A 67,591-nucleotide genomic window follows, 5' to 3' on the forward strand; every position below is an offset into this window, starting at 1 on the left:
ACATTTAAGCGGAACTTCGTACTGCTGCCGGACAATTCCACGCCAAGTCTTCTTTTGTCAGCAACTTGGTACTAGAGGTGCAATCGTGACATCTCGGCGGTCAAGTAGCGATCTGACGGCATTCTGGGCGGAGCGTCACGGATCGCTGTGCAGGGGAGGTGACAGGCGGCGAACTTGACGATCATGGAGATCAGTTAGAGATCAGATGGCGATCCATTAACGCTTTTGGAGATCTAGCGCTCTATATGGCAATCCATGGCGCTTTGTAAGAGCGCCACAGGGCGCCGCTTAGTGGAATGGGGGTATAAGAGCGCCTGAGAGCGCCGCTTAGTGGAATGGGGGTATAAGAGCGCCTGAGAGCGCCGCTTAGTGGAACTGGGGTATAAGAACGCCACAGAGCGCCGCTTAGTTGAATGGGGGTAAAAGAGCGCCTGAGAGCGCCGCTTAGTGGAAGGGGGTATAAGAACGCCTGAGAGCGCCGCTTAGTGGAATGGGGGTATAAGAGCGCCTGAGAGCGCCGCTTAGTGGAACTGGGGTATAATAGCGCCTGAGAGCGCCGCTTAGTGGAACTGGGGTATAAGAGCGCCACAGAGCGCCGCTTAGTGGATATGGGGATATAAGAGCGCCTGAGAGCGCCGCTTAGTGGATATGGGGGTATAAGAGCGCCTAAAAGCGCCGCTTAGTGGAACTGGGGTATAAGAGCGCCTGAGAGCGCCGCTTAGTGGAATGGGGGTATAAGAGCGCCTGAGAGTGCCGCTTAGTGGAACTGGGGTATAAGAACGCCTGAAAGCGCCGCTTAGTGGAATGGGGTATAAGGGCGCCTGAGAGCGCCGCTTAGTGGAATGGGGGTATAAGAACGCCTGAGAGCGCCGCTTAGTGGAACTGGGGTATAAGAGCGCCTGAGAGCGCCGCTAAAAGGAATGGGGGTATAAGAGCGCCTGAAAGCGCCGCTTAGTGGAATGGGGGTATAAGAGCGCCTGAGAGCGCCGCTTAGTCGAACTGGGATATAAGAACGCCTGAGAGCGCCGCTTAGTGGAACTGGGGTATAAGGGCGCCTGAGAGCGCCGCTTAGTGGAATGGGGGTATAAGAACGCCTGAGAGCGCCGCTTAGTGGAACTGGGGTATAAGAGCGCCTGAGAGCGCCGCTTAGTGGAATGGTGAGGTGAAATTGGGTTTAACGTCGCGTCCAAGATTATCGCACTTATATAGCGACGTGCATGCACGTGTATGTGTGTGTGTGGCTGCTTGTACTAGTCCGGACTGATGCCGATTTATAGTGCTAGCTCACTGAGATACCATGCCGCAGTTTAACATGAATACCCCACTCAGACACAGTATACTGACTCCGAGCCGACCAGTCCTTGTTTTAGCCCCTTAATGCCGAGCGCCAGACAGGGTAACAACAAGTACAATCTTTTAACGTCTTTTTGTATGACGCGGCCCGGGATCGAACCCTGGACCTTCCGCTCTCCGGGCGGACGCTCTACCACAAGATCACGGAGGCGGTCTTTAGTGGAATGCGGGTATAAGAACGCCTGAGAGCGCCGCTTAGTGGAATGGGGGTATAAGAGCGCCTGAGAGCGCCGCTTAGTGGAACTGGGGTATAAGAGCGCCTGAGAGCGCCGCTTAGTGGAACTGGGGTATAAGAGCGCCTGAGAGCGCCGCTTAGTGGAATGGGGGTATAAGAGCGCCTGAGAGCGCCGCTAAGTGGAATGGGGGTATAAGAGCGCCTGAGAGCGCCGCTTAGTGGAACTGGGGGTATAAGAGCGCCTGAGAGCGCCGCTAAGTGGAATGGGGGTATAAGAGCGCCTGAGAGCGCCGCTTAGTGGAACTGGGGGTATAAGAGCGCCTGAGAGCGCCGCTAAAAGGAATGGGGGTATCAGAGCGCCTGAGAGCGCCGCTAAGTGGAATGGGGGTATAAGAGCGCCTGAGAGCGCCGCTTAGTGGATATTGGCGTATAAGAGCGCCTGAGAGCGCCGCTTAGTGGAACTGGGGTATAAGAGCGCCACAGAGCGCCGCTTAGTGGAATGGGGGTATAAGAGCGCCTGAGAGCGCCGCTTAGTGGAACTGGGGTATAAGAACGCCTGAGAGCGCTGCTTAGTGGAATGGGGGTATAAGAGCGCCTGAGAGCGCCGCTTAGTGGATATGGGGGTATAAGAGCGCCTGAGAGCCCTGCTTAGTGGAACTGGGGTATAAGAGCGCCTGAGAGCGCCGCTTAGTGGATATTGGCGTATAAGAGCGCCTGAGAGCGCCGCTTAGTGGAACTGGGGTATAAGAGCGCCACAGAGCGCCGCTTAGTGGAATGGGGGTATAAGAGCGCCACAGAGCGCCGCTTAGTGGAACTGGGGTATAAGAACGCCTGAGAGCGCTGCTTAGTGGAATGGGGGTATAAGAGCGCCTGAGAGCGCCGCTTAGTGGATATGGGGGTATAAGAGCGCCTGAGAGCCCTGCTTAGTGGAACTGGGGTATAAGAACGCCTGAGAGCGCCGCTTAGTGGAATGGGGGTATAAGAGCGCCTGAGAGCGCCGCTTAGTGGATATGGGGGTATAGGAGCGCCACAGAGCGCCGCTTAGTGGATATGGGGGTATAAGAGCGCCACAGAGCGCCGCTTAGTGGAACTGGGGTATAAGAACGCCTGAGAGCGCCGCTTAGTGGAATGGGGGTATAAGAGCGCCTGAGAGCGCCGCTTAGTACTAGTGGAACTGGGGTATCAGAGCGCCTGAGAGCGCCGCTTAGTGGATATGGGGGTATAAGAGCGCCTGAGAGCGCCACTTAGTGGATATGGGGGTATAAGAGCGCCTGAGAGCGCCGCTTAGTGGATATGGGGGTATAAGAGCGCCACAGAGCGCCGCTTAGTGGATATGGGGGTATAAGAGCGCCACAGAGCGCCGCATAGTGGAACTGGGGTATAAAAACGCCTGAGAGCGCCGCTTAGTGGAATGGGGGTATAAGAGCGCCTGAGAGCGCCGCTTAGTACTAGTGGAACTGGGGTATAAGAGCGCCTTAGAGCGCCGCTTAGTGGATATGGGGGTATGAGAGCGCCACTTAGTGGATATGGGGGTATAAGAGCGCCACAGAGCGCCGCTTAGTGGATATGGGGGTATAAGAGCGCAACAGAGCGCCGCTTAGTGGAATGGGGGTATAAGAGCGCCTGAGAGCGCCGCTTAGTGGAACTGGGGTATAAGAACGCCTGAGAGCGCCGCTTAGTGGATATGGGGGTATAAGAGCGCCTGAGAGCGCCGCTTAGTGGAATGGGGGTATAAGAGCGCCTGAGAGCGCCGCTAAGTACAATGGGGGTATAAGAGCGCCTGAGAGCGCCGCTTAGTGGATATGGGGGTATAAGAGCGCCTGAGAGCGCCGCTTAGTGGAACTGGGGTATAAGAGCGCCACAGAGCGCCGCTTAGTGGAATGGGGGTATAAGAGCGCCTGAGAGCGCCGCTTAGTGGAACTGGGGTATAAGAACGCCTGAGAGCGCTGCTTAGTGGAATGGGGGTATAAGAGCGCCTGAGAGCGCCGCTTAGTGGATATGGGGGTATAAGAGCGCCTGAGAGCCCTGCTTAGTGGAACTGGGGTATAAGAGCGCCTGAGAGCGCCGCTTAGTGGATATTGGCGTATAAGAGCGCCTGAGAGCGCCGCTTAGTGGAACTGGGGTATAAGAGCGCCACAGAGCGCCGCTTAGTGGAATGGGGGTATAAGAGCGCCTGAGAGCGCCGCTTAGTGGAACTGGGGTATAAGAACGCCTGAGAGCGCTGCTTAGTGGAATGGGGGTATAAGAGCGCCTGAGAGCGCCGCTTAGTGGATATGGGGGTATAAGAGCGCCTGAGAGCCCTGCTTAGTGGAACTGGGGTATAAGAGCGCCTGAGAGCGCCGCTTAGTGGAATGGGGGTATAAGAGCGCCTGAGAGCGCCGCTTAGTGGATATGGGGGTATAAGAGCGCCTGAGAGCGCTGCTTAGTGGAACTGGGGTATAAGAGCGCCTGAGAGCGCCGCTTAGCGGAATGGGGGTATAAGAGCGCCTGAGAGCACCGCTTAGTGGAACTGGGGTATAAGAGCGCCTGAGAGCGCCGCTTAGTGGAATGGGGGTATAAGAGCGCCTGAGAGCGCCGCTTAGTGGATATGGGGGTATAAGAGCGCCTGAGAGCGCTGCTTAGTGGAACTGGGGTATAAGAGCGCCTGAGAGCGCCGCTTAGTGGAATAGGGGTATAAGAACGCCTGAGAGCACCGCTTAGTGGAACTGGGGTATAAGAACGCCTGAGAGAGCCGCTTAGTGGATATGGGGGTATAAGAGCGCCTGAGAGCGCCGCTTAGTGGATATGGGGGTATAAGAGCGCCACAGAGCGCCGCTTAGTGGATATGGGGGTATAAGAGCGCCACAGAGCGCCGCATAGTGGAACTGGGGTATAAAAACGCCTGAGAGCGCCGCTTAGTGGAATGGGGGTATAAGAGCGCCTGAGAGCGCCGCTTAGTACTAGTGGAACTGGGGTATAAGAGCGCCTTAGAGCGCCGCTTAGTGGATATGGGGGTATGAGAGCGCCACTTAGTGGATATGGGGGTATAAGAGCGCCACAGAGCGCCGCTTAGTGGATATGGGGGTATAAGAGCGCAACAGAGCGCCGCTTAGTGGAATGGGGGTATAAGAGCGCCTGAGAGCGCCGCTTAGTGGAACTGGGGTATAAGAACGCCTGAGAGCGCCGCTTAGTGGAATGGGGGTATAAGAGCGCCTGAGAGCGCCGCTTAGTGGAACTGGGGTATAAGAGCGCCTGAGAGCGCCGCTTAGTGGAACTGGGGTATAAGAGCGCCACAGAGCGCCGCTTAGTGAAATTGGGGTATAAGAGCGCCACAGAGCGCCGCTTATTGGAATGGAGGTATTACTCCTGGTTGGAATGATCGCCTCGGAGTCTGGGACTTCGACTGAGTGAAGTATTCGTGATTGAACCGTGAAATGGTATCTCAGTGGGATAGCACCATACAACCGGCATCAGTCGGAACTAGTTCAAGCAGACACCCACCCATGCAACCAAGTACTCACGTGCACACGAACACTTACCCAGGCACCTAATCACCCACGTGCGCACGCATACACAGAGGTGCATCAAAGTCGCATTTCAAGGGCAATAACCCTTAATCCTTAATCCTTTACACTCACGACTATTGCTATTCCAAACTGAAATAGTTAGAAAAATGATCTTTGGTTATAAATGTAATCACACCCTCCTGTTATTTGACATCAATTGTATGAACACTTACCTCGACGTTTTTAAATTTTATCGACTCGTATTGATATATTTGGTATCAAAAGACGCTCCGTGAGATTTTCTATATCGCGTAAACAAACATGACTTCTGACTGATTGGTACGACATTATCGACTCGCGTGAACGTACACTGTCAATCATTGCAAAAATCCTAAAATTCAAATGACTCACAAAATTAATATTGGCGACACAGACGGTCCTGGTCAAAAGTCGTCACGTGGCTTCGTGTGTCACAACAACTTCTTACCACACCAGATTGATGTTTGATTTAATAGGGTTGTTTGAGGGATATTATAATTCTAAGGACAGATTATAACCAATTTAGCTACTGTGAAGGTGACGCTTAGTACACGATCATCAGCATTTTAACTGTCTGTTCAATTGTACGGGCATCTCGGTAGTCTGCAAATCAAAATGTCATGAAGAATAGCATTAACTCTTGATTAGTTTATGAACAAACTAAGCTTGAATTTTATTCCTAAATAACATCAGGAAGTCCTAACACATCCATGTCTTTAAATGTCAGAATTGTTTTGCTTAGTGACACATGCATTGTATTCATGACATTTTATCTTGTAGGCTTTCATTTTACCCAAAATACCCCCATTCAATAAATTAGGTTCGCGTGGCATGTAACGAGGTTCCTGTGCTTCTAGTTAAGAAGAACACACGGACACACATCTACACACGTCCACTCGACATGAGCATAACAAACAGTGAGATGATACTCAGAACGAGCACTGGGTCCGCCCGTCTTCTCAGTCTGTTTGTTCTTCACCACTTGATTGACGACAAGTTACAAAAATGAATGAATCAGACCATTGCAATTCCATTTACCATTCAGGTCGATTGGAGTCATTCGTTTATAACGCCATTGTAAACAACAATATGCACAACATGGAAAAAAAGATAGTTTAAAGGTTTAAATGACTTCGGGTTGCGAAGCCGTTTGACTCAATTCATTGTTTGTTTGTTTGTTGTTTAACGCCGCATACAGTCATATTCCAGCGGCTTGAATATTACTAAACGCGGCGTTAAACAACAGACATAAAAACAAACTATGAATTGTGGCAAACGGCTTCGCAACCCAAAGTCGCAACCCATCGATTTACTGACCCTATTCATTTCCACCCCCACACACCCCACCCCACCCCCACACACCCCACCCCACCCCCACACACCCCACCCCACCCCCACCTACATACATACACCAGCCCCACCTCCTCTCATGATCACCCCTCCCATCTATATTTCCAGACCACAGAGACCCCGACCGTGCACCCCCCTGAGCATGCATAATGATATAATGTGTGTAATTACTGTATCCTCAATTAATGAACGGATTAGGTAAGAACAGCTGAGATACTTGCTACCACCTGGGCACCCCTCGTGCGCGCTACGGTCAAGGTAGGTATATATACAGACGCGTGCAGCAACAGTCACTACACCTACATTCTCCAGTCAGACAGAAGCAGCTCACAGACAAGCAGCATGGTAAGTCGTGCATATTTTCACGTCGACTTTTATTATTCTTTAATGTTACAAATTAAACTGATAATTATTGTGATGATCAACAAACGCTTATTGTTCTGACAGTCAGTCTGATAATGTTGATATTTAGAGACAGGCAACGGTAAGGCTCTGCATGAAATATATAAGTCAACATTGTGCCTACACAATCGAGAGTATCGGTAAACATCATGAAAACAATACTGTTAAGTATTTATTTTTGCATTCTCTTCAATCCAAAGTACATCTTGCTTGAAGAGACATATGGGACTTGGGTATCAAGGAAACGTTCACAAATCTACAGTAAACTACATTTATAACGAACACGCTTATAACGAACTGACCGATAAAACGAACTTATTTTTTAATCCCGGCCATTTGTTGTATATATGATTATATACGTTTATAACGAACTAAGGTTATTACGAACTAACATCAGTAGTCCCTTTGAGTTCGTTATAACCGTAGTTTACTCATTTTCAAACAGTAATCGGGGTACCTCCCATGTGGAACAGGTACTTAACGTCATCAGTGCTGGTTAAGGGTGAGGTGAAATGGGGTTTAACGTCGCGTCGGAGATTATTGCACTTATATAGCAACGTGCATGTACGTGTGTGTGTGTGTGTGTGTGTGTGTGTGTGTGTGTGCGCGTGCGTGCGTGCGTGCGTGCGTGCGTGCGTGCGTGTGTGTTTGTGTGTGTGTGTGTGTGTGTGTGTGTGTGTGTGTGTGTGTGTGTGTGTGTGTGTGTGTGTGTGTGTGTGTGTGTGTGTGTGTGTGTGTGTGTGTGTGTGTGTGTGTGCTTGTTCTTGTCCGATGCCGATTTATACACTGAGATACCATGCCGCAGTTTAACATGGATACCCCACTCAGACACAGTATACTGACCCCGAGCCGACCAGCCCCTTAATGCCTAGCGCCGGACAAGTACCATCTTTTAACGTCTTTTGGTATGACGCGGCTGGGGATCGAACCCCGGGCAGACGCTCCACCATTAGATTACGGAGGCGGTCAGTGCTAATTAAAGATACATTACGATGATGTCATCATATTATATCTCTCGGGATCGTCATGGTTGTCTCTGGTCCAAACAAGCTGATCAACAGGTCCACACAGGGCATCGGCTATTTTATGGTTCAATGGGATCATAAGATAAATGATTGAGTGAGTGAATATGGTTTAACGCCGCTTTTAGCAATATTCCAGCAATATCACGGCGGGGGACACCGGAAATGGGCTTCACACATTGTACCCATGTCGGGAATCGAACCCGGGTCTTCGGCGTGACGAGCGAACGCTTTAACCACCAGGCTACCCGACCGCCCCGATCCTAATATAAACGTTTATCAACTAGTCATGACGCGCCAGAGATGTCTGTGCTAATTGAGTTAGCAGTATACTTTTCATGAACTAAACTTGACTCGTCCTGACATGGATGTTTAATAGGCGTCCAGTAATGTGCAAAGAAACCAAACCATTTTCTGTTAGCATTGGATCCCATGGATTTCCAGTTTATGTCACCATGGTAATACATATTTTACGATTCTTTCCATGAATACACAATGCCATTTAGAAAGTGGTCAAATTAACAAATGTTATATTTAGGATACCAGTCTCTCAGTAAAGTACAGATTCTCATACTTTTGGGGTTGCTTTTACAGAGAAAGAGTTATCCCAAATATAACATTTGTTACTGTTGACCACTTTCTAAAGCGCATTGTGTGTTCATAACTTTCGGCCATGGGAGCCTTGCCAAAAAATATACACTTGTCAGACGGTACACAAGGTACGTGATCTAGGCTACCAGTTGTCGGACATCCATTTTGTGGAAGCCTCGGTTGCTGAGTGGGTCAGATTGCTGACTTTGTTTGCTGGCGATTAGGTGCCTCACTCTGGCAGTGTGGGTTCGAATCCCGAACCCCAAACCCCAAAAGTGCTTGAAAGTGTTATCCCAAACATAACATTTTTAGATTCTATTCATGTACACAAATTGATAAGACTTAGAATGTAGAATGTGTAAACTTTCCAGAAAAAAACGAATAATTTCCAGTGTTTAATTTGACAAAGTCCGTGTATGTAATACAACACACAAACCGCGCGTACTGCACTGTCCACTTTTTCTGGGTTTTATTACATGTCAGACATGAGCCAAATTCACATATTTTCCTACTATTTTCAAAATAATGACCGCTCTACTTAATCTAACTCCGATGTGAAGAAATCCGTTTAAGTACTATTGTGACTTAGTTTGGTGTCATAGCGCACATATGAAATTCGAAATCACATAAGATGCTGTGGGTTTTCATTGTTATTTGAGACACTTGAGAATATGTTCTTAGACTTGACACGGAGATTGTATTCTAAGAATGAAGAAAACCCTTGATGATGGCACATCACATATTTTAATTGCACAAGAAAACACATTCTGTTTTTCATATACAAATATATGATATAAAAAATTTGCAAAACATTTTGAACTATTTCTTTTAGGCCTCCAAAACAGCGAAATCAACAAAGCCCACAAAGGCTGCGGCTCCACAAATAAAACTGTCCAAGGACGAGATTGAAGAAGCCACCGAAGTGTTTGATCTTTTCGATTTCTGGGATGGTCGTGATGGCGCCGTCGACGCTGCCAAGACCGGCGACATGTTGTACTGTCTGGGCCTCAACCCTACCATGACCACCATCATGAAGAACGGAGGTGTGGAGAAGTTCGGAGAGAAGAACTACAAACTGGAGGAGTTCCTGCCCATCTACCAGACCGTCATGCAGATCAAGGACACAGGCACCTACGCCGACTTCATGGAGGCTTTCAAGACATTCGACAGGGAGGGCCAAGGCTTCATCTCATCTGCTGAGCTGAGGCACGTTCTGACATCTCTGGGAGACAGACTGACCGACACCCAGATGGACGACATCATCAAGTGCACCGACTTGAGAGAGGATCTGGAGGGCAACGTCAAGTACGAGGACTTCATCTCCAAGGTCATGGCCGGACCTCCAACATAATCCTCATGTCAACGCCATATAATTTATTGTTCGTTTTTGGTCATATGATCTGATATTTTATCATTGAAATTGAAATTATTGTCATTATATGAAATTAGTTGTCACGCATGCGCTTTGTAGATTTAATGTGAAACTATTACGTTTGTGAGTTAATAAGTCATATGTCTTGACAGTTTATCACACAAAATTGCTCTGATTGCATTCAAATATGTCGTAATACGCTTAAGTTCAGTATCAAAGATAAATCTCTGCCACATCGAGCATTGTCATTGAATGAAATTTGTTGTCACGCAAGCCTTTTGTAGATATAATATGAGGCAATTAGTCTTCATTTCCCCGTTATTGACAGCTGGTATTACTTCTACTCAACCGTTATTAATAACATAGCTTTGTATCGTCTTAACGTCTTACTGTTAGTGCGTTGCACTTATGCCCAATAAATGCTGAACGCTAATTATGTTAATGCATCTCAGACGCTGGATATCAAATTGCTTCAGTAATAAATTTATTTGAACTTAAATTCTTGACGTAATTTTCCATCGTTATTATCTCATGAACATTCAACCCAATTCAGATACAAGGCTGTTTATCCTTATCCAACAAGGCACTTACATCTAGGAACACATGCATACACGTTCATTTCCGTTTTGTGTATATCATCTGCATTTTTAGATTATGTCGAGATTACACCAAGACCGTTTCCCTTCTTTGAACAGTATTCCAGTTATATCTTGGTGTGTCAGCTTGATGTGGGAGAAAAGCCGGAAGTGAGGGACTGCCTAAAAGTCGGGCGGGGCCGGGACGGGCCAAGGTTGTATTGGCTAATTTCTCCATTATCGGTGACCATACCTACATATTATTTATGCAACATACACACATGATATGAATGAACAACAACCAACCAACACCGTGCACCATAATTAAGTAATTCGGAGTAAATCGCTTGAAAACCCGAATGTGGAGCTGTGTGGAAGCGTCGCTGATCAAGGTAACATGTAAAAGAACAATCGTTAAACGATATAGGATTTGAAACGTATCAAATACTTCCAGCTATCGTGACACAAATTTCGATCTGTCGGCAGAACGTTTACATTTATAGGATAACACTAAGAAGATACCACTTAATAATGTGACTGATCATCGTATTAACACTGGACACGTTGGTTAAAGTAGACCTCTGCTCCCCATACTCGCAACAGTCTCACAAGTGTTCGTTCCGACTTGGCCTGGGCTGTCAAAATCAACTTTATACACACAGATGTATTATCAAATGTGTTTACATCTATAGATTAGTATAATATCTATCTATATACCACTTTATAATGTCACTGATCGCTGTATTTAAAGAAACAAGGTGCTCAAAGTAAAGCCCTTTTCCCTCTACATTCTCAACATAGTCTCTATCAGAAGTGTTTGGCTTGTGTTGGGTTCGACTTGGCCCGGGCTGTCAAAATCAACTTTAAACACACAGATGTATCACCAGGGACCACTTGCACAAAGCGATCTTAGCGCTAAGACTATTGTAAGCCTATGCTTAAGTATGGGAGTTACGATCATCTTAGCGCTAAGATCGCTTTGTGCAAGTGGGCCCAGATGTGTTCACATCTTTTGACTAGTATAATATCTACCTATATACCACTTTTATAGTATCACAGGTATTTAAAGTAAACAAGGTGCTCAAAATGAAGCCCCTTTGCCTCTTCATTCTCTATCAGAAGTGTTCGGCTTGTGTTGGGTCTATGTAGAAAGAAGAGGGAAAAGGGTTCTATAAAGTGGTATATTGGTAGATATGATACGAATGTACAGATTTGAATCCATGTCATTATACACATATGGGGTTTAAGTGGATTTTGACAGCTCGGGCCAAGTCGCGGCAAACACATGCTAAAGATATTCTCTTGAGAAAATACAGTAAAAGTGCTTTAGCGAATGAGTTTCCTTTAAATGTGGTGTACTGCATATGCATGTGTTGCTATTCTGCCAGGTGTTCTCGGGCGTCGTATGCAGACTACATGATGCGAGCGTAAAATATCTGCATTCGCCCACTCACCATCGCGCGACTCCCTTGCCCTTGCGTAACAGTATGTTTGTTTGTTTGTTGTTTTACGCCACACTCAGCAATATGACGGCGGTCTGTAGATAATCGTGTCTGGTACAGACAATCCAATAATTTGGCATCTTGAGGATAGATCCAGGCAAATGGGATACAGGACATGCATCAACCACGAGAGCGAGCCTGAGTACCCAATCCCGTTAATTGCCTCTAACGACATGCATGCGTTGCTGAAGATCTACTCTAACCCAAAATCTTCACGGGACGCCTCAATTTAAATTCAAGTCTTTAACTGACAAGCAATTTCAAGTCCGCGTCGGTTCTACCCTGTCTGATCATTTTGATCCCGATTAGGGTGTCACACAAGGCATTATTTTGTTTCGTATCAAAAAAAGGTGAGGTGAGGTGAAATGGGGTTTAACGTCGCGTCCAAGATTATTGCACTTATATAGCGACGTGCATGCACGTGCACGTGTGTGTGTGTGGCTCCTTGTACTAGTCCGGACTGATGCCGGACTGATGCCGATTTATACACTCAGACACAGTATACTGACTCCGAGCCGACAAGTCCTTGTCTTAGCCCCTCAATGCCGAGCGCCAGACAGGGTAATAACAAGTACCATCTTTTAACGTCTTTTTGGTATGACGCGGCCGGGGATCGAACCCCTCCGGAGATAGAGAATGGAGAGGGAAAAGAGCTTCACTTTGATCACCTTGTTTACTTTATAATACCGCAACCTGAGACACAATAAAGTGGTATATAGGTAGATATTATGCTAGTCTGTAGAAGTGAACACATCTGATGATACATCTGTGTGTTTAAAGTTGATTTTGACAGCCCGGGCCAAGTCGGACCCAACACAAGCCAAACACTTCCTGATAGAGGCTATGTTGAGAATGGAGAGGGAAAAGGGCTTCACTTTGAGCACCTTGTTTCCCTTAAATATTACGACCTGAGACATAATAAAGTGGTATATAGATAGATATTATACTAATCTGTAGATGTTCACACATGTGATGATACATCTGTGTGTTTAAAGTTGATTTTGACAGCCCGGGCCAAGTCGGAACGAACACTTCTGACAGAGATTTTCTTAAAAAATTACAGTAAAAGAGTTTGTCTTTGACGGATAAGTTTTCTTTCAATGTGAGGTGAGGTGAAATGGGGTTTAACGTCGCGTCCATGATTATTGCACTTATATAGCGACGTGCATGCACGTGTGTGGCTGCTTCTACTAGTCCGGACTGATGCCGATTTAAAGTGTTAGCTCACGGGGATACCATGCCGCAGTTTAACATGAATACCCCACTCAGACACAGTACACTGACTCCGAGCCGACCAGTCTTTTGTTTTAACCCCTTAATGCCGAGCGCCAGACAGGGTAACAACAAGTACCATCTTTTAACGTCTTATGGTATGACGCGGTCAGGGATCTCTCCGGGCGGACGCTCTACCACTGGACCACGGAGGCGGTCTTCAATGTAATGTACTGTGACTTTATAAATTGTAATATAAGTAGATATAATACTAGTCTATAGATGTAAACACATTTGATGATACATATGTGTGTTTAAAGTTGATTTTGACAGCCCGGGCCAAGTCGGACCCAACACAAGCCAAACACTTCTGATAGAGACTATGTTGAGAATGTAGAGGGAAAAGGGCTTCACTTTGAGCACCTTGTTTCTTTAAATACAGCGATCAGTGACATTATAAAGTGGTATATAGATAGATAGTAAACTAATCTATAGATGTAAACACATTTGATAATACATCTGTGTGTTTATAGTTGATTTTGACAGCCCAGGCCAAGTCGGTCCAAAAACTTGTGAGACTGTTGAGAGTATGGGGAGCAGAAGTCTACTTTAACCAACGTGTCCAGTGTTAATACGATGATCAGTCACATTATTAAGTGGTATCTTCTTAGTGCTATCCTATAAATGTAAACGTTCTGCCGAAATTTGTGTCACGATAGCTAGACGTATTTGATACGTTTCAAATCCTATTTCGTTTAACGATTGCTCTTTTACATGTTACCTTGATCAGCGACGCTTCCACACAGCTCCAAATTCTGGTTTTCAAGCGATTTACTCCGAATCACTTAATTATAGTACACATTTTTGGTTGGTGATTGTTCATTAATGTCATGTGTGCATGTTGCATCAATAATGGTAGTATGGTCGCCGAGAATGGAGTAATAGCCCGGCCCGACTCTCAGGCAATCCCTCACTTCAGGCTGTCCTCCCACATCAAGCTGACACACCAAGATATAACTAGAATACTGTTCAAAGCAGAGAAATGGTCTTGTTGTAATCTAAAAATGCAGATGATATACACAAAACGGAAATAAACGTGTATAGATGTAAGTGTCTTGTTGGATAAGGATAAACAGCCTTGTATTTGAATTGGGTTGAATGTTCATGAGGTAATAACGATGGGAAATTATCAACGTCAAGAATTTAAGTTCGAATAAATTTATTACTGAAGCAATTTAATATCCAGCGTCTGCGATGCATCAACATAATTAGTGTTCAGCATTAATCGGGCATGATTGCAACGCACTAAAAGTAGCACGTTTAGACGATACAAAACTATATTTATATTAATAACGGTTGAGTAGAAGTAATACCAGCTGTCAATAACGGGGAAATGAAGACTAATTGCCTCATATTAAATCTACAAAAGGCTTGCGTGACAACTAATTCCATACAATGACAATGCTCGATGTGGCAGAGATTTATCTTTGATTCTGAACTTAAACGTATTACGACATATTTGAGTGCAATCAAAGCAATTTTGTGTGATAAACTGCCAAGACATATGACTTATTAACTCACAAACGTAATAGCTTCACATTAAATCTACAAAGCGCATGCGTGACAACTAATTTCATATAATGACAATAATTTCAATTTCAATGATAAAATATCAGATCATATGACCAATTTACTAACAATAAATTATATGGCGTTGACATGAGGATTATGTTGGAGGTCCGGCCATGACCTTGGAGATGAAGTCCTCGTACTTGACGTTGCCTTCCAGATCCTCTCTCAAGTCTGTGCACTTGATGATGTCGTCCATCTGGGTGTCGGTCAGTCTGTCTCCCAGAGATGTCAGAACGTGCCTCAGCTCAGCAGATGAGATGAAGCCTTGGCCCTCCCTGTCGAATGTCTTGAAAGCCTCCATGAAGTCGGCGTAGGTGCCCGTGTCCTTGATCTGCATGACGGTCTGGTAGATGGGCAGGAACTCCTCCAGTTTGTAGTTCTTCTCTCCAAACTTCTCCACACCTCCGTTCTTCATGATGGTGGTCATGGTAGGGTTGAGGCCCAGACAGTACAACATGTCGCCGGTCTTGGCAGCGTCGACGGCGCCATCACGACCATCCCAGAAATCGAAAAGGTCAAACACTTCGGTGGCTTCTTCAATCTCGTCCTTGGACAGTTTTATTTGTGGAGCCGCAGCCTTTGTGGGCTTTGTTGGTTTCGCTGTTTTGGAGGCCTAAAAGAAATAGTTCAAAATGTTTTGCACAATTGTTATATCATATATTTGTATATGAAAAACAGAATGTATTTTCTTTTGAAATTAAAATATGCGATGCGCCAGCACCCAGGATTTTCTTCATTCTTAGAAAACAATCTTCGTGTCAAGTCTAAGTACATATTCCCAAGTGTCTCAAATAACAATGAAAACCCACAGCATCTTATGTGATTTCGAATTTCATATGTGTGCTATGACACCAAATTAAGTCACTATAGTACTTAAACGGATTCCTTCACATCGGCGTTAAGTTCAGTAGAGCGGTCATTATTTTGAAAATAGTAGGAAAATATGTGAGCTTGGTTCATGTCTGACATGTTGTAATAATATGAAAAACAGATATAGTGGACAGTGCAGTACGCGCGGTTTGTGTGTTGTATTACATACACGGACTTTGTCAAATTAAACACTGGAAATTATACGTTTTTTCTGGAAAGTTTACACATTCTACATTCTAAGTCTAATCAATTTTTGTACATGAATAGAATCAAGCACTGTTGGGGTTGAGTCCCGTCCAGGATTTGAACCCACGCTGTCAGAGTGAGACACCTAATCGCCAGCAAACAAAGTCAGCAATCTGACCCACTCAGCAACCGAGGCTTCCACAAAATAAAAGTCCGACAACTGGTAGCCTAGATCACGTACCTTGTGTACCGTCTATGTAAGTGTATATTGGCAAGGCTCCCATGGCCGAAAGTTATGAACACACAATGCCATTTAGAAAGTGGTCAACAGTAACAAATGTTATATTTGAGATAACACTTTCTCTGTAAAAGCAACCCCAAAAGTATGAGAATCTGTACTTTACTGAGAGAATGGGATCCTTAATATAACATTTTTTACATTTGACCACTTTCTAAATGGCATTGTGTATTCATGGAAAGAATCGTAAAATATTTATTACCATGCTGACATAAACTGGAAATCCATGTGTTCCAATGCCAACAGAAAATAGTTTGGTTTCTCTACACATTACTGGACTCCTATTAAACATCCATGTCAGGACGAGTCAAGTTTAGTACATATACTATCATGAAAAGTATACTGCTAACTCAATTAGCACAGACATCTCTGGCGCGTCATGGCTAGTTGATATACGAACCATATTGAACCATAAAATAGCCGATGCCCTGTGTGGACCTGTTGATCAGCTTGTTTGGACCAGAGGCAACCATGACTATCCCGAGTGATATAATATGATGACATCATCGTCATGTATCTTTAACCAGCACTGACCGCCTCCGTGGTCTAATGGTAGAGCGTCCGCCCGGAGAGCGGAAGGTCCGGGGTTCGATCCCCAGCCGCGTCATACCAAAAGACGTAAAAAGATGGTACTTGTTGTTACCCTGTCCGGCGCTCGGCATTAAGGGGCTAAACAAGGACTGGTCGGCTCGGAGTCAGTATACTGTGTATGAGTGGGGTATTCATGTTAAACTGCGGCATGGTAACTCAGTGTGCTAGCACTATAAATCGGCATCAGTCCGGAGTAGTACAAGCAGCCACACACACACACACATACACACACACACACACACACACGTGCATGCACGTCGCAATAATCTTGGACGCGACGTTAAACCCCAAAACACCTCACCTTTAACCAGCACTGATGACGTTAAGTACCTGTTCCACAGGTACCCCGATTAATGTTTGAAAATGAGTAAACTACGGTGATAACGAACTCAAAGGGACCACTGATTTTAGTTCGTAATAACCTTAGTTCGTTATAAGCGTATATAATCATATATACAACAAATGGCCGGGATTAAAAAATAAGTTCGTTATATCGGTCAGTTCGTTATAAGCGTGTTCGTTATAAATGTAGTTTACCGTAGATTTGTGAACGTTTCCTGGATACCCAAGTCCCACATGTCTCTTCAAGCAAGATGTACTTTGGATTGAAGAGAATGCACAAAAAAATGCTGAACAGTATTGTTTTCATGATGTTTACCGATACTCTCGATTGTGTAGGCACAATGTTAACATATATATTTCATGTAGTGCCTTACCGTTGCCTGTCTCTAAATATCAACATTATCATATTGACTGTCAAAACAATAAGCGGTTGTTGATTATCACAATAATTATCACTTTAATTTGTAACATAAAAGAATAATAAAAGTATATGTGAAAATATGCAAGACTTACCATGCTGCTTGTCTGTGAGCTGCTTCTGTCTGACTGGTGAATGTAGGTGTAGTGACTGTTCCTGCACGCGTCTGTATATATACCTACCTTGACCGTAGCGCGCACGAGGGGTGCCCAGGTGGTAGCAAGTATCTCAGCTGTTCTTACCTAATCCGTTCATTAATTGAGGATACAGTAATTACACACATTATATCATTATGCATGTGCAGGGGCATGCACGGTCGGGGTCTCTGTGGCCTTGATATATAGATCGGGGGAGGGGTGATCATGAGAGGAGGTGGGGTTGGTGTATGTAGGTAGGTATGGGGGGAGGGGGGTGGGGATTAGTGTATGTGGAAATGAATAGGGTCAGTAAATCGATGTTGTGAGAAGTTCGCATTGATTTAACATTTTTCTGGTTTATAAACAGTACTACGTTGGACATTTGTTAACCTCGCTCGGGCTTCTATATAGTGAAGACACAAGTTTGACTGAATAGTACCATTCTTAATAATAGAGAATAAGGAAACAAGGACATAGAAAAGAAATTCACAGCTGATGAATATGCCTCGTGGCTAAAACAAACATTAATCTATTGCATAACGTAATATCACCCCGTACAAGATCCAATATCTTGCAATTAGTTAGAGCTCACTTTGGCTTCCTCTTACATCGTATTGATGGATTTGTTGAGTTACACAAAACAGCGAGATTAGTTTGCATGTCTATCCTAAGTAGAAGAGTTATAGAAAGTTGGTAACTATTATCGAATGCGTTGATATAATAACAAGCCCGTGTTCTAGCCTGTGACATATTATGTGTATCACAGTCCTTGATCTAACCTGCGACATATTATGTGTATCACAGCCCGTGTTCTAGCCTGTGACATATCATGTGTATAACAGTCCTTGATCTAGCCTGTGACATATTATGTGTATCACAGTCCTTGATCTAGCCTGTGACATATTATGTGTATTACAGTCCTTGATCTAGCCTGCCACATATTATGTGTATCACAGCCCGTGTTCTAGCCTGTGACATATTATGTGTATTACAGTCCTTGATCTAGCCTGCCACATATTATGTGTATCACAGCCCGTGTTCTAGCCTGTGACATATTATGTGTATTACAGTCCTTGATCTAGCCTGCCTTATATTATGTGTATCACAGCCCGTGTTCTAGCCTGCCACATATTATGTGTATTACAGTCCTTGATCTAGCCTGTGACATATTATGTGTATCACAGCCCGTGTTCTAGCCTGTGACATATTATGTGTATTACAGTCCTTGATCTAGCCTGCCTTATATTATGTGTATCACAGCCCGTGTTCTAGCCTGCCACATATTATGTGTATTACAGTCCTTGATCTAGCCTGCGACATATTATGTGTATTACAGTCCTTAATCTGTCCTGCGATATATTATGTGTATTGCAGTCCTTAATCTAGACTGCGATATATTATGTGTATTGCAGTCCTTGATTGGGCCTGCGATATATTATGTGTATCACAGTCCTTAATCTGTCCTGCGATATATTATGTGTATCACAGTCCTTAATCTGTCCTGCGATATATTATGTGTATCACAGTCCTTAATCTGTCCTGCGATATATTATGTGTATTACAGTCCTTGATCTAGCCTGCGATATATTATGTGTATTACAGTCCTTAATCTGTCCTGCGATATATTATGTGTATTACAGTCCTTAATCTGTCCTGCGATATATTATGTGTATTGCAGTCCTTAATCTGTCCTGCGATATATTATGTGTATTGCAGTCCTTGATTGGGCCTGCGATATATTATGTGTATCACAGTCCTTAATCTGTCCTGCGATATATTATGTGTATCACAGTCCTTAATCTGTCCTGCGATATATTATGTGTATCACAGTCCTTAATCTGTCCTGCGATATATTATGTGTATTACAGTCCTTGATCTAGCCTGCGATAAATTATGTGTATTACAGTCCTTAATCTGTCCTGCGATATATTATGTGTATTACAGTCCTTAATCTAGCCTGCGATATATTATGTGTATTACAGTCCTTAATCTGTTCTGCGATATATTATGTGTATTACAGTCCTTAATCTATTCTGCGATATATTATGTGTATTACAGTCCTTAATCTATTCTGCGATATATTATGTGTATTACAGTCCTTGATCTAGCCTGCCACATATTATGTGTATTGCAGCCCTTTATCTATTCTGCGATATATTATGCGTATTACAGTCCTTGATCTAGCCTGCAACATATTATGTGTATTACAGTCCTTGATCTAGCCTGCGATATATATTATGCGTATTACAGTCCTTGATTGGGCCTGCGATATATTATGTGTATTACAGTCCTTAATCTAACTTCCGACATATTATATTATTGCAGTCCTTAATCTATTATGTGTATTGCAGATTATTGCTGAATGCGGCGTTAAACAAAACACAAACAGGAATGAAGTCTGAGTGTTGGAGACAAGAATCTCGTGTGCGACATATTATAAGTCGTTTGTTAGCAGTAGGTGACGCGGAGCACAAAGAATTGTGTATTATCTTTTGTAACCAACCGGAGACTGGTTTTCGAACATTTTCTGTCCATTCCAAGAGTTTCTTTAATAACTGACTTTCACTTTGTGTGAGTTCATTTTAGTATGAACCTTAAAAGGGTGAGGGCCAAACTGTATGAACGTATGAGCTTTGCGACAATGCGACACTCAGTCACAATGACAGCGCGTCGTAATACATTTACATCAAGCACAAGATATCAAAATGGCCGACACGATAAACATTACAAGAGAGACTTCGAAATTTGTTTATGAACCTGTGGCGGTTTAATGTTTTAGTCATCACTGATCAATTGGCCGTTCATTTAAAGGTGATTCAGGTGTGTCAAATAGACACTAAGGTACATTCATAGATTGCTGTAGACTGTCACTGTCAGCCTAGACACGGGTCGAGTCGATACTGCCATAGTTTGGATGTGCATTTCTTCATTTTGTTCACAAGGATGGGTCGTAGCGAGGATATTCGTGAACGATCATGCTATCAAACTATCTGACGTTCCTCAGTGTATTCTCAAACACTGGGTTCAAGATTACAGAGTCTAAAGGATCAGAATGTATATAAACGTGATCGGGAATTCACAGGGCTTCCCCAGGAATGTGGAAGTAGACCATCAGTGTGTACGTCATTTCAAGAACACAGTCTCGTGAAAAACGCATGAACGTCAAGTTGTGTCGTTCATACACTTATGAACGTCAATTTCGCGGTCATGTGACTACGCTATTTTTGAAAGGGTAGTGAGTTGTTCCCCTTAGATGTAGCTGAGCAACGCAGATAAACGTATTAGCCAAACGTTCGCATCCAAATGTGGAAGAGATATGGCAATCAGTAATGGGAGAAAAGGTACAGGTGATGGCCGTGTGATGGTAATTGTTTTATTGTACGATGAACTCCCATCATAACGCCAACAGTCTACAGAAAAATGTATAGTGGAGCACAAGACTATACAGGGTTAGAGCTAAAATGGATAGAATTATCATTAAACCGCCCGCATGTTATCAGAAATGAGCGGGCCACTGTAACTTGATAATGCCCTTATATGACTTGACGACGGGCAATTATCACGCCCGTTGTTAGGTGACGTCATAGGATAGGGATAGGTGACGTCCCGTTCAAAAGTGACGTCATCTGGGTTGTTCTATGACGTTTCCATATTTCTAAAAGATGGTCAGTGACATTGGTGTCGATTGCAGTGTTTCAAAACCGATATTGTTGTTTCTTTATATTTGATAACAAATTCCATCCGTTTTAGCTATAATAACGGTAACGCTATTTTTCAAGGCATTATCATTTGCAGAAGCCCTCGGTCTTTTCAACTGCCCTCCTTCGTCGGGCAGTTGGGGCGGACGATAGCCTAGTGGTTTAAAGCGTTCGCTCGTCACGCCGAAGACGCGGGTTCGATTCCCGACATGGGTACAATGTGTGAAGCCCATTTCTGGTGTCCCCCGCCGAGATATTGCTGGAATATTGCTAAAAGCGGCGTAAAACTCACTCACTCGTCGGGCAGTTAATAGAAGACCTCGGGCTTCTGCAAATGATAATGCCCTGAAAAATAGCGTTACCGTTATAATAACTATAGTAGGCGACAAGACTATACAGTAATAACTATTTCAGCTGCAAGACATACGGAAATAATTATACTAGTCTACAAGGCTACATGACTATTTATAGTACGCTACAACGCTATACAGTGATTACCAGATTAAGCTTAAATAGTTTATGACTATGCTAGACTAAAGTTTTAGGACACTACGGGAATAATGTAAGCAGATACAACACCAAACACTACATCACTACAAGACTCTACAGTAATATTTATGTTAAGCTTCATGACTTACAGAAATAAATATAGTAGACTACAATTTAAGACACTACAGGAATAATTATAGTACGCTACAATACTCTACAGTAATAACTATATTAAGCTACAATAGTTACGGAAATAATTATGGCAGACTATAATTTTAAAACTCTACAGGAATAATTATAACAGACTACAACACGAAACACTACAACACTACAAACCTACAAGACTCTCCAGTAATAACTATATTAAGCTACAATATTTTACAGGAATATTTATAGTGGGCTACGCCACTCTATAGGAATTTCTATAGTTAGCCACAAAACTACAGACTTGAAAAATGATATGCACAGTGATTTTATCAGTAGCAAATGCTGACATTGATATAACGGTAAGAACAACCTTCTGCTTTGTAACTTACCCAAAGGTATTATTTCAGTGAAACATGAATAATCCTTAATCTACATTTGAGAATTCATTTTGACAATGCACCTGAAATTAAGTCATCTTCTTGTACATAGTTCCAACACAGACCTGTGATGTTTGATGAAGACAGAAAGTCACGTACGGTGTGTGTACGCCAATCAATGACGTAATAAATGTATGAGTGGATGAGTGTGGTTTTAAGCCGCCTTTACCAATATTCCAGCAATATGACGGCTGGAAACACCAGAATGGGCTCCGCACATTGTACCCATTTGGAGAATCGAATGTACAACCGCTTTGACCACGGGACTTTTATCAGCTTACAATTGCAAGAAACTTTAACATATTCAAAAACATAGTGGATACAATGAGTTAAAAAGGTTGATTTTGTCACCATATAGTTACAGGCAAGTCCCTGACCCAAGGTGACTTGTACAATAGGTTTGTACTGTCGGTGTCTCCCTGACCCAAGGTGACTTGTACAATAGCTTTGTACTGTCGGTGTCTCCCTGACCCAAGGTGACTTGTACAATAGGTTTGTACTGTCGGTGTCTCCCTGACCCAAGGTGACTTGTACAATAGCTTTGTACTGTCGGTGTCTCCCTGACCCAAGGTGACTTGTACAATAGGTTTGTACTGTCGGTGTCTCCCTGACCCAAGGTGACTTGTACAATAGCTTTGTACTGTCGGTGTCTCCCTGACCCAAGGTGACTTGTACAATAGCTTTGTACTGTCGGTGTCTCCCTGACGCAAGGTGACTTGTACAATAGCTTTGTACTGTCGGTGTCTCCCTGACCCAAGGTGACTTGTACAATAGCTTTGTACTGTCGGTGTCTCCCTGACCCAAGGTGACTTGTACAATAGGTTTGTACTGTCGGTGTCTCCCTGACCCAAGGTGACTTGTACAATAGGTTTGTACTGTCGGTGTCTCCCTGACGCAAGGTGACTTGTACAATAGGTTTGTACTGTCGGTGTCTCCCTGACGCAAGGTGACTTGTACAATAGGTTTGTACTGTCGATGTTCACATCTTTGAAGGCCATCAGTTTGGTCACAGATTTGCTGATGTTAACTAATTATTAAAGAAAAACCACTTTCCGAAAAAACTAAAATCAGCCCTTTTGGGGCATTTTAAACTTACCTATGCTTTAAGTGTTGTCATAAGTCCCAACAATCAAATCTACGTTCATACCGAACATGCTTGAAACGAACTGACAGATATAAAGAACTGTTATTTGGGTCGAACTAAAATTAGTGGTCCCTTTGAGTTCGTTATAACCGTAGTTTACTGTATTTCATTTGAAACATTCTCACAATGTTTCTACGCTTGTCAGCACCATATATACCCTTGTTCTTGGTTTTCACCAAGGTGGTCATTTTCTGAAGATCTGTTACTTTCGACTTTCCACCACATGAAGCAGACAAACCGTGACTGGAATACTGTTCAAAGCGGAGTCAAACCCAACTCACTCACTCTTGTACCTGTTATGTTCCAACATGTTGTTTCCACCATTATCATCAACGAAATGGCCTTCGTGTAATCTAGACATAATCTAGACACACACAAAAGGAGAAATAAACGTTTTTTTATGTCCGCCGATGTAATAACACCTTCTTGGGTAAGAAAATCAACTCAGGTTCCACTTGATTTGAGTTGACTGTACACCAAATAATAAAGGTGGGAAATGATCAACGTCGAGAGTTTGAGTTTGAATTCATTTATTATTGAAGCAATTTAATATTCAGCGTCAGAGAAGCCCATAAAACAAGAGTAGTGTTCAGCATTAATCTGGCAATGATTACAACGCACTAAACAGTACCGCGCTCAGACTATCGTAGAAGTATTACCAGCCTTCTATAACGACGAAATGAAGACTAATAGCTTCAAATTAAATCGACACGTGCGTGCGTAACATCTAATGTTTCATTTAATTAATGACAATGCTAGATGTTTTAGAAATTCATCTCTGATACTGAACGTAAATGTATTACGTTATATTTGAGCGAAAACTGTGCAATTTCGTGTGATAAAATGCCAAATCATATGACCAATTAACTATAAAACGTACAGCCAATTACATAGGGTTGACATGAGGATTATGCTGGAGGTCCGGCCATGACCTTGGAGATGAAGTCCTCGTACTTGACGTTGCCCTCCAGATCCTCTCTCAAGTCTGTGCACTTGATGATGTCGTCCATCTGGGTGTCGGTCAGTCTGTCTCCCAGAGATGTCAGAACGTGCCTCAGCTCAGCAGATGAGATGAAGCCTTGGCCCTCCCTGTCGAATGTCTTGAAAGCCTCCATGAAGTCGGCGTAGGTGCCCGTGTCCTTGATCTGCATGACGGTCTGGTAGATGGGCAGGAACTCCTCCAGTTTGTAGTTCTTCTCTCCAAACTTCTCCACACCTCCGTTCTTCATGATGGTGGTCATGGTAGGGTTGAGGCCCAGACAGTACAACATGTCGCCGGTCTTGGCAGCGTCGACGGCGCCATCACGACCATCCCAGAAATCGAAAAGGTCGAACACTTCGGTGGCTTCTTCAATCTCGTCCTTGGACAGTTTTATTTGTGGAGCCGCAGCCTTTGTGGGCTTTGTTGATTTCGCTGTTTTGGAGGCCTGAAAATATACATTAATTTGTTTTGTAGATTTACAATATTATATGAGGATGTGTTTTCAGGATGTGTTGTCTTTTCTACCTTTACACCTTTGAAAGATGTGGTATGATGTATTACAGATGCATCCAGGGTTTCCTTCATTATTAGAAAACTATCTTTGTGTACTAAGTACATATTCCCAAATGTCTCAAAACCCGCAACTTATAATGTGATTTCCACGTTGCATAACACATTTCACATGTGTAGTTTTTAACGCCATGACACCAAATTTGGTCACAAGGTAATTAAATCGGATTCCTACACATACAGGTTTTATATAGTAAAGAAGGTATTATTTTGAAAATGGTAGAAAAATATGTGAGCTAGGTGCGTGTTTGAGATATTGTAATAAAGAGAGAAATAGCTCTCGCCACTGCAGTAATCACGGCACGTGTGTGGTATTACATACACGGACTTTGCCAAGACAACACTGGCCATTATAGGTATTCTGGGATGTTTACTCATTCCACTTTCTAAGTCTTATCATTTTGTGTACATCAACAGAACCGTGAAGAATATAACTTAGTTCACAAACATGAAAATCCATAGGTTTCAATACAAGTTAACAAAGTCTGCACAGTCCTCCTTGTTCATTGATTATCAGCCTCAAGACCTATCAGCTCAGTGTACTCGTCACGATATGGCTGACATATTGCCGATGTGACGTAAGGCATTAACTCACCCACTCAGTGTAGTGCCCATACAATCATGAACAGTAAATATACAACTGAGTTAGCACAGAGAACACCAGGATGTCATGGCTAGTTCATAAACGTTTAACACATGAGAACAATAAAGATAGTCAAAGAATCAGTCCATAGCGGACCTGTTGAACGGCGTCCCCGACTGTCCATGACGTATAGTATGATGACGTGTCTTGACTCAGCACTGTCGACGTTAGTTGCCTGATTACAACGAATGTAAAAGGATGGTTGATATCGATAATTTTCTAATCTCACTATAGTTACAAACACTATATGAGCATCTTCACCGCTTTACTTTCAAGCAAGGCACCCCAATTAATGTCTGAAATAAGTTTATGAACGTTTTCTGGACCCCATACACCAATATGTAAATAAGTGTGTATTTTGGATTAAACCAAATAGTAAACATTAATATTTAACAGTACCGTCGTCATTTTGTTTAACGAAATTCTTGACTATACAGCGCTACATGTTAACTAATATTGTTCCTATAGAGCCTTGCCGTTTTCTTTCTGGACATATCAAATTTGTCCGATAAACTGCCAGTGTTGCTTGATTATTACAACTATCAGTTCAGTTTTGTAACAATAAAGAATAATAAAAGTCTACGTGAAAATATACAAGACTTACCATGCTGTTTGTCTGTGAGCTGCTTCTGTCTGACTGGAGAAAGTAGGTTTAGTGACTGTTCCTGCACGCGTCTGTATATATACCTACCTTGACCGTAGCGCGCACGAGGGGTGCCCAGGTGGTAGCAAGTTTCTCAGCTGTTCTTACCTAATCCGTTCATTAATTGAGGGTACAATAATTACACACATTATATCATTATGCATGTGCAGGGGCATGCACGGTCGGGGTCTCCGTGGTCTGGAAATATAGTTCGGGGGAGGGGGGGGGGGAGATGGGAGGGGGGAGGGGAGGTGTGGGAGGGGTCGGGTTTGACCAGATGAGCGCATGTGGCAATGAAGGGCCACTAGATGGATGTTGTGAGGAGGCTGCTTGAACATTCTTCTTGTTCAAACATAGATTTATTGGACGCATAATGTGAGAATACTTTCTGACCTACTTTGAACGACAATTTCAGTCTTTGTTTATAGGTAGATACAAACGATGACTTATACACAGCATCTGGAGCAATCTAAACACGAAAACACACAAGAACATAATAATGTTCTGACATCAGATGTCCATGTATGTGTGCCATTATTATCTGTAGATACTAGAAGAGACCATATAACAGATCTAGTATATCGTCTCTGATGCTAGCAACCGGCAATACAGAGCTCATAAAAGGGATACACACAGCTGATAAATACCGTCAAGGCTTAAACAAACATAAACCTATTGCATTATGTAATAAAATCACGTACATGATCAACTATCGTGAAATTAGGTTTCAGCATACACTTTGGCTTCGTCTTACAAAGCATATAGGGATTTGTAAGTTACAAAAAATGAAATTAGTACGCATGGAAGAGGGCTGGTGTTCAACCAGATCAGTGCATGTGGAAATAGAGAGAGCTGCTAAATGAATGTTGTGTAGAGGTCGCATTGACTTTAACTTTCTTCTTGTTTATAAAACTATGACCTTGTGGGGGCTTCTATGATGCAGACATGCCTTGTTACAACCCTTAATGCAAAAATTAATCTTAATGTAAAATATTTTTACATAAAGAGTAAGTTTTACATTAAGGCTTGTAACAAGAGTTAACCCGCAACCCTAAATGTATTTTTTACATTAAGAGTAGTTTTTACATTAAGGGTTGTAACAACGCATGTTTCACCGAATAATTTGTTAGGTTCAGAGGGAATAATGAAAGGAAACAAGGAGAAAATACACAGTTAATAAATATGGATCATGGCTGATACAAATGTAAACCTATTGCATAATGACATAAAACGCCGTACAAGATCCAATATCGTGCAATTAGTTCGAGTACACTTTGGTTTCCCCTTACCTAGAGTTTCTGGATTTGTTGAGTACCAAACAAATAATTAGTTCGCATGGTAACCTAAGTAGAAGATTTATAGAAGAATGGTAACTATTTTTAAACTGGTAGATAAAATAACAAGAAGGATCACTTACTAGACGCTTCGACAAATATTCCATTTAATATATTACAGTCCCTAATCTAGGCTGCGACATATTATGTGTATTACAGTCCTAATCTAGCCTATGATATATTGTATTTATTGCTGTCCTCAATTAAACCTGCGACATATGTATATTACAGACCTTAATCTTGCCTGCGACATATTATGTGTATTGCAGTCCTTGATCTAGCCTGTGACATATTATGTGTATTGCAGTCCTTGATCTAGCCTGTGACATATTATGTGTATTGCAGTCCTTAATCTAGCCTGTGACATATTATGTGTATTGCAGTCCTTGATCTAGCCTGCGATATATTATTTGTCGACGGTATAGTGTCGTTTGCAGTAGGTAACCAACCGAACATTGGTTTTCAACATTTTGTTTCCAAAATGTAAAACCATATTACGTAAGCTATAACCAATAATTTGGAAATTTTGCTTGCTACTCGGCGTAGGCTACAGCCTGCCACAGCCCGCTCCAGGGAGCATTAATAGAATATCCATTCCCTTTTTCCTCTAGACGTGTTAATGCACTCAATCGTAATTATGAACCAATGAGATATTCAGCAAGTGCAAACATTTTCACAATTACCTTCAGAGAATAACCGTTCATGGAAAGTATTTCTTGGCCTCGTTGTACACTGTGTGTTCTATATTATGTGCAGAAGATGAATTGAGAAACGCAGCACCTGCACTGTATAAGAATTTGTAAATAAACAACATCAGCTGTATTAAAGTAGTTAATGGTTAACTATGCGACACAATAAGAAAGATTATAGTAGGCTACAAACTATAAAGGAATGAAAATATTAGGCTAAAAGACTACACAGATGATTATAGTAGGCTACAAGGCTACATGGATGATTATAGTAGGCTACAAGGCTACATGGATAATTATAGTAGGCTATTAGGCTACATGAATGATTATAGTAGGCTACACGACTACATGGATGATTATAGTAGGCTATTAGGCTACATGAATGATTATAGTAGGCTACACGACTACATGGATGATTATAGTAGGCCACAAGGCTACATGGATGTTTATAGTAGGCTACAAGGCTACATGGATGTTTATAGTAGGCTACACGACTACATGGATGATTATAGTAGGCTATAAGGCTACATGGATGAGTATAGTAGGCTACAAGGCTACATGGAGGAGTATAGTAGGCTACACGACTACATGGATGATTATAGTAGGCTATTAGGCTACATGGATGATTATAGTAGGCTATAAGGCTACATGGAGGAGTATAGTAGGCTACAAGGCTACATGGGTGATGAAAGTAGGCTACAAGACTACATAGCTGATTATAGTAGGCTACAAAGCTACATGGAGGAGTATAGTAGGCTACACGACTACATGGATGATTATAGTAGGCTATTAGGCTACATGGATGATTATAGTAGGCTATAAGGCTACATGGATGATTATAGTAGGCTACAAGGCTACATGGGTGATGAAAGTAGGCTACAAGACTGCATAGCTAGTTATAGTAGGCTACAAAGTTACATGGATGAGTATAGTAGGCTACAAGACTACATGGATGATTATAGTAGGCTACAAGACTACATGGATGATTATAGTAGGCTACTAGATTACATGGATGATTATAGTAGCCTACAAGACTACATGGATGAGTATAGTAGGCTACACGACTACATGGATGTTATAGTAGGCTAAAAGGCTACATGGATGAGTATAGTAGGCTACACGACTACATGGATGATTATAGAAGGCTATTAGGCTACATGGATGATTATAGTAGGCTATAAGGCTACATGGATGATTATAGTAGGCTACAAGGCTACATGGGTGATGAAAGTAGGCTACAAGACTACATAGCTGATCATAGTAGGCTACAAAGCTACATGGATGAGTATAGTAGGCTACAAGACTACATGGATGATTATAGTAGGCTACAAGACTACATGGAATGATTATAGTAGGCTACTAGACTACATGTATGATTATAGTAGGCTACAAGACTATATGGATGATTATAGTATGCTACAAGACTGCATGGATGATTTTAGTACGCTACAAGGCTACATGGATGATTATAGTAGGCTACAAGACTACATAGCTGATTATAGTAGGCTACAAGACTACATGGATGAATATAGTAGGCTACAAGACTATACAGCTGATAATAGTAGGCTACAAGGCTACATGGATGATGATAGTAGGCTACAAGGCTACATGGATGATTATAGTAGGCTACAAGGCTACATGGATGATTATAGTAGGCTACAAGACTATATGGATGATTATAGTAGGCTACAAGGCTACATGGATGATTATAGTAGGCTACAAGACTATATGGATGATTATAGTAGGCTACTAGACTACATAGATGATTATAGTAGGCTACAAGACTATATGGGTGATTATAGTAGGCTACAAGATTGCATGGATGATTATAGTAGGCTACAAGACTACATGGATGATTATAGTAGGCTACAAGACTACATGGATGATTATAGTAGGCTACAAGACTATATGGATGATTATAGTAGGCTACAAGACTACATGGATGATTATAGTAGGCTACAAGACTACATGGATGATTATAGTAGGCTACAAAGCTACATGGATGAGTATAGTAGGCTACAAGACTACATGGATGCTTATAGTAGGCTACAAGGCTACATGGATGATTATAGTAGGCCACAAGGTTACATGGATGTTTATAGTAGGCTACAAGGCTACATGGATGAGTATAGCAGGCCACAAGGCTACATGGATGTTTATAGTAGGCTACACGACTACATGGATGTTATAGTAGGCTAAAAGGCTACATGGATGATTATAGTAGGCCACAAGGCTACATGGAGGAGTATAGTAGGCTACACGACTACATGGATGATTATAGTAGGCTAATAGGCTACATGGATGATTATAGTAGGCTATAAGGCTACATGGAGGAGTATAGTAGGCTACAAGGCTACATGGGTGATGAAAGTAGGCTACAAGACTACATAGCTGATCATAGTAGGCTAAAAGGCTACATGGATGATTATAGTAGGCCACAAGGCTACATGGAGGAGTATAGTAGGCTACACGACTACATGGATGATTATAGTAGGCTATAAGGCTACATGGAGGAGTATAGTAGGCTACAAGGCTAAATGGGTGATGAAAGTAGGCTACAAGACTACATAGCTGATCATAGTAGGCTACAAAGCTACATGGATGATTATAGTAGGCTACAAGACTACATGGATGATTATAGTAGGCTACAAGACTACATGGATGATTATAGTAGGCTACAAGACTATATGGATGATTATAGTAGGCTACAAGACTACATGGATGATTATAGTAGGCTACAAGACTACATGGATGATTATAGTAGGCTACAAGACTACATGGATGATTATAGTAGGCTACAAGACTATATGGATGATTATAGTAGGCTACTAGATTGCATGGATGATTATAGTAGGCTACAAGACTACATGGATGATTATAGTAGGCTACAAGACTATATTGATGATTATAGTAGGCTACAAGACTACATGGATGATTATAGTAGGCTACAAGACTACATGGATGATTATAGTAGGCTACAGGACTACATGGATGATTATAGTAGGCTACAAGACTACATGGATGATTATAGTAGGCTACAAGACTACATGGATGATTATAGTAGGTTACAAGGCTACATGGATGATTATAGTAGGCTATAAGACTACATGGATGATTATAGTAGGCTACAAGATTGCATGGATGATTATAGTAGGCTACAAGACTACATGGATGATTATAGTAGGCTACAAGACTACATGGATGATTATAGTAGGCTACAAGACTACATGGATGATTATAGTAGGCTACAAGACTACATGGATGATTATAGTAGGCTACAAGGCTACATGGATGATTATAGTAGGCTACAAGACTACATGGATGATTATAGTAGGCTACAAGGCTATATGGATAATTATAGTAGGCTACAAGACTACATGGATGATTATAGTAGGCTACAAGACTACATGGATGATTATAGTAGGCTACAAGACTACATGGATGATTATAGTAGGCTACAAGACTACATGGATGATTATAGTAGGCTACAAGACTATATGGATGATTATAGTAGGCTACAAGACTACATGGATGATTATAGTAGGCTACAAGACTACATGGATGATTATAGTAGGCTACAAGACTATAGTAATCATTAGTGTGGGGAAGGACAGCATCTCTGTCGCCATGGCGACCAGGCAAGTCGTTCCCCCAGACGGGCAAAACAACACCACATGTTGAGGGTATTGGTTTCCATGGAGATTGCGATGGTGGCGATAACGGCAATGAAGCAAATGATGAAGTAATTACATAAATGGTGATTGGTTCCGGTCGATTACGTCTTAAGATGTAACAGTGCAGCAGTCGGAATTTCTAGGATATCTTTGACATGGGAATCATGTGTATTTGATGATTCGCTGAATAGAGATTATTAGCCGCGTGTGTTTTCGTATCGTAAATGTTATATATTTTTATGAAAATACATTGAAGGTATGCGTGCATTTGGCGAGTTATACGTTTGTGGTGTTTTGTCTCTCGGAATTTCTTTAGTAGCTTCAGTCATACGTGACAATTGATACCGAAAGACGCCTTCAATCGTGACCAACTTGTATATCACTCGGGTCCACTCGGGTCCACTCGGGTCCACTCGGGTCTGACATATGTGAGGTTTGTTCTTGAGTTGTTGCTGTTGTTGTTGTTTAACGCCGCACTCATTAATATTCCAACTAAATGACGGGGGTCTGAAAATAATCGAGTCTGACCAGATAATCCAGTGATTGACATCATGTTTGTTTATTTGCTTGTTTTGTTGTTAAACGCCGCACTCAGCAATATTCAAGCTATATGGCTATGGTCTGTAAATAATCGAGCCTGGACCGGACAATCCGGTAATCATCATGAGCATCGCCTCTTGCGGCAAGCTTAGGTCTATCAATGGAGTAGTTATATATTATATGGAAAATTAATTGAGAAGGAAAGCTATGAAAAGTTTTATAACGTAAAAACGTATAACTTATAAACGTATAAAGTAGATATTTCTATCAACAGCAGAACCCATAAAGTAACATGAGCTTTGCAAGCTCCAACTCCGAGTTTACTGAAAATTTATAATAAAGTTATTTCTTCGTCGCTATCGACGCTTCATTATTTTGGAGCTAAATTAACACCTTCGTAGGGAGAAAGTTAGTCCCTGGAGTAATTAGCTGACCACCAAAATCGAAATAAGATTACAAAACTCCATCAACCGTAAATGTTAACTTAACATAAGGGCGTTTAACATGTTGAGGATTTACAGATCAGAATTAAGACTCGGTAAGTATACGACACAAACGACGTCAATCAATCAATACTTTATTCAGTATGAAGGAAGGTCATAGGTTCATATACAAAACACAGTTTACAAGTATGGTAGTGGCAAAATGCATAATTTAAGCATTGTTTAAAAAATACTTTCTTCTTTCATACGCATGATAAATAAACAGGCATATTCTTTCTGTATCGTTTGTGGAAATTATCTTTGTTAAATGTATGCATAAGTTATACATGTCTTTGGTAAATATTTATTTCTAATAGCATCAAAAGTAGCACATCCAAGTAGAAACTGGTATTCTATACCTCGATCACATGAAGGACAGTTTCTCCTGCACATATCAGTTTTAGCACATACTTTCATTTTTCTCAACCGCCCCCCTCTAAACATAACTATAATATTTCTAAGCCTTAACTCGCTAATTGCATAAGGACACTTTTCTGATTCGAACAACTTTAATATTCTCGATAAAGATTAGATTTTGAACTGTCATTAACAGTAGATATCCAGTTTCGATTAAACATATTAACAGCACAATCCTTCAACATACTTATGAAACTTTTTTACCTCCAGCTGGTAGCCAAACAAAACCGAAACCATAATATTTAATATTTGAAGCCCAGTTTTATACCCTATATTATCTGAATAAAGTAACACGGTGTACGTTTGTTCGGGGAGGCGGCCCTCGTGCATTGATTCTCTTTGACACCAGTATCGAACACTACGACTTGGGACCTAGGTTACGCCCCCCGAGTAGCAGGCAGCTCAATTCGCGAGAGGGAAAGAATTTGTGATTACAAGTATTCTAATACGTCTGTGCTTCAAACGTTGTTCACCAAGTGCAGGAGGCACGGGTGGCCCTGTCGTCTAAGGCGCCGCGATTCGCTGTGCAGAGTTGCGTCCCTTGGGCACGCCAGAAACCTATGATTGTGGGTTCGAATCCCGGTTCGCCCCGATTATGTTTCTAGGTTTGTCAGCACCATACCCGTGCTCCTGGGTTTCACCGAAGTGGTTAACGTCTGAGACCTGCATCAGTTCGGGCTTTCCTCCCACATTAAGCTGATACGCTGTGATATAACTGGAATATTGTTAAAAGCGGCGTTAAATCCAACTCACTCACTCTCTCATCCAGTGCAACATAAGCTCTTAGTGCACACGACATATGAGGGGTATTGATGACATGGTAATGACAGATAATTGCATTTTGACACAGCTTTGACCATGCCTTTTGTGAATGAGGCATACATATTGCGATGTATAGGGATTTAACCAGAAGTAAATACGCATTTCTATCTTGAAGTGTGTTAATTACGATATACACCAACCACACCGTTTTCAGTCATGTTTCTCTTTCCACACTGCCTCTCAAAGGGCTACGTCACAATGAAACTAAACTTCCTTGATTTAAAAAGGAGAAAAGCTAAAACGGGATCAATCCACAGTTAATTATCCTATTGATATACAAACCACGCATCTAATACACAACAATACCAATATATCCTGCAAAGTATATTTTTGAGCGCCAATAATGAACGTGTCTGGCCGAAGAAGCACAAGGTGGCTGGAACAATTTAAGACCTCACATATGAGGGGTCTAAACTTCCGGGTCACGATGAACTTGAGATTGCTTCACTACCAACAGTGTCTCACATAGAGAATCATGTTCTTCTTGTTCCGGAGCCTCGCTTGCTTTGGAACCTCATAGTAACCCATAAGATGCAAAGAGCATCCGAGACCGTTCCATCCAACAGCTTTACAACCAATTCTCTCACACTCTGCCTTACAAACAGTAAAGGTTAGTTTCTTGAATTCGCTGTGGTCATCAATAACGAAACCATAGACGCCGTCGAACCCAGGCCCGGAACGACTACACGCTGAAAACAATGTGCGAATTTGAAATGATAAATCAACTCTCTTCAGCAAGGAAGGAAGTGATGAACGATGTTTAAGGAAATGTTTGAGAGTGACCCAGGTAATGGTGTTTCCGACCTGTGAATTACCCGCGAACGGGTCTTTGGCGGCGACTCAGGAGGTATTCAGCTAACCTAATTGGAAAAGTGTTATAATTAATTTGCCCCGGGTTCACAATCTAAAGCATAACCTATCTCCCGGGGTTGTACAATCCAAAGCATACCCCCTTTCCCCGGATTGTACCAACCCAAGCACAACCTCTTTACCCGGCTAGTACATTATCAAGCATGCCCTCTTTCCCCGGGTTGTACAATCCAAAGCATGCCCTCTTTCCCCGGGTTGTACAATCCAAAGCATACCCTCTTTTCCCGGGTCGTACAATCCAAAGCATACCCTCTTTTCCCGGGTCGTACAATCCAAAGCATGCCCTCTTTCCCCGGGTTGTACAATCCAAAGCATACCCTCTTTTCCCGGGTCGTACAATCCAAAGCATACCCTCTTTCCCCGGGTTGTACAATCCAAAGCATACCCTCTATCCCCGGGTAGTACAATCCAAAGCATACCCTCTTTCCCCGGGTAGTACAATCCAAAGCATACCCTCTTTCCCCGGGTCGTACAATCCAAAGCATCACCTCTTTCTCCGGGTCGTGAATCCAAAGCATAATCTCATATGCAAAATTATATGAATGGACCACTGAAAATCAGTGATGACACCAGCTGTTCGCGAAAACGGTAAGCATGTCCTGCTCTACCGGTATCACCCGCCATTCATACAATATGCATAAAAAAAGTAAGTATTTAGTGCCTGACGCATAAGTCGTTAGAAATTTCCGAGGGAATTGGGTCTAACGCCGCTTTGAATAGAATATATAAGCTATATCACTGCGTGTCAGGCTGACGTTGGAGCAACGTTCGAGGTTGGGGGACAAACAGGGAGACCTACTTCTGCTGCATGCGTCCTCGGTGACGTTGTATGCGTACCCAGGCTTGCAAAGGCAGAATCTAGCCCGGGTGCACTCCATGTTCCGGTCGCCGCAGTCTGACGTCACCAAACAAGGGGAGAAATGCCCAACTGATCGGGAGACAAGCAGTATCATATATCATCACACAAAAAGACAGTATCATATATTATAACACGAACAGACAGTATCATATATTATCACACGAGCAGACAGTATTATATATTATCACACGAGCAGACAGCATCATATATTATAGCACGAACAGACAGTATCATATATTATAACACGAACAGACAGTGTCATATATTATAACACGAACGGACAGTATCATATATTATAACACGAACAGACAGTATTATATATCATCACACAAACAGACAGTATCATATATTTTCACACAGACAGTGTCATATATTATCACACGAAAAGACAGTATCTTATATTATCACACGAACTGATAGTGTCGCATATTATCACACGAACAAACAGTGTCATATATTATAACACGAAGAGACAGTGTCATATATTATCACACGAACAGACAATATCATATATTATCACACCAACAGACAGTATCCTATATCATCACACGATGAGACAGTATCATATATTATCACACGAACAGACAGTCTCATATATTATCACACGAACAGACAGTATCATATATTATCACACGAACAGACAGTATCATATGTTATCACACGACCAAATGGTGTCATATATTATCACACGAAAAGACAGTATCATATATCATCACACGAACAGACAGTATCATATATCATCACACGAACAGACAGTGTCATATATTATCACACGAACAGACAGTGTCATATATTATCACACGAACAGACAGTCTCATATATTATCACACGAAAAGACAGTATCATATATCATCACACGAACAGACAGTGTCATATATTATCACACGAACAGACAGAATCATATATTATCACACGAAAAGACAGTATCATATATTATAACACGAACAGACAGTATCATATATTATCACACGACCAAATAGTGTCATATATTATCACACGAACAGACAGTATCATATATCATCACACGAACAGACAGTATCATATATCATCACAGGAACAGACAGTGTCATATATTATCACAGGAACAGACGGTATCATATATCATCACACGAACAGACAGTATAATATATTATCACACGAACTGATAGTGTTACATATTACCACACGAACAAACATTAACACACGTGTGTATGTGTTTGTGTGTGTGTTTGTATGTGTCATTCATATACCCTCCACACAACCCTCACCTGACATACTTCTATCTTCTCCCTAACTGTCACGCATATAGATTTTCCCTACCTCATACACATATATATCCACCCTACCTGACACACATATATATCCACCCTACCTGACACACATATATATACACCCTACCTGACACACATATATATCCTCCCGACGTCTGTGGCTGGCAATAGTCCAGATCTCCACAGTGATGGTCTGCGCATGCTCCAGCGAGGGCCTTAAACATATCAGTTTGTGTGTGTTCAATTCAAAAATACGATGTTAGACATGTCACAACTTATCTAGTAAAAACATCCCCACAAAATGGTTTAAAACCCCAAGTAATTTGTGAACGTATATTTTCAACCATGAATATTTTATCCATGCAAGAGTACTTACTTTTGGCAAGATGGACCTTGGGAAGGCTGTGGCTGAGCATGTATCCCATTTTCTTGGCGGGGAATCGTGAGGGACATATTCTAAGATATGACACAGTTTCGATTTATGGGCGTATTTACATTCCTTTCTGAAGAGACATTGTGCAAGACACTCCATTGGTCCAAATCTGGATGGCACTGGTACTCGTTTTGGACGCGAAAGTCTTTGAGATGAACACTTGTACAAGCATAACAGCCCCACACATATGATACTGAATCTGACGTTGATGATTTTTAGAACAATTAATCCCACTGAAGGTTTAAGAGCACTAGAGACGTACATAGTGGTGTGTGCGCTCCTCAGGGCAAGTTGGTTGTGAAACTTCTAACTGTGGCAACATGATTCTGAACTTTGGACTTGGTCGAAAAGATCTAAGACAGATAAGGTCTCAATTGGTATTTACGTTGAGACAGATGGCAGCGATTGTATAGATGTGAATAGTTTAACCTTTACGTTTTAGCCTTTTGGCGGAGCGTGAGGATCATTTGACGTCATCTGATATAGAGTTGATGCAAATGGTGGCGGTTGTTGAGTTGACTAGGTAGAAGTTGAACTTCACGTTGAAGCTGATAGATATTATCGTAATGCTGAAGTCAACGCCCAGTTATAAACCTACTGCCATTGTATTGCGTATTGTATTGTAGATCATTCTATCTGGGAATAATCTCTGGGGAGGTATTACTTTTTCCTAGTAAGACCTGGTACGAGATGTGACTGTTTCCTAGTAAGACCTGGTACGAGGTTTTACTTTTTCCTAGTAAGACCTTGTACGAGGTTTTACTTTTTCCAAGTAAGACCTGGTACGAGGTTATAGTTTTCCTAATAAGACCTAGTACGAGGTTTCACTGTTTCCTAGTAAGACCTAGTACGAGGTTTTACTTTTTCCAAGTAAGACCTGGTACGAGGTTATATTTTTCCTAATAAGACCTAGTACGAGGTTTTACTGTTTCCTAGTAAGACCTAGTACGAGGTTTTACAGTTTCCTAGTAATACCAGTACGAGGTTTTACTTTTTCCTAGTAAGACCTGGTACGAGGTTTTACTTTTTCCTAGTAAGACCTGGTACGAGATGTTACTGTTTCCTAGTAAGACCTAGTACGAGGTTTTACTGTTTCCTAGTAAGACCTAGTACGAGGTTTTACTGTTTCCTAGTAATACCTAGTACGAGGTTTTACTTTTTCCAAGTAAGACCTAGTACGAGGTGTTACTGTTTCCTTGTAAGACCTGGTAGGAGGTTTTACTTTTTGCAAGTAAGACCTGATGATTTAAGTAACCGATGGAATTTGGACTTCGTGTTACAAACGTCCAATGTTTTAAAATCGAAGACAAGAAATGAAACCTTTTCATTATGGATGACGGGAATCTTCACATATCGTGTTAAGTTTTGTAACTCACTGTTGTCCCACTGAGCCACCGGTGCAGGAGCTCAAGAAAGGTTCAATTTTAGTTGTCATGACTTAGTTTCTGCTCTCGCACGCTTTGAACGCATTCCTTTTATACCGCGACGCACTGTATTGTTTCACTATAAGATATCTCGACGTTTTCTTATTTTTTCTGTTATTTCTTGGATTTAGACGTTTTCACGTAAAACAAGATTCAACCTTCAAGCCAGAGTATCTATGTGAAGGTCAGACAATCAACATACATCCTTCACACCGAGACTGAGTAAGCCCACTTGGTACCAGCATTATTCCCGTCAGTATATATAGATTCCATCGAACAGTGTATGTTTCCGGAGCTAAAGATAATAATAGTGACAGTAAACTGTTCCCCATTCGGTGATAAGCGTTATCTTTGAACGTCACATTAATAATAGAGAAGCCTTTTCGGTGGGAACTGTTATAGTATATCCACTCGGGGACCAGGAAAGAAGTTTTCTCATCTGTCTCGAAACTATGACGATTATTCATATACAGTCAAAGACCATGGTGATAGCTGATGCGGGTGACGGTATCAGCTACATCGGCTGTCCGCTAGAGCGTACATGGGTGGGCCACATCGGCTGTTGACTGGGGAGTCTCACGTTGTACATGGGTGGGCCACATCGGCTGTTGACTGGGGAGTGACACGGTGTACATGGGTGGGCCACATCGGCTGTTGACTGGGGAGTGACACGGTGTACATGGGTGGGCCACATCGGCTGTTGACTTGAGAGAGACACGGTGAACATGGGTGGGCCACATCGGCTGTTGACTGGGGAGTGTCACGGTGTACATGGGTGGGCCACATCGGCTGTTGACTGGGGAGTCTCACGTTGTACATGGGTGGGCCACATCGGCTGTTGACTGGGGAGTGACACGGTGTACATGGGTGGGCCACATCGGCTGTTGACTGGGGAGTCACACGGTGTACATGGGTGGGCCACATCGGCTGTTGACTTGAGAGAGACACGGTGAACATGGGTGGGCCACATCGGCTGTTGACTGGGGAGTGTCACGGTGTACATGGGTGGGCCACATCGGCTGTTGACTGGGGAGTCTCACGTTGTACATGGGTGGGCCACATCGGCTGTTGACTGGGGAGTGACACGGTGTACATGGGTGGGCCACATCGACTGTTGACTGGAGAGTGTCAAGGTGTACATGGTTGGGCGATATCGGCTGTTGACTGGGGAGTGACACGGTGTACATGGGTGGGCCACATCGGCTGTTGACTGGAGAGTGTCACGGTGTACATGGGTGGGCCACATCGGCTGTTGACTGGGGAGTCTCACGTTGTACATGGGTGGGCCACATCGGCTGTTGACTGGGGAGTGACACGGTGTACATGGGTGGGCCACATCGGCTGTTGACTGGAGAGTGTCAAGGTGTACATGGTTTGGCGATATCGGCTGTTGACTGGGGAGTGACACGGTGTACATGGTTGGGCCACATCGACTGTTCACTGGGGAGTGACACTGTGTACATGGGTGGGCCACATCGACTGTTCACTGGGGAGAACAACAGGACACATGGGTGGGCCACATCGACTGTTCACTGGGGAGTGACACGGTGTACATGGGTGGGCCACATCGGCTGTTGACTGGAGAGTGTCACGTTGAACATGGGAGGGCCACATCGGCTGTTGACTGGGGAGTGACACGGTGTACATGGGTGGGCCACATCGGCTGTTGACTTGAGAGAGACACGGTGAACATGGGTGGGCCACATCGGCTGTTGACTGGGGAGTGTCACGGTGTACATTGGTGGGCCACATCGGCTGATGACTGGGGAGTGACACTGTGTACATGGGTGGGCCACATCGGCTGTTGACTGGAGAGTGTCAAGGTGTACATGGTTGGGCGATATCGGCTGTTGACTGGGGAGTCACACGGTGTACATGGGTGGGCCACATCGGCTGTTGACTGGGGAGTGTCACGGTGTACATGGGTGGGCCACATCGGCTGTTGACTGGGGAGTGACACGTTGTACATGGGTGGGCCACATCGGCTGTTGACTGGGGAGTGACACGGTGTACATGGGTGGGCCACATCGGCTGTTGACTGGAGAGTGTCAAGGTGTACATGGTTGGGCGATATCGGCTGTTGACTGGGGAGTGACACGGTGTACATTGTTGGGCCACATCGACTGTTGACTGGGGAGTGACACGGTGTACATGGTTGGGCCACATCGACTGTTCACTGGGGAGTGACACGGTGTACATGGGTGGGCCACATCGGCTGTTGACTGGGGAGAACCACGTTGTACATGGGTGGGCCACATCGGCTGTTGACTGGGGAGTGACACGGTGTACATGGGGGGGCCACATCGGCTGTTGACTGGTGAGTGACACGATGTACATGGTTGGGCCACATCGGCTGTTGACTGGAGAGTGACACTGTGTACATGGGTGGGCCACATCGGCTGTTGACTGGGGCGAACCACGTTGTACATGGGTGGGCCACATCGGCTGTTGACTGGGGAGTGACACGGTGTACATGGGGGGGCCACATCGGCTGTTGACTGGTGAGTGACACGGTGTACATGGTTGGGCCACATCGGCTGTTGACTGGAGAGTGACACTGTGTACATGGGTGGGCCACATCGGCTGTTGACTGGGGCGAACCACGTTGTACATGGGTGGGCCACGTCGGCTGTCGACTGGGGAGTGACACGGTGTACATGGGCGGGCCACATCGGCTGTTGACTGGTGAGTGACACGGTGTACATGGTTGGGCCACATCGGCTGTTGACTGGAGAGTGACACTGTGTACATGGGTGGGCCACTTCGGCTGTTGACTGGGGCGAACCACGTTGTACATGGGTGGGCCACGTCGGCTGTTGACTGGGGAGTGACACGTTGTACATGGCTGGGCCACATCGGCTGTTGACTGGAGAGTGACACTGTGTACATGGCTGGGCCACATCGGCTGTTGACTAGGGAGAACAATAGGACACATGGGTGGGCCACATCGGCTGTTGACTTGAGAGAACAATAGGGCACATGGTTGGGCCACATCGGCTGTTGACTGGAGAGAGACACGGTGTACATGGTTGGGCCACATCGGCTGTTGACTGGAGAGTGACACGGTGTACATGGGTGGGCCACTTCGGCTGTTGACTGGGGAAAACAATAGGGCACATGGCTGGGCGACATCGGCTGTTGACTTGAGATCACCAAAGGGCACAAGGGTGGGCCACATTGGCTGTTGACTCCCACCGCTTTCCCAGATGGCTTGATTTAACTCTCGCTATGCTGATGATTCAGGGCACACCTGTGTTAATCCATGTAGTAACATCAACGGCCAATAATTGTTGGACTTATCTCCGTCACACGTGGTATACCCTATGTGTAAACCAGAAGGTTTCCCTGGCTTGCAGTGAGTACTATGTATACACTGTATCATTTGGTTGCGGACAAGTATGTGTACATTTATTTACAAAAGATGTGGTTTAGAAAGTACGTCTCCTTAATGGATTGCCACGAGTCTTCAGCAACTCATGCTTAACGTAAGAGGCGACTAACGGGATCGGGTGGTCAGGCTCGTTGATTTGGTTCATGCATGTCATCGTATCCCAATTGCGTAGATCGATGCTCATGATGTCAATCACTGGACTGAATAGTCCAGATTAGATTATGTACAAATCGCCATCATTTAGCGCCATTGAATACGTTCGGCGTTAAACAAATACATAAACTGTCACGAATGGGTATTTGAAAATCATAAACTATGTATCACATATTATAAAGGTTAACATTCCAACGAAAGAAATATAATTGCAAAGCATTTTATTTATCAAGTACATAATAATCATCATCTTTTACACATCACAATCACAATTCTTTAATCCTATGGAACCATTTACACAAGAGAAGTTACATACTGATGCAGATACACACATCCAGGAACGCAAGCTCAGACATTCTGTTTTAGGAACGACGCCACATGACGTTATCCGTGACATCTTTAATTTTGCAATGCACTACTAGTGTTTGACATTTCATCCTTCTGATGTGACTAAGTCGGGACCCGTGAAGATCCGGGCTAGAATAGGTCTTCAGCAACCCATGCTTGCCGTAAAAGGCGACTATGCTTGTCGTAAAAGGCGACTAACGGGATCGGGTGGTCAGGCTCGCTGACTTGGTTGATGCATGTCATCGATCCCAATTGCGTGGATCGATGCTCATGATTTTACAGACCGCCGTCATATAGCTGTAATATTGCTGAGTGCGGCGTTAAACAACCAACCAACCAACCAACAACCAAGTCGGACACCGGTAAATCTCGACAATACCAATCTCGACGTAAGAACCTCAGCAGTGAAAGCAAACGTTACTGTTCAATCGAATAACGCACTACGGATATACCGAACTGATCTATTAGGTAAACTACACGTCGTGACATCCTGATATGCTCTTATACAAAACGTTTCTTTACATTCACACACTCATCCATACGTCATAATTTAAATGTCATTTATATAAAAATGCTTATAAGATAAAATTGGCCATTCCTGGCATGGCTCGTGTTGAAAGCGCGCTGGGTTCGCATGCTGAGACGGCCTCGTGACTAGGCCTCGATGACGTCAGAGCGGCACATGGACACCGTGAACTGTAAGGTAAGTGAAGATGTATTATAAAGGTGGACACAATAAACTGGGTCTTTATACTCAGTCCTGATGAATATCTATCGTACTACTACTACTACTACTACTACTACTACTACTACTACTACTACTGCTGCTGCTACCGCTACTAATACCACTACTACTACTAAAGGCACTACCACTAGTACAACTAATACTACCACGAAAGTCCTACCCTATATACTATAACATGGACCTACGATAATCCTACCCTATATACTATAACATGGACCTACGATAACCCTACTCTATATACTATAACATGGACTTACGATAATCCTACCCTATATACTTTAACACAGATTTCAATACAATGATTTTGTTGTTTTCTGTCAAGCAATCGGTCGGTCCAGTTGTCTGCCAACTGCGGATCTCCGGAATCCATATAGTGAAATCAAATCAACATCATCTAAAATATATAGTGTTCTGTCCCTGAAAACACGTTCTCATGCTGTTCATTTTATTTGTGGCATCTAATACAGACGCATGAGTCGTCATGGTTTGTTTGTTTTCAATTGCGAGGCAGGAGCTACTTTAGTAGCGCCCTGGAGCTTTCGTCGATGTAGAGTAATTTTACGACGCAGCGCGAACTACCAGGTCATTGTGAAGCGGCCTTAATAGTTATGATGTGGTTTGGAGTGAGTGAGTGAGTTGGATTTAACGCCGCTTTTTAACAGTATTCCAGTTATATCGCGGCGTGTCAGCTTAATGTGGGAGGAAAGCCCGAGATGATGCAGGTCTTAGACGTTTACCACTTCGGTGAAACCCACGAGCACGGGTATGGTGCTGACAAATCTAGAAACATAATCAGGGCGAACCGGGATTCGAACCCACGATCATCGGTTTCTGGCGTGCCCAAGGGACGCAACTCTGCACAGCGAATCGCGGCGCCTTAGACGACTGGGCCACCCGTGCCCCTATGTGGTTTAGAAGTCGTTCAGGAGGTCGAAGCGCGAAGAGCGTTTCGTAAAATGTCACCCTGCCTTCTGTATGCTCACCTCGTCAATTTCTCCTGTAAAGTTGTCATAGCCTGTGCCCCGCCCCACCTGCATGGCGCACTGGCTCTTGGCAATGTCACCTGGAAAACAAAGTGATCAATTGAAAAGCTAAGATGGTGGTGATGTCCCATATACAAGAGCTACAGACAAGCTAAGATGGGTGTGTCCCATGTACAAGAACTACAGATAAGCTAAGATGGTGGTTTTGTCCCATATACAAGAGCTACAGGGAAGCTAAGATGGTTGTGTCCCATATACAAGAGCTACAGATAAGCCAAGATGGGTGTGTCCCATGTACAAGAGCTACAGATAAGCTAAGATGATGGTTTTGTCCCATATACAAGAGCTACAGGGAAGCTAAGATGGCGGTGTTTTCTTTCGCATGTACAAGAGCTACAGATAAGCTAAGATGGCTGTGTCCCATATACAAGAGCTACAGACAAGCTAAGATGGTGGTGTCCCATATACAAGAGCTACAGACAAGCTAAGATGGTGGTGTCCCATATACAAGAGCTACAGACAAGCTAAGATTGTGGTTTTGTCCCATATACAAGAGCTACAGGGAAGCTAAGATAGCGGTGTTTTCTTTCGCATGTACAAGAGCTACAGACAAGCTAAGATGGTTGTGTCCCATATACAAGAGCTACAGACAAGCTACGATGGTTTTGTCCCATATACAAGAGCTGCAGACAAGTTAAGATGGCGGGGTTTTCGCATGTACAAGAGCTACAGGTAAGCTAAGATGGCGGGGTTTTCGCATGTACAAGAGCTACAGACAAGCTAAGATGGCGGGGTTTTCGCATGTACAAGAGCTGCAGACAAGCTAAGATGGCGGGGTTTTCGCATGTACAAAAGCTACAGACAAGCTAAGATGGTGGGGTTTTCGCATGTACAAGAGCTACAGACAAGCTAAGATGGCGGGGTTTTCGCATGTACAAGAGCTGCAGACAAGCTAAGATGGCGGGGTTTTCGCATGTACAAAAGCTACAGACAAGCTAAGATGGTGGGGTTTTCGCATGTACAAGAGCTACAGACAAGCTAAGATGGCGGGGTTTTCGCATGTACAAAAGCTACAGACAAGCTAAGATGGTGGGGTTTTCGCATGTACAAGAGCAACAGGTAAGCTAAGGTCTTGTCAGATATTCATTACCTGGACAGGAAATGTTTTTAGTCTTGCTTCCAACCTTGGCCGTCATGTTACCGCCGTACAATGTCAGTCTACAGTTAGTCATAGACCGGCTCCTGTAACCCACGACGGTCTGGAAGAAAAACATATTCCATTACAATAAAAAATCAGTTTCATAGTGGTCAAAACTCCTGACCTAAAGGAAAAATGAGTAAGTGAGTGAGTTGGGTTTAACGCCGCTTTTAACTCTATTCAAGTTATATCACGGCGTGTCAGCTTAATGTGGAAGGAAAGCCCGACGTGATGCAGGTCTAAGACGTTTATCACGAACACGGATATGGTGCTGACAAACTAAGAAACAATATAAGGTCGAACCGGGATTTCAACCCATTATCAGAGGTTTCTGACGTGTCCAAGGGACACAACTCTGAACAACGAATTGCATAAAGCCACCTGTAGATAAGATCCAGTACAAGTTAAGGGTGATATAACACAGGTGAGACTCGATAAAAGAGCATCTCGTTCTTCCATATATATAGTTTGTGTCCCAGACCCCAAAGAATATATTTAAAAAGGAGACCAGTTCAGTCTAGAAAGATTTGGCAAGACTGGTCCTGAAATTAAGGATTGTTCTGGGCTCCATTTGGATTTTGATATTTATATTTTGTAGATATATATTATTAAATAAGATTACTTTTTATCTGAGACTTAATGCCAGTCTACCAGGTCTACAGTACTTTGGGATGAGGAGAACCAGCCTTTGACACAGTGAAACCTCGTTCATCCGGACGGGACCCCAGTAAATCGATCAGAGTTAGGTAAATATATAATTCCGGATTAACGAGTCTCGATTGTTGAGAAGTGTCCTGTGTATGTATGTATTCGTCCCTATAGGTAATCGCTATAAAAACTAGGAATCCCGACTAACAGGGTTTCGCTGTAATCTCCTAACATAACAGCCTGGTCTACTCACTTCGTAGGGCAAAGAGAGCGTACATTCCGCCTCATTCTTGTTCCTCAAAATGAATTCCACCGTCGACGATGTCTGAATGATGTAGATGGACCCCTGTCGACCACAGTCGGCATTGCTGACGATAGCCTGTGGTCTGTCGGTGTTTTCGCCCCTCCGCAGAGAGAAAGATATGACGAGCGTGCTGCCGATGTCGACGTTAGAGAAACGAGGGATGCGGAGTCCAGAGTCGCGAGAGAAGGAGGCAGCACCGTCATTGATGGTGACGCCTTCGTTCTGGATGTAGGTGTAACGTCCGGAGTAGTCGCTGAGGTCATCGTTGCAAGGGAGGTACACTTCCGGTTGGCACACTGCGGTAGCTGTAATACAATGCACTCTTGAAACTGACCCTCCTGAATCGGGTACTACAGAGGCAATATAACTCATAAAATTATCATGGTTGGTTGGTTGGTTGGTTGGTTGGTTTGTTGTTTAACGCCGCACTCAGCAATATTCCAGCTTTATGACGGCGGTCTGTAAGTAATCGAGTCTCGACCAGACAATCCAGTGATTAATATCATGAGCATCGAGCCACGCAATTGGGATCGATGACATGCGTCAACCAAGTCACCGAGCCTGACCACCCGATCCCGTTAGTCGCCTTTTACGACAAGCATAGTCGCCTTTTACGGCAAGCATGGGTTGCTGAAGACCTATTCTACCCATGAATCTTCGCGGGTCCATAAAATTATAGTTATAACACTCCGATATTTGTATATAGGCATGGGAATAGGAAACTGGAAACTGCGTCGTTTGAACATGACGTCATCCTGTTACTTTTTAACAAGGCGATCGCAACTTGCAAACTATAAAAACGAATTAGGTTGGACTTTAAATCAAATCGCCACTGTGACCTGCAGGCTTGAGAATTTTTTCAGAATCTGTGAGCAACCATGTGATATGGGTGAAAAATCACATTTTGACTTCTTATTATTTTTTTAAACTGCAGGAACTTAGCCATACAAAAATAAACTTCACAAGCTTCAATTCATATTTATTACTGAGATCTATGGCATCAAACATTTGGACTCATTTTCTGCAAAGTCCAAATTTTCCGACCAACAGCTGTTTATGTGATGATTGCAGATTTTAAATATAATATCTGATCGTTTGAAAGTACACATGTATGCTGACATTTTTGAAATAGTGTTTTTATTACATAACAAACGAACGAGAAACGCGTAAGAATGTTGACGTCAAACGTCTTTATGACGTCACAGCACAATTGTATCCTGGTACCCATAGCGTCCCTTTTCTCCTGGTGGGACACATATATTTTACATAGTGTTTTTATAGATTCACTCACCAGACGCAGATGTGGTTGTGACGGCGGGGACGACAGAGACGTTTGACGCGATACATCGACATCCGGCGACACGAAACTCTGTTCCAGTAGGACATGGTCTCTCCATCCAACCGTGACCACTTACGAACTGTTCGTACACAGCCGTGTTCCCGACAACCTCCCGACAATCGGAACTAGCTGCTGATGTTGTGGACTCTGAAACGTGAACGGTTGCCATGAGAACGGCCTCATCACCTGTCTACTTTGAAAAGCTATTTGTCGTCATTTTCTGAATGTGACATACGCTACGGTGACTACACCGAAAAATAAATGAAAATTTATCCCCGGTATGCCATGCTATGCTATGCTACACAACGCAACGCTACGAACCCATATGCTATGCTATGCTATTTTACGCTACGCAATGTTACTAAACCATATGCTATGCTATGCTATGCTACACAACGCAACGCTACGAAACCATATGCTATGCTAGGCTATTTTACTCTACGCAATGTTACAAAACATATGTTATACTATGCTATGCTATGCTATGCTATGCTATGCTATGCTATGCTATGCTATGCTACACAACGCAACGCTACGAAACTATATTCTGTGCTATGCTATTATACGCTACGCAGTGTTACGAAACCATATGCTATGCTATGCTATGCTATGCTATGCTATGCTATGCTATGCTATCTTCATTAAATTAACCAAAAATTAATTCAAAAGTTAGCTTTAACAAAGATTTATATTACAATAACTCCAAAGAAAATAAACAAGAAATATACACAAAAGCTTTACAATTAAATTCAAAATTCACAAAATGTGTGAACGGTATCATGGACCGTATACTATCAGAAATATGTCCTTCGTGTAAATAGTAACCAGTCCGCTACCTGGGCATGGTTCTGTATTGCAGACTTGGGACGTCACATCACTGGCAGACCCTGCGCAGTACCCCCCACCATAGGCAGGAGTAGGGTTAGTGCAGGTGCGACCCCGGGACACCGACCTCGAGCCACCCCCACAAGTTGCTGAACACGGGGTAGCCGTCGACGCCCACTCTGACCATCCTCCGTGCACTACAATAAAGGAATAAAACGTCAGTAGTTTCTACAACGTCGTATACGGCGAACCGGTACTAGTTGTAGTAGTGCTTTATCAGGGGTTATTAAAAATAATCATTGTTCCATTTTTCTTTTTTTGGGGGGGGAGGGATTTGATAAAAAATGAAAACGATTCCAGGCAAAAACGTTTTTTGTCTTGAAATAGTGACCCCAACATATAACGTCTGTACCGAAAATTCAAGCTAGTTCTGCGGGGTTTGAGCGGTAGCGCATCTCTTACCTGGGCAGTGGCTAGTACTGCAAGATTCTGTGTACGTCGCCGACGTTGCTCCTACACACGACTGTCCTCCATGTTGGGGAGGTGGGTTGGTGCAGGTCCTGGTCCTGGAGATGGTTCTAGATCCTCCTCCACAGGATGCAGAACATACGGTCACTGCATCCGTCCACAGAGCCCAGCCTCCATTGACTGCAATAATACAAGTTAGCATACATCACACGTGGTTATAACCCTGCTATGACAGCAATAATACAAGTCAGCATACAGCACACGCGGTTATAACTCTACTATGACTGCCATAATCAAAGTTAGCATACAGCACACGCGGTTATAACTCTGCTATGACAGCATAATAAAAGTTGACACGCAGAAAGTGCGATAAATCTAAGATTGAATTATTACTGTGGTTTTTTTTCAAATATGTTTAGGCCACACAGTTACATTGTCCGTCTGATTGGTCAAGCTTGCGCCGACTAGCTTAGTTGTATTGTGACCATATGTTGCCTGGACGTCCAACACATGTGTCATGGTCGGCGTTCCCATCTCCCTGAGCTGAAGTCGTTATATAAATACTGTTTACCATTAGCTGTGATTTATGACTAAATTAGTGAGTGAGTGAGTTGGGTTTAACGCCGCTTTTAACATTATTCCAGTTATATCGCGGCGTGTCAGCTTAATGTTTTCGAGGAAAGCCCGAAGTATTGCAGGTCTAAGACGTTTACCACTTCGGTGAAACCCACGAGCACGGGAATGGTGTTGACAAACCAAGAATCATAATTGGGGCGAATCGCGGCGCCTTAGACGACTGGGCCACCCGTGCCCCTTCATGACTATATGACATGATGTATCTATATGCTTCATAGTTGCTTACCAGGAATATGTACATATGAAGTGTCACAGCGACACAGGGCGGCTTTAAACTCGGTTCCAGAAGGGCATGGCCTGTTCAACCACCCGTGACCATTGACATACAGCTGGTACACAGCCTTGTTGCCGGCAACCTCCCTCTTTCCATTACAAGCACTAGGGGCGGCTGTTGTTGGTGCTGAAACAATGAGTGAGTGAGTGAGTGAGTATGGTTTTACGCCGCTTTTAGCAATATTCAAGCAATATATGAACAGGGGAACAAGAAATGGGTTCATACATTGTACCCATGTGGGAATCGAACCCGGGACTTCGGCATGACGAGCGATCCCTTTAACCACTAGACCACCCCATCGCCCCCTGAAACAATTTTCCATATATACGCTGAAGATGTGCCTTGATTTTAGTGCACCCGATGAGGCTGGAATTGTCAACGTTCGACTTAACTGATACTGAAGTATATCAGCTTTTTCATTCCCTTATAAACACTCCGACCGCCTCCGTGGTCTAGTGGCAGAGCGTCCGCCCGGAGAGCGGAAGGTCCGGGGTTCGATTCCCGGCCGCGTCATACCAAAAGACGTTAAAAGATGGTACTTGTTGTTACCCTGTCTGGCGCTCGGCATTAAGGGGCTAAAACAAGGACTGGGCGGCTCGGAGTCAGTATACTGTGTCTGAGTGGGATATTCATGTTAAACTGAGGCATGGTATCTCAGTGAGCTAGCACTATAAATCGGCATCAGTCCGGACTAGTACAAGCAGCCACACACACACACATACACGTGCATGCACGTCGCTATATAAGTGCAATAATCTTGGACGCGACGTTAAACCCCATTTCACCTCACCTCGTCTCTAAACTATCCATTCATTGTAACGTTCTAGATCCATACTAAAATAACACGTCAACGCCAGAGAATGATCACTCTCGATTACCTGCCGAAACAGATTCCTTCGAGCGTAAAGGCAAAATAGTGCTAAAAATTACATGAGTGAGTGAGTTGGGTTTAACGCCGCTTTTAACAGTATTCCAGTTATATCACGGCGTGTCAGGTTAATGTGGGAGGAAAGCCCGAAGTGATGCAGGTCTTAGACGTTTACCACTTCGGTGAAACCCACGAACACGGGTATGGTGCTGACAAAACCTAGAAACATAATCGGGGCGAACCGGGATTCGAACCCACAATCATAGGTTTCTGGCGTGCCGAAGGGACACAACTCTGCACAGCGAATCGCGGCGCCTTAGACGACTGGGCCACCCGTTCCCCCTAAAAATTACATGACTGAAGCACTGAAAGTCCATGCAGACACCAGGTGTTCGTGAAAAGAGTCAATCTCTTTAAAATCAGATCTTAGTTTTCGCTACCGCTAAACAAAGATCTGAGGACATCCCATTACGGGTCAGGTCAGAACGACCTTTCGCGAATTTTGACCGACCAATTACTGACAAGAAATCGACATTGGCCAATAAGAAGGCAGCTTTCTCGAGCTTTACGACACTAGTTTCAAACTGACGACTACGCTTCGAAAAATATTTTGACGTATTCTCGGTTAAAAAATTTAAAACTGATAAGAAGAACATTCTGGAATGGCTTATAGATGCATAGATTGTATGGATATAATCATAAAACCTGTTACTGTCGTTCGGAATACCCCGTGTTAATAAATCGTGATTGCATGATTATACAACACATTACCTGGAGATGGGGAACCGCATGAAACAGCACTAGCAAGTTTACAGGTGAGGTCGGTCTGGTCCCAGAGCGTCCCGGGGGCACACGGCCTGACGATGGGCTGGGAGCCTTCCTCCCAACACTGAACGTACCTAGAGCAGTCAGAGGGGTAGGGCATATACCCGATACCATTGGCATACAGGCAGCCGTCACACAGGTCCACTGGAACAAAGAACAACGACGCTATTAACCAATAATAAAGCAAAACAATAAAAAAGTAATAAGTTAGTGGAGGATCTGTTGATTTTAAACCACGATTCTCTCTTGGAGTATACACGGTATGGCAAGACTGTGAAACCAGGATTGCGTGAAATCATTTCAGTAATTTCATGAAAACCCTGTTTTTGACAAGTTTATATAATCCCTAAAATATTTAGGGAAATATCCTAGCATCGAATCTAGAAAGGTTAAACGATTGTCTTCGGAACTGCAAACGAGGGAGTGTATGAATGTTCTTTTACGTCGCATCCAGCAAGGAAAATGATCAAGTTTCATAAGCTGTACACAACCGTGTAGGTCAACCTGTGGTTTCATTGCACGATCAATGCTTTCGAGGCTCGGTGACACTCAATCAACCACGTCACACACAGCTTAGTATCTCAACGAATGACTTTAAGCACCAATCATTAATACGTGTCCCTCCACATGTATATGGTATCGATTCTAGTTTAGTCCCCGAAGTTAACAGAACATTTACGGGGGATATCTGTTTCCCGTGATAGAATATATACCTTGACATTCATCAGCGTTACAGCTCGATGTAGAACTCTGGGTTGACTCTCCTACACAGTCCGCTCCGCCGTTGCTTGGAGCAGGGTTGGTGCAGGTCCTCGTCCTGGTGATGGTTTGAGATCCTCCTCCACACGACGCTGAACAATCTCCGGTTAGAACCGTCCACACAGACCAGCTTCCATTTACTATAACGACATAGTTATTCACGTCATTATTTAAAAGCTATCGGTCTGTACATTATATCTGTAACGCTGATGCACACATTACTCGGTGAACGTGTTACATCTTACATTAAGGCGTCAAGCGGAAGGATAATAAATCTACCTGGACATCCACCAGAGTTGCACTCTTCTGAATCCTCCTCTTTCGACTCTCCTACACAGTCCTCTCCACCGTTGCTGGGAGCAGGGTTGTTGCAGGTCCTCGTCCTGGTGATGGTTTGAGATCCTCCTCCACAAGATGCTGAGCACGTGGATGTAGATTCAACCCATTCACTCCAGCTTCCGTGTACTACAATAATGTATATTTCACGTCATCATCTAGAAGCTAAATGACTTACGTTAATAGTGTTTAATTCATTATGGATTACGGTGATGCACATAGTATACAGGGTGCCAAGCTGAAAGCTCTTTGAACCTTACCTGGACATCCACCAATATTGCAGGTTTTGTTAGTGACCTTGGTCGCGGGCCCCACACAGTCCTCTCCACCGTTGCTGGGAGCAGGGTTGGTGCAGGTCCTCGTCCTGGTGATGGTTTGAGATCCTCCTCCACACGACGCTGAACAATCTCCGGTTAGAACCGTCCACACAGACCAGCTTCCATTTACTATAACGATATAGTTATTCGCGTCATTATTTAAAAGCTATCGGTCTTGTCTGTACATTATATCTGTAACGTTGATGCACACATTACTCGGTGAACGTGTTACATTTGACATTAAGGCGTCAAGCGGAAGGATAATAAATCTACCTGGACATCCATCAGAGTTGCACTCTTCTGAATCCTCCTCTTTCGACTCTCCTACACAGTCCTCTCCACCGTTGCTGGGAGCAGGGTTGGTGCAGGTCCTGGTCCTGGAGATGGTTCTAGATCCTCCTCCACACGACGCTGAACAATCTCCGATTGTAACTGTCCACTCAGACCAGTTTCCGTCAACTGTAAATGTTTGAAATAACTGGCTTATAACCATATAATTCTACTGTTCGAAATACGCTCAAAATGGAGTGAAAGGTTGATATTGTCGCAATTGTTTGAATGGCAATGTTTTTCAAACTATTTCCGATTTATTTAAAATTTCATTAAAAAGAGGAGATCATCAGTACACACCTCTGCACACTCTCTGGACCAGGGCTAAAACATTGTCAAGAAGTTCATCAAAGTCATTCAGCTTCAAGACATTTCCCAGGGAGGAGGCGATACCGTTAAGTTCTGTTGTGTTGATGGAAAATCCGACCCCGACAGCAAACATGTTGAGCCCTGCTTTTCTGGCGGCAGCTGCAGCAGTTTGGGTTGCTGCCGGGTTCTTAGATCGCCCATCGGTGATGACGATGCCGACCTTGGGAACATCAGCACGGCCCTGATTCTGCATCATGTCAGTCATCCTCCGAATACCGAGATGGGTTGCTGTCCCGTCCTTGGGGTGGCCAAACTGGGAGATCTCTGACCTCAGGGCAGCACTATTGCTGCTGAGTGCTGCTGTTTCAGAAACAGTTGAACTGTACACAACAGCTCCAAACATCGTTCCTGTCTCACTCAGGTCGAGAGCATCCGATATCTGTATTACGGCCTTCTTCAGTTTGCGGAAATCGGCATCATCGATACTGTCGGAGCCGTCGACAACGGCAACAACATCAAGCAGGTTCTTGCACCCTTTGATTAAAAAATATATAGCAATGAGAATGGACATAGCATCACTTTATATGGGATGCTCTGAAGGCTCCCACCATTCTCATCTCTTAGATCCGTTGTCCCTTAAATTATTCTCGTAAATGGGGCGACGCATGACTCTTTACTTTTATCCAGATATAAAACATAAAGTGAACAGTTTTAGCAGCCGATACATTCCTTACGAACATCTGGTGTCATAACGTGGACACAATTTATGGATAAAAACTTCCTTATTTCACTATAATGGCGACGTTTAGGTATAGATCTCTGCTTGACAACGGTATAAGGATTTATACCAAAACGTTGCCATAACAGTAAAATAAGGACATGTTTATCCATAAATTGTGTCTATACTTTGTCATCCGTAAACTCCTAAGAAATGCCTATCAGACAATGCATCTGGTGTCATCACTAATTTTCATTGATTCTTTCATATAATTATCACCGCAAACACATATTTGATAAAGATAGATGGTGACGGCCTGCTTCATGCCAAAGATTCTTCAAATAATGGTGTTAAAAGTAACGTTTTTAGTGGTACAGCACTACGTCCCTTGTTCGATTGTCTCCCTTTCGGGATTGATCAGATTCAAATCTCTGAGGTGGTTTCCGTCAGTTCAAAAACAGACAATCAAGAGTCATCTTCCGGGAACTTCAGACAGCTACAATATCGCCAGCATTACACGACATCTACATCAATGTATACTCACTTGGTGACATACTTGTACAGGCTCCACCGCCGATGAATAACGCCAGCCACAGCAGAACCACGGGACTCGTCAACTTTATATTACCCATCACTGATAAGGATACAGAACAGAACATGAAGTCCAGACGTTTAAGCTGTGATAATAAATAGTTAACTAGAGTACGGGTATAAGAGAATATGATTTTACGCCGCTTTTGGCATTATCACAGTTATACCACGACTGGGGAAAGTACAAAACAGGCTTCACACATTGTACACACGTTGGGAATCGAACCCGGGCCATCGGCGTGAAGAGCGAACGCTTATGCACTAGGCTACCCGACGCCCCTATTCATGTATGGGCGTTATTAAAAAACAAAACAAAACAAAAAACGGCAACAACATCATGCAGGTTCGGTCATCCTTTGAAAACAATATATAGAAATAAGACTGGACCTAACATTACTTTTAGGGAATGCTTTATATGGGATGCTCTGAAGCCTCCCACCCATTAAAAAGCACTTTTACAGTTGTACACCAAACAGGAACTGTCATGGCAAGATGTTAACAGCAGTTATCAGCCCTTGTTGTGTACATGAACAGGACTTGTTTGATCGTCCGAGAAATTTCTGGATGTGACATTTATTAAAGGCATATATAAGAGCGACAGAGGTCAATTTGAGGCCTTTAAGACCTGACCCGACCAGTTTCTAATTTACTTGTCAAGTGTAGTTTTGATACCTATTTGTAGACATCGCATTCCTGCCACTTTCAACACTATTTAGGATTCACGAACTGAGAAAGGCATCTTTCAAGTCATTCAACAGTGAAAAAAGTGAGTGCAATAACATTAACCCTATGGCCTGTTACTTCTTGCGTCACCTATTGTATTGCCTTCTTTATCGTAAACATAAAACTGCGTGATTTAATATTATTTATTGATTATTCATTGATATTAAGTCTTCATTTAATTATTTATTGATTTTGTATTTATTAGGTTTAATGGTTTTTAACGGTACAAACCCGGGTTATTTTCTGAGTTGAAACCACTCTCATGAAATACGAGTTGGCAACATGCTTCACATCAAAATACAATGCTGAATGAGTATGGGGCCATAATGTTGAAGAGCAGGTTCAGATAAATTACTTGATCAAGCAAATTGAAGTCGTTAAAGCATCATTTGGTCAGCATAGTCATGGTCTATAATGTAAATCAATGTACCAGTTAATACTTTGAATAGAACTTCAGCAACCAATGCTTGCCGCAAAATGCGACTATGCTTGTCGTAGGAGGCGACTGACGGGATCGGGTGGTCAGGCTTGCTGACTTGGTTGATCCATGTCATTGCGTGGATCGATGCACATGATGTCAATCACTGGATTGTCTGGCCCACACTCGATTATTTACAGACCGCTGTCATATAGCTGGAATATTGCTGAGTGCGGCAAACAACAAACAAACAAACCATATAAATACAATGTCTCAGTGTTACTCGTGGCTGCAACATCTGGACCAACACGGGATGTGACCCGTGAAGATTCGGGGTAGAATAGGTCTTCAGCAAACCATGCTTGCCGTAAAAGGCGACTATGCTTGTCGTAAGAGGTGACTAACGGGATCGGGTGGTCAGGCTCGCTGACTTGGTTGATGCATGTCATCGATCCCAATTGCGTGGATCGATGTACATGATGTAAATCACTGGATTGTCTGGTCCAGATTCGATTATTTTCAGACCGCCGTCATATAGCTGGAATATTGCTGAGTGCGGCGTTAAACAACAAACAAACAACACGGGATGCTGACACCAGAGTGCAGACCATTGTAAATAATGCCACTGGTCATCAGCTCAGGTTATAATTGTTTAGGGTACTTCACCTACCTGTGGTGCGTTCTCTTCCAGAAATGTTTCGTTAAGTCTGCAATCTGAAGACTCTCTGTTGGTTTGTGATGGCGAGAGAGGCATATATATACCAATACACACTCCCACATGCCCATAGCAATTCTTGGAAGTCATCACAATGATACAATGACGTCATGCTCAGTTCTCATTGGCTGATGCCCCTCTGCCTCGTTTCAGCATGATATTTTCTTACAGTTATCTCTTACCAAATTACCATAAAGTATTGTTAAAGGTATTGTCATTTGTTAAAGTTGCTATTTTCGGACTGGAAGCCGGATTGGGAGAGTTGTTGTTTTGTTGAGAAACTACTCAACCAGAATTACCCTGACTAGGAGGAGGAGAAGGGGGCGGGGATTTACAAAGGGGAGGGCGAATGTCTTGTCCTCTCTACCCTGTACCCGGATAGGTTGTGGGACGAGGCACTGTCAATTGGCAGACGCTGTATCCGGTTTTTCAAAGAACACCATAATGGTCCTGTAAGACAATCCTTGTGGTGTAGATCGGTGTCAAGTTAATCCTACTGTGAACATGGGCACCAGACCATGACGACAACCCACCCGGAGCTCAGTGATAACGCGATCATTTACTACTACAGACGCAATGACAAACAGCCAGCTATTCCCGTGCGACTGAGTTTATCCAGACGGTCAGATTCTGCTGTTTGGATGACCGGACGTTCGCGTTCCTGTCCAGAAGTATTGTATTCCCCATTTAGGACAATTGTAACTGTCCGCCGGACAATCAACTTATCAAATATTCGGCAGGATTCCTGTTTAAAGACGTGAAAATATAAATTTGCTCTTCTTAATAAGGTACAGTTGAAAAATAATACACTTTTATCTTTGAAATGTTGTACAAAAAATCGGACCGAACAACTGCGTAATCATATGGCATAATATGATTTGCCTTAAACAGTTAAACAAAACAGTTTTAACTTTTACACCCTATGGAATGTTTTGCGGCATATATTCGAGTCTGATTATTTTTTGGAACTTACGGTTTGAACTGAACGAGAAGTAAATTGAATCTGTTCATCTCCCGAATTTGGCAATCAGCATGTTATTTCAGGATGGGTTTGCAATCCTGTTTCATCTAAAAACATGTACGTGTTAATACTGTGAATATATTTGCCAAATAAAGTTCCTTTCACTCTTTCCTTCCTACAGCATGTGGTAGTTGGGAAGTGGTAAAGATGAGGTGAAAAGGGGTTCAACGTCGCGTACAAGATTATTGCACTATATAGCGGCGTGCATGCACGTGTGTGTGTGTGTGGCTGCTTCCGTTAGTCCGGACTGACGTTAGTCCGGACGATTTATAGTGCTAGCCCACTGAGATACCATGCCGTAGTTTAACATGAATACCCCACTCAGACACAGTATCCTGACTCCGTTCAGTCCTTGTTTAAGCCCCATAATGCCGAGGACCAGACAGGGTAACAACAAGTGCCATCTTTTAACGTTTTTTGGTGTGACGCGGCCGGGGATCGAACCCCTTCCGCTCTCCGGGCTGACGCGCTACCACTGGACCACGGAGGCGGTCGTAACGTGTGAGTCTTACGGGGCCACGTAAACCATGTTGCCATGAATATTCCATGAGTTAGAGAGATGATCTATGTAAATTATTTCTTTGATTGTTTGTTGTTTAAACGCCTCACACAGCAATATTCCAGCTATATGACGGTCTGTTAATAATCGAGTCTGGACCAGACAATCCAGTGATTGACATCATATCTTACGATAAGCGTGGGTTGCTGAAGCCCTTTTCTACCCCGGATCTTCACGGGTACTTTGTAAATTAAATGACGAATACTAGACTATATCAAGTGCGGATTTCGAGAAAACGGATAACATGCTGTGAAGTTTGGATCAGGCATAGGTGTAAAGATCATATTTGAAAAAAGTTTACAAATACATACAAAGTGCATGTACGCGGATATGATACCTAAGAGCCCATATATATGCAAAACATGAGTTGAATATCTACCATATACTTGTTTCTTGGAAAAGGGATATAATATTTTTTTTGAATTAAAATGAAATCACTGCTGATTATTTCAACACATTAAGATAATGTAGTCTGTAGTCAAGTCGTCTGAGGCGTCGAATCTCGATTTTCAGAGTTGCCTCCCTTGGGTACTCCAGAAACTTGTGATTGTGGGTTCGAATCCCGGTTCGCCCCGATTATGTTTCTAGGTTTGTCAGCACCATACCCGTGCTCGTGGGTTTACCAAAGTGGTAAACGTCTGAGACCTGCATCACTTCGGGATTTCCTCCCACATTAAGCTGCCACGCCATAATATAACTGGAATACTGCTCAAAGCGGCGTTAGACCCAACCCACTCACTCACTTCCAAATTTGTACATATAGTATCCTTGCCGAGTTCCTGAAAGGCTAACACTTACACAGGGGTCATTGTTTCTTCCTGTTCAACAACGTTAAATACTTGAATGACATTTATTACAGTCGCATTAATATCATCATAACCTAATAAATCGCTGGTGTCATTCATATCTAGTTTCATTGCATTGATCAATAAGAAGAATATTAGTATAGAGTACGGAGCTATAAGGTCCACTACGTTTTTTCACACATGAACTGAAACATCATGCAAACGAAATACTACTATGTCTCGATGTATGTTTGCATATTTGTATTTTTTAAAGTTTCAAATAGAAAAACAAATTATTAATGAAAACTGGTTCAAATATTTACAAATTATGTGTGTAATTGATTATGATAATATACTCTCCAAAACAGAAACGCAAAGCCAGATTTGTGTGAGGTAAGAAAATTCATTTATACGTAGGATCGGTACAAGGTATTGAGCCAAAATGTTGTGGAGAGAACACGTGGTGATTGTTGTCATCTAAGTTATCGGTACATTGGAAAAGTCCAAGGTGAAGGTCAGCTATCATCAATAAAGCCCCCGTTGGAATCGATAGCGTTCTGACATCTTCTGCCCATGAAAGAGACGAGTATGCGAATCACATCCTGGGGAATGGTAGCCCACTTGGCCTGCAACGCACAAGCCATCTGCTGGGGTTGTGGTTGACGTCGGCGTAGCCGTCTATCCAATTCATCCCACAGGTGCTCTATCGGGTTCAAATCCGGGGATCTGGAGGGCCAGGGGAGAACATTTACGTTGTTGTTGTGTAGACAGGCTCTTGTGATCCGTGCTGTATGCGGTCGAGCGTTAGCCTGCTTGTATACACCGTTGCCGTTGGCGGCAATTGTGATGACGTGTGGTAGGAGAATTTCGTTGATGCAGTCTTTGTTGACGATGTGTCGACTCAATTTGACGCGTCGAACAGGACGTCTTGCTCGTAGACCTGCTGCTCTTAAACGGTTTTGTACGGTCTGGTCGGAGATACTGCGCAGTCCGGGTATTTGGGATGCGTTGAAGTGGCTGTGGTCGTCCTGTGGCGCAGTCGGATGGTTACTCTTGGTCATCCCGACCTTGGCCGATCACGTGTTGACTCATGCTGTTGAACCGACCCCATAGTCTTGTGACGGTGCTGGGCGCTACATTGAAAACCATGGCTACAGCTGATCGGGATTCCCCTGCCTGAAAGCGGCCTATGACGTTGTATTTTTGCACTTAATCTTGGCATTGTGTTGAAATGTCACTGTTCGATTGACACAAATGCCAGGCAATCAAAAATCCTGCACTTTAATACCGTTCATAGTGCTGCTGCACGTGCAGTACGCGCAGCTCCATTGTCCTTTTGTTAATGCACTGGGTGCGTTTTTCCGAATCGTACGTGTTTCCCGACTAATGGTTTACATGTCCTTGGTGTGATCATTTTGATCCGGAAAATTTGTCACTGACACAAAACACATTAAACCTCTTCATTCTGCACCTCCTGGTCAGTTAATTTTGCTTTCATAACCAAAAGTATCCGTTTTGCGTTTCTTCTTTTTGAAGAGTATAACTTCATTGTGGCCTCATTGTGTTATTGTGTGTGTCACGGCACATCGTGATTCAGTGTCATATGAGCATGCCCTTTATGACGAATATTCAACAACACTTTACTCTGTTGTTTATAATCGGCGAAGGGGCGGTCGGGTAGCCTAGTAGTTAAAGCGTTCGCTCGTCACGCCGAAGACCCGGTTTCGATTTCCGACATGCACAAGCCCATTTCTGGTGTCCCTCGCCGTAATATTGCTGGGATATTGGCTGGGATATTGCTAAAAGCGGCGTTAAACCATACTCACTCACTCACTCACTCACTATAATCGGCAAATGTCCAATCATTGACTTGGTCGTCACGGTATGGCTTAAATGATGTCGATGTGACGTTAAATCTTAACTCACTCACTCTTTTGACTTGGCTCTCGTTAAATTATGAATCAGAGCTATTGGTGAGATGGGGCATGTCCTACGAAATTGCACGTCTCCCCACGCACGGACGCACGCACACACACGGGCACACACTCACACACACACGGGCACACACTCACACACACACGGGCACATACTCACACACACACGGGCACACACTCACACACACACACACTCACACACACACACGGGCACACACTCACACACACACGGGCACACACTCACACACACACGGGCACACACTCACACACACACGGGCACACACTCACACACACACGGGCACACACTCACACACACACACGGGCACATACTCACACACACACGGGCACACACTCACACACACACGGGGCACACACTCACACACACACGGGCACATACTCACACACACACGGGCACACACTCACACACACACGGGCACACACTCACACACACACGGGCACACACACACACACACGGGCACACACTCACACACACACGGGCACACACTCACACACACACGCACACATTCCCTGAGAAACGCTCCTATGGGCGGGTAGTGTAATACGGCTACTTTTAGTATACCCGATCAACTATAAAATTACAGCTACTCCCCCACTCCTTCACACCCAGTCCATGGATCCGCTTACTCCTAAAGTCCTAACACTGAATAGCGACACTCCTGTCTCTGTGATTTGCGTTGGAATCAGTACGCATGATGTCCGACGAGAGCTCCGCAACAGCTCACGCTATTCACAACGTGACATCAGCTTCGTCAGGGAGCAAAAACCGCCTTCTTCCAAGTAATGTCTGATTCATTGTGAAACGCAATATCACATCTCGGGGATTTCATGTTTCGTTATTCACAGAAAGTAGTCTTGTGTAACGTGTTGGTGATGCTTCGTGACAAACTGATGATAACGAACATTCCTACAAATACAAATGATTATGCAGTTACGAAATGAGATGATGAGAACGGCATGCCTACAGAAACTCCAAATAGTTGTTTGAAATATTTTGTATTGGCGACGCTTCATCTGAACGACCTTTCTTAATATATTGTTGACATAGACAAAACAGTAAACTACGTTTATAACGAACACGCTTTTAACGAACTGACCGATATAACGAACTTATTTTTGTCCCGACATTTGCTGTATATATGATGTGTATATAATTATAACGAACTACGATTATAACGAACTACGATTATAACGAACTACGATTATAACGAACTAAACTTAGTGGCCCCTTGAAGTTCGTTTTAACCGCAGTTTACTGTATTACGAACATATTATTAATGAAGTTTGTGATGATGTCTGTTTGTTGTTGAACACACTTGGAAATAGTCTATAGCCTGTAAATAATCAAGTCCAGACAGTTCAGTGATCGATGAGCGTCCGCCCGGAGAGCGGAAGGTCCAGGGTTCGATCCCCGGCCGCGTCATACAAAAGGACGTTAAAAGATTGTACTTGTTGTTACCCTGTCTGGCGCTCGGCATTAAGGGGCTAAAACAAGGACTGGTCGGCTCGGAGTCAGTGTCTGAGTGGGGTATTCGTGTTAAATTGCGGCATGGTATCTCAGTGAGCTAGCACTATAACTCGGCATCAGTCCGGACTAGTACAAGCAGCCACACATACACGTGCATGCACGTCGCTATACAAGTGCAATAATCTTGGACACGACGTTAAACCCAATTTCACCTCACCTCAGCTCAGTGATCGATGTTATGAGCATCGTTCCAATGCATGGGGGTGAGACGAGACGCAAGTCACGGAGCCTGACACCTGACACCCCGGTCCATCTGCTCGCCTTACCACCAGCATAAGTAGCTGTGGAACAGTTCCAACCCGGAGTCCTCACGGGTATGTTCAGGAGATAAATAAACAAGCTGTTACCCATAGTTCGCCATGACCTCCGACCTTCTACAATACAATTTAAAAATTGTACTCCAATGCTGGTTACTGTATATGTATATCCGTACACGGTAAACTACGTTTATAACGAACACGCTTATAACGAACAGACGGATATAACGAACTCACTTTTTCTTGGTCGCGTCCATTTGCTGTATATATGCTTCTAGCGAACTTTGGTTATAACGAACTAAAATTAATTCGTCATAACCGTAGTAGCCGACGTTTATCATGTATTGCACTGAATGCCATTGCTAACAATCTACGTTATTGTTATGTAAAACACATCCAAGGATATAATCTCTGTCAACATGTATGTCTCAAGTTTATCCAGTCATGATAGATCAAAAACATTCACCCACCTAACAGGACTGTGTGCAAGTTTGTATGTGAAAGATTTGGAGGCTTCTTTTGTTTTGTGCGTCCTGCTTGCCATTTGGACTAAGTATAGATCTTTGTGTCGGTCGTTATGGTCTCGAGTTTCAGATAATAAATCTTCTAAATTAGCAACTGTGCGACCGGATACCCCAGAATACCCTGAACGAGAAGGATGTTCACATCTTTAAATAGAAGAGGTGCGGGTAGTTTTTAATGATGTTCTATTGCTGTACTATATGACTTCTATATTTATTGTTTTTGTAAAGGTGAAAGAGCTTATTTTCTGGTATTACACAAGACAGACATGTTTGTTCTGTATTATTGGCTATATGTCCTGAAGCACAATTGAAACTGCGGCAGAATATGTTGTCACGTGAATATACACAATCTTCTTGAATCTGTTTTTTTTTTAAAACAACAACAACGTGTTTTAGATAAGCAGCCACTGAAAGATAAAATTTACATTTTGTGAGCTGATGACAAAAATAATTAACATTTCAGAGTAATTATTCAAGAATAATGACATGTAGTTTTTTAACTGGAATACTTGTTTCACTAAAAGGAGACGTGAAATTCTCAATTACCTCTTCCAATTGGTATATACACGATTAACAACATCAATACGTTTAGATTTATGAATCATATTTACATTGACATTAAGCAATGACATTCTAAATATACAAAAACAAAAACAAAAGTCTTAATAACTTGTCTAGTAAGGAAGATAAACACATTTCGGTTTGAAGATGTGAGTTTAATTTACTCTAATTTCTGAGATAGTTGAAGATATGCAACAGTTTCATGTCAGTTTTGTACAACTGTATACGCCACTCCCTGCTTTAATAATACCAAAAGACGTTAAAAGATAGTACTTGTTGTTACCCTGTCTGACGCTCGGCATTAAGGGGCTAAACAAGGACTGGTCGGCTCGGAGTCAGTATACTGTGTCTGAGTGGGGTATTCATGTTAAACTGCGGCATGGTATCTCAGTGTACTAGCACTATAAATCGGCATCAGTCCGGACTAGTACAAGCAGCCACACAAACACACACACGTACATGCACGTCGCTATATAAGTGCAATAATCTTGGACGCGACGTTAAACCCCATTCCACCACCACCTTGCTTTAATATTCCCACAAACACTTGAATGTTACCAATATCCTGAACGATCCACACATGTAAATAATAGTTTTCTTACTTCAGATAACCAGTTATGTTTGCTTCCATCACCCACCTGCGTTAGTACTTTAATACACTGAAGGGGATATCTGCTTTCATCCATTCTCAGTTACTATGAAACAATCTATAGTATGCGTGTGTATAGTATCTCCCGTGTGTGACACAAAGGTATAGTTACTTGGGGAATCCAAAGAGGTTTGACCATTTACAATCTGTTCAGCGTTTGTTCTATTCAAGTAAAGTAAGAGCTAGATCAAAGCACGGCCTTTCGCTCTCCGGGCAGACGCGCTACTACTAGACCACGGAGGCGGTCGTTTCTGCTGGAGATTTGGGGGTTCTGTGGTAGTTCTGCAGAAAATATTTGTGGTTATGCGGTATTTCTGCAGAGGAATTGTGTGGTTCTGCGTTAGTTCTGCAGTAGATCTGTTTGGTTCTGCGGTAGGTCTGCAGCAGTTATGTGTGGCCCTGCGTTACTTCTGTGGCAGTTATGCGTTACTTTTGGGTCTGTTTGTGAAGTATCTGTGGTAGTAATGTGGTAGTTATATGGTAGGTATAATTATGTGGTGATTCTGTGATGGCACAATGCAGTTTCTTTGGTATTTCTGTGAAGTTTTGTAAAAGATCCTTTGAATATTTGTAGTCAGTTCTGTGTATTTCTTTGGAGGTTCCTTGGTATTTCTGAGGTAGTTGTGTGGTCAGAGAATTGTCAACACCATAGTGACATGGTCACATCAGACGTGACAGGTAGAACCTTCGCTGGTCATCCCGTAGACAGGAAGAAGCCACAGAGTAAATAATCTCAACAATCCGAGGTATAGTCAAGTTCCCATTCCAGTAACGTTCCAAATGCAGTACACCTAAAAAACAAACAAAAACAAAACGACTAAAATCTTCGGAAAATATAACACTTCAGTTCAACTTAAGAGGTATATTGTTATATATACCTAACTTACAGTTAGTCACATGAGAACGGTAAAATACAATGCAGATGTTTACAGAAAGGCTACATGAGGTGACCTGTGACCTGTGACCTGACAAGCAGCTGTTACTAATCAATGGTGATATTACCACCAATGCCCAGTCATCATTTACCAAACTAGATCCTGTTATTTAAGAAGCAAACAACGAGTCACTGAAGCGTGGATTCAAGGATTGGCTTCTAAATATAAATTCCCATTATTATGGGACCTTCCTAGTATACACTTGTGCTATAATATAATCTATTTTCAGAGAAAATATACCCCGTTTCCCCACATCAATACAATGTGTAAAACCCAAAACCAAAGCCCATCTGTGGTGTCCCCTGCCGTAACTGCTGGAATATTCCTAACAGTGGAGTGTTATTTAACTCACTCAGTCCTTTCATATTTCAATGATGCTCTGTAGTTTGTTTCAGCAGTCAAATTGCTTTCATATTTCAATACATGTATACACAAACACGTCGTCGCAATAGGCAATGACGTCATCGTGCAGGTACAAAGTTCATGACAACCCTATTTTATTTTGATTTGAAGTGATGACTTCTTAGAATCTTTAAATCTTCCCTTCAGATTTATCCTGTCTAATTTTGAACAAATCACAACAGGCCCATGACTTTCGGGTCAGGGGCGGTCGGGTAGCCTAGTGGTTAAAGCGTCCGCTCGTCACGCCGAAGACCCGGGTTCGATTCCCGACATGGGTACAATGTGTGAAGCCATTTCTGGTGTCCCCCGCCGTGATATTGCTGGAATATTGCTAAAAGCGGTGTAAAACCAAACTCACTCACCCACTTTCGGGTGAAAGTTAGACGAGGATAATTAGTATTTCTTTACCCTCACATCGGCTCACGATGGACAATATCCAGCTGTGTCACGGCAGCCGGTAAATATTCCAGTTTTGAAACCAAGGGTTAATAGCATGAGCAATGTCTCACTCCGCCGGGGCACGATATAATATTCCAGGAATATCACGACCTAGGACATCAGAAATGGACTTCACACATTGTACCTACGTGGGGAATTGAACCCAGGCCTCTGGCATGAGGAGCGAACGCATTTACCTCTAGACTACCCTATCGCCCCTCAAGACTTGGAACCCTGTGGGGTACGTGGAGAGGAAAGGATAAAAACAAAAAAGCGATTTTTTTTCCAGTTCGAATAATTATTTTTTGTTTTATTTGAAAAGACACAGAATGTTTCTAAAATGTTCACGTAATTTTACAACAGTTGAATATAACTTCAGAATTAATTTGGGATTATTTGTGAGGGCCAAGAAAATGTGATTTGCCAATAGCACTGAAAGGTCGCCTTACGCGTCGCCGTATTACGACTCCAGTTGATCTGCAGCATACATGGACGACTACATTTAACCTTCAACAATTTTAGATAACGACATAAAATTCAAAATGTCAATTGTTAGAAGCAGCGGTTCAGATTTCAAATCTGCATCCTCTTTCTGTGAATTCAGTGGAAATGTTTTTTTAACGAATTTATAGCCGACCCAAGCTTTGCTGTATTTAAAAA

The 67,591-nt window shown here is 43.2% G+C and overlaps 4 protein-coding genes across 4 annotated transcripts; 1 reads left to right on the plus strand and 3 right to left on the minus strand.

The window, feature by feature from the left end:
- Nucleotides 1-6,616: 6,616 nt before the first annotated feature.
- LOC124114896 (myosin, essential light chain, adductor muscle-like) lies at nucleotides 6,617-10,195 on the plus strand. Its single transcript, XM_046475692.2, has 2 exons — nucleotides 6,617-6,747; nucleotides 9,250-10,195. Exons 1-2 carry the CDS (start codon nucleotides 6,745-6,747, stop codon nucleotides 9,766-9,768), a joined length of 522 nt encoding a protein of 173 aa, XP_046331648.2. The 5' UTR covers nucleotides 6,617-6,744; the 3' UTR covers nucleotides 9,769-10,195.
- Nucleotides 10,196-14,275: 4,080 nt separating this feature from the next.
- On the minus strand, nucleotides 14,276-17,614 carry LOC124114895 (myosin, essential light chain, adductor muscle-like). The gene is made up of 2 exons (XM_046475691.2): nucleotides 17,511-17,614; nucleotides 14,276-15,323 (listed from the first exon to the last, which is right to left on the minus strand). Exons 1-2 carry the CDS (start codon nucleotides 17,511-17,513, stop codon nucleotides 14,805-14,807), a joined length of 522 nt encoding a protein of 173 aa, XP_046331647.1. The 5' UTR covers nucleotides 17,514-17,614; the 3' UTR covers nucleotides 14,276-14,804.
- Nucleotides 17,615-23,986: 6,372 nt separating this feature from the next.
- On the minus strand, nucleotides 23,987-26,406 carry LOC124114894 (myosin, essential light chain, adductor muscle-like). The gene is made up of 2 exons (XM_046475690.2): nucleotides 26,267-26,406; nucleotides 23,987-24,894 (listed from the first exon to the last, which is right to left on the minus strand). The coding sequence occupies exons 1-2, from the start codon at nucleotides 26,267-26,269 to the stop codon at nucleotides 24,376-24,378; spliced, it is 522 nt and encodes a 173-aa protein (XP_046331646.1). The 5' UTR covers nucleotides 26,270-26,406; the 3' UTR covers nucleotides 23,987-24,375.
- A 16,441-nt stretch (nucleotides 26,407-42,847) lies between these two features.
- On the minus strand, nucleotides 42,848-57,371 carry LOC124114871 (SCO-spondin-like). Its single transcript, XM_046475659.2, has 16 exons — nucleotides 57,276-57,371; nucleotides 55,418-55,507; nucleotides 54,147-54,689; nucleotides 53,790-53,975; nucleotides 53,460-53,645; nucleotides 53,143-53,328; nucleotides 52,818-53,003; nucleotides 52,051-52,248; nucleotides 50,364-50,537; nucleotides 49,496-49,681; nucleotides 49,045-49,230; nucleotides 48,161-48,355; nucleotides 46,819-47,174; nucleotides 45,870-45,978; nucleotides 44,720-44,799; nucleotides 42,848-43,687 (listed from the first exon to the last, which is right to left on the minus strand). The coding sequence occupies exons 2-16, from the start codon at nucleotides 55,503-55,505 to the stop codon at nucleotides 43,646-43,648; spliced, it is 2,901 nt and encodes a 966-aa protein (XP_046331615.2). The 5' UTR covers nucleotides 55,506-55,507; nucleotides 57,276-57,371; the 3' UTR covers nucleotides 42,848-43,645.
- Between the last annotated feature and the right edge of the window lie 10,220 nt (nucleotides 57,372-67,591).

Source organism: Haliotis rufescens, unplaced genomic scaffold (assembly GCF_023055435.1).
Source record: "Haliotis rufescens isolate VD_foot unplaced genomic scaffold, xgHalRufe1.0.p SCAF_109, whole genome shotgun sequence".
Lineage (NCBI taxonomy): Eukaryota > Metazoa > Mollusca > Gastropoda > Lepetellida > Haliotidae > Haliotis > Haliotis rufescens.

What these genes read in the sequence shown, in the direction of transcription:
- LOC124114871 (XM_046475659.2), bottom strand. Translation starts at nt 55,505, where the DNA reads ATGGGTAATATAAAGTTGACGAGTCCCGTGGTTCTGCTGTGGCTGGCG. An exon ending in TAACGCTGATGAATGTCAAG is followed by an intron (nt 52,249 to 52,817) that starts GTATATATTCTA and finishes TCTTTGTTCCAG; the next exon opens with TGGACCTGTGTGACGGCTGC. An exon ending in CACAACCACATCTGCGTCTG is followed by an intron (nt 47,175 to 48,160) that starts GTGAGTGAATCT and finishes ATTGTATTACAG; the next exon opens with CTACCGCAGTGTGCCAACCG.